The 72089-nt window shown below is 32.9% G+C and overlaps 1 protein-coding gene and 1 long non-coding RNA gene across 10 annotated transcripts; one reads left to right on the top strand and one right to left on the bottom strand.

Annotated features, from left to right (window-relative positions):
- Positions 1-25466: 25466 nt before the first annotated feature.
- On the top strand, positions 25467-29186 carry LOC124942661. Of its 9 annotated transcripts, none has more exons than XR_007099715.1 (8): positions 25467-26389; positions 27249-27342; positions 27463-27801; positions 27921-27984; positions 28505-28578; positions 28714-28783; positions 28861-28931; positions 29003-29186. It is a non-coding gene; the product is annotated as an uncharacterized LOC124942661 (long non-coding RNA). The 9 variants fall into 9 exon arrangements; XR_007099720.1 differs by lacking the exon at positions 27921-27984 and having other exon boundaries at positions 27249-27520; positions 27614-27636; positions 27732-27801; XR_007099717.1 differs by having other exon boundaries at positions 27249-27636; positions 27732-27801.
- Positions 29187-35689: 6503 nt separating this feature from the next.
- LOC124943518 lies at positions 35690-36661 on the bottom strand. Its single transcript, XM_047484016.1, has one exon. It carries the CDS (start codon positions 36659-36661, stop codon positions 35690-35692), a length of 972 nt encoding a protein of 323 aa, XP_047339972.1.
- Positions 36662-72089: the final 35428 nt, after the last annotated feature.

Below are 72089 nucleotides of genomic sequence, written 5' to 3'. Positions count from 1 at the left end.
CTTGTAAATAAAGCTAATTAAATGAACACTAGGAACTAAATAGTCCAGAATGGTAACGGCATCCTCTCCTCATTGTGTGCTCGTCATTGGAGGAATCTCGTCGGAGACGGAGACTTCTCATGAAACGAACACTATTAATCATTCATATACGAAGCAAACCCCCCTCATTGAAAACGATGGAACGAACTCCGGCAGAATATAATCGCAAAAGAATACATCGAATCAAACCGATTGGAGTATGGTTTCAAGCAAATCCTTGTTCGACCAGTAATCGTATGAGACCTTCTAACGGTACTAAAGATATAACTATGCCGGAGATCAACCGGTAGAAGTTGACATATATGAGAATTCGAACAAATCATTTTTCAGCATGCCTGCGTTACATGATGATGATCAGAATAGGGAGATAATCTCTTCATCGTTGCCGTGTACGTGGAGATTGATCCGAAGAACCTCGCCAATCATGCTCAAAAAGAAAGGAGTTCTTCTGTGATCATTCTTACAAAGGAAGGCCTCAGGAACTTGAGGGAAAACTCACCAAGTCTAATAAGAAGAACAAGTGTGATATCTCGCAGGCCCTTAGGAAGATCAAAAAGAGGCATTTAGAGGAGAGTGTCCTTTTGTGAGTTGTTTACCATTTTGTTGACTAAGTAGTGTTTGAGCTTAGTTTTATCCAACAACAATTAGGTGGGCAACAGATGAAATATTTTAAGTGGAGCGTTACTGTAGAGATTTTAAGAATACTGACAATAAGAATTAAGAAGGAGATTTAAAAGCTTTTGAACCCAATAATGTATTTGATTAATTTGTTTCGATTGGCAATATGCAGTATGCTTATTATTGACTTTCACAAAGAAGGGATGCTAATGGTGAAGAAGTTCTAGATGATGTGATTGTTGTAGTTGAATTTGAAGAGAAAGAGATAAGAAAAAATAAGGCAACCTTAATAAAAAAAAAGTATAATAAATAAGGTGGAGATAGAGTCGGAGATGAGTTGTTGAAGAGGATGGGGGAAATTTGATGAAATGGCCCCCATAACAGGGAAAATTCCATAAAAGGCCCGCGCCCGCTAATGTTGGCAAAAAGGGCCCTTTTGTCCTGCGAAATGTCAGAAATACCCCTCCGGCGCCAGATTTTACGCTCATTGACGCGAATTCCTATTCACGCGATTTAGATTAAATCGCGTGATTTCATTCACGCGTTTTAGATGAAACGCGTGAATGGCAATTCGTGTTTTTAAATTTACGTGAATTCCCATCCACGCGTTTCATCTAAAACGCGTTGATGAACTCACGCGATTTTAGATGAAACGCGTGGATGGGAATTCGCGTCTTTTGTCTTATATATAATTTTTAGGCCCTAATTTAAAACAAAACCTCCCTGATTCTCCCTCCCACTCCGACTTCCAAAACCACGTCTTCTCAACTGCCGACTTCCATCAACATCGATCAAGATCATCGTTCCTCAACATCGTTCCTTGTCCAACATCATCGACTTTCCACCGTCTATTCGACATCATCGTCTTTTTCCGCCGTCTCTTCGACATATTCCGGTGAGTTTAGGGCTTTAAGGGTTAGGGTTAGGTTTTAGAAGTGTATTATGACGTTTATATTGATTTATATTGATGTATTTAGGGTTTAGGGTTTGGTTCTGGTTTCGTTTATGTGTGTAAATGCTTTTAGTGTATATGATGAGTATTGTATCAATGTTCTTATTCTGCATGCATTCATTTCACGCTTATTCATTCATTTCTCGTTTAAGAAATGGCATTTCCGTGTTTGTTATGTTCTTGTGAAGAAATGGTATTTTTGTGTTTTCTTTGACTGTGTAGGCTTAGGGTTTAACTTTTGCTGCTTTACTGCTTAATTTTCGTCTGTTCTTATTCTGCTTTACTACTTTACGTTTAATAGAATGCCAATGAGACATGATGAATTGTTGATTTAAGAAATCACACATCATATGCTTAATGTATTTAGAACTGTCCATTACTGCACCTTAATGTATTACTGCACCTTTACTGCACCTTAATGTATTAAGAAATTTGCAAGCATTTCTCAATGGTTAATTCAATTTTCTTATTCTCATCTTGTTCCTTGTTTTGTAGATGGAGTCCACTATAATACCCGAGTTTGCTGGGAGGGTATCTTGGAAAACCAATATGGGAAATATTGCGGCCAAGTTTGCGAAGATGAATCTAACTGAAAAGGGTAGAGGAAACCCAATTCAGATTCTTATTCAAAGGGCACCCGTTACTGCGTTTCTCAGGAACGATTATACACCACATGCTCCTCAGAAAGTCCAGCTCAAATTCTATGGAGATGAAGTTCCTTGTGAATGGAGAAGAGCTGTGCTTCGAGATGAGGGAGTTTGCATTGGTTACAGGTCTCAATTTTGGGAGATTCCCTACGGAGCAAACGATTTTCAATCAGGTTGAAGAGTCTCCAACTTTGGTTCTTAAATATTTTAAACGTATTCCACTCATTAGAATAGCAGACCTTCATTCAAAATTCTTGTCCTGCTCTGATAGGGAAGATGCATGGAAATTGGGGCTGGTATACCTTGTTTCCCATTATCTCTTTGCCCTTGACCCGAAGAGGATAATAAATATGAAACTCTTCAGCATGGTCGATGACATCGACACCTTCCTCAATTTTCCATGGGGAAAGGTGTCCTTTAGAGCAACCATCAAGGGTTTGACCAAAGACCTTGATCGCTACAGGAAGCTATATCTGCAGATGAAGAATGTCGCCTCGGGGAAGAAGAACAAAGACAAAGACAAAGATGTCGATGTTTCTTATACCATATATGGGTTCGCACTAACCTTACAAGTGTGGACTTATGAGGTGATCCAAACGTTTGTCCCCAATCTTGCAATTAAAACGACGCTTCAAACGGAAGAGCCTGTCTACCCAAGGTTAATACAGTACAAATTAAAGAGGAAGAGAACTGCCTCTGATCTTCACACTGCCCTGCAAGGCACGATTGTTAAGAAAATGGAATTGTCTGAAGAAGAGAAGATCTTATATGTTGGGGATGACTTTGAAGATATGGGAGGTAATGTTTATGATGTCCTTTTTGATCTTGACTGCAGAAAGAGGAAATTTGGAGATATTGGCGATGGAGTTCCTCATAAAAAAACTGTCATGAGGAAGAAAAGACAAATTACTCCAGCCAAAGCCAAACCTTCCACGAGAAGAACAACCCGCAACCCTACCCTCAGCACCAGCACCAACAGCTCTTATTCTGTCGAGAGCGCCACGAGTAGAAAAGATGAAGACGAAGACGAAGAATCCTCTCCCCCGACTCCAACAGCAACAACTCCCCAGGATAGATGTAGATTGGATGAACTTTCGAAGGAGCTAAATGAATTCAAAACTGAAATGAGAGATGAAATCATTCTCATCAAAACTAAAATGAGAGATGAAATAATTCTCATCAAAACTGAAATGAGAAATGAAATAATTCTCATTAAACGGATGTTAAACCAACTACAACAAGACTTTTCCACACAAGGGGAGAAAAAGAAGGAGAATGATGAAGAAAAGGACGAGGAAGATTTTGAGGTGAACACTGAGGTATGAGTTTGAATGATGATAAATTTCGTAAATTTGGCATTTCTTGCATTTGGACTAATTAAAGGATTTTTTCTTTTTTGTAGGGAAGGGAGACAATGTTGTGCTGATTTTGGAGAAAGACAATGTTAGGCTTGTGGAGGAGAATGAAGTTGAGGTATGTATTTCTTGCATTTCTTGCATTTGGACTAATTGGTGCATTTCTTACATTTGGACTAATTGAAGGCTTTTCTGTTTTTTGTAGGATGGACAGGAGGAAGACATTGTTGGGCTCTTGGAGAAAAAAATGTTGGGGAGGACAATGAAAATAAAGATCATGATTTGTTGAACGAAAAAAATATTGAGGTATGCATTTCTTGCATTTCTTGCATTTGGTGCAATTCTCGCACTTTGCATATTTCTTGCATTTGGTCTAATTGAAGGCTTTTCTGGTTTTTGTAGGATGGGCCGTTGTTGGAGATGGACAATGTTGGGACTTTGGAGGAAAAGACAGATGAAGATGGTGAATTGAATATCGAGGTATGCATTTCTTGCATTTGGTGCAATTCTCGCACTTTGCATATTTCTTGCATTTGGACTAATTGAAGGCTTTTCTGATTTTTGTAGGACGGGCCGTTGTTGGAGATGGCAATGTTGGGACTTTGGAGGAGAAGACAGTTGAAGATGGTGGGAATATTGAGGAAGCTGTGGAGGAGCAGGTGGAGAAGCAGGTGGAGGAGCAGGTGGAAGATAATGAAGATGAGGTGGAAGAGAAGGTTGAAGAGAAGGTGGAGGAGAAGGTTGAAGAGAAGGAGGAAGAGAAGGTTGAAGAGAAGGTGGAAGAGAAGGTGGAGGATAATGAAGATGAGGTATGTATTTCTTGCATTTGGTGCAACTCTCGCACTTTGCATATTTCTTGCATTTGGACTAATTGAAGGCTTTTCTTGCCTAATTCAATGATTTCTTTGTAGGTGGACGATGATTTCGTTGTGCAGAGGGGTAGGAAGGGGGTGCAGAAGGGTAGGAAGGGGGTGCAGAGGGGTAGGAAGGGGGTGTAGAGGGGTAGTAAGGTGGTGCAGAGGGGTAGGAAGGTGGTGCAGAAGAAGGTGGACGATCATTTCGTTGTGCAGAAGAAGGAAGAGAAGAAGGAGGACAAGCAGATAGATGAGGATGTGGTGGTACTGGAAGATGCATCCCACGTCCTATTTAAGAGAAAGAGGATGGCATCGAAAGCTGTACTTAGTACCTACATCGTCCCTCGTCCAAGAAAGAAGACGATTGTTGTCGATCCTATGTCGACTTGTAATGAGCAACTGAAGAAAGAGTTCAAGAAAGAATTTGTGAAAGGGGCTAAATTTAAAGACATCCAACTCTCTGATGGCACTGGAGACCTTAAGTTCTTCACTACAATTCTGAGGTTAAATAGGTGGCTAACTGATGTGGAGATGAATGCCGCAATTTTTCTGCTAAGAGCAAGAGCATTCGCCTACCCTAAGACGTACCCTGCGGATTTCACCATCTTAGATTGCCAGTTTGGCCCTTTGATTACTTCATACTATGACGATTTTGTTGCTGACTCGGTTGATCCAGAAAAACCAGCTGGCCATTCTTTCGCTGAAATAATTTACCACTACTACTGGGGTAGAGAAGATAAACATATGCCCAGTTGGAGCAGTGTTGATGTTATTTACTTCCCCCTCAACCTCAACAACCTACACTGGGTACTGTGTGTTATTCGATTGCAAGAATGGAGAATTGATGTTTATGATTGCGATCAGACAATTTACAATGACGACGAATTTGGAAAATCCATGAAAGCCATTTGTGAGATGTTGCCGCCCTTCCTTCATAAAGCAATGTCTGAAGTTGAAATGGCCAGGTATCTTAACATGAGAAATGAAACTTTTAGATTTCAGAGAATCCCACACCCTGAAGTACCAAAAGTAGAATGGAGTGGGGACTGTGGCGTTTTTGTATTAATGTATTTAGAGTACCTGACAGCTAAACTTGGTCTAGAAAATTGCATATCAAACAATATGCAATTATATAGAGAAAAGTGGGCAGTCAGGTTGTACCACCAGATTTTAGAGCCATGAAGTTGTAAACACTGAATTATTGTTGTAACATGTGTGAATACTGAATTATTGTTGTAACATGTTTTGTAAATACTGAATTATTGTTGTAAGATGTTGTGTAATACTGAATATTGTTTATCATCATCATCACATACATAATGTTGTAATAGGTATCATAAAAATGTGTAGTAATATGCGTATGCGTGAGTTATGACTCACGCGTATTACAATATGCGTCTTTTATGACTCACGCATATTCTAATATAACTCACGTGTATTGTAATACACGTGAGTCATAACTCACGCGTATTACAATATGACTCACGCATATTGTAATACACGTCAGTTATGACTCACGCGTATTACAATATGACTCATGTATATTGTAATACGCGTGAGTCATAACTGACGTGTATTACAATATGACTCACGTATATTGTAATACACGTGAGTTTAACATTGTGCAATATATATGCGTGAGTCACTGTATGGCCAACCTGGATGTATTATACAATCTGTGTACAAATTTCAAATAAAAAAACATAGACAATATTCAAAATTGAAAACCAACAATCAATCAGTATACAACTTTCAACTTTCAAATAAAAAAACATAGACAATATTCAAAATTGCATAGACAATATTCATGTTTGTGGATGAGACGATGGCGGCTGAGATGATGATCCTCTTGTAGCTCTTGCAGTGGAGGGTGCAGGCATTACTGATTTGCATGTTGCCCTGTTATGACCCTGACCACCACATGAGCTACATCTTCTCGGTACCTTACGAATTTCACCTTGGGATGACCTACGCTTTGTTTGAGGTCGCCCTTTCTTAACCTTAACAGGTGGTTTAAGACACACTCGTTGCTTGATATGTTCTGGAATATCCCAATACTCTTCATGACAAACTGGATATATTGTTTCCGCATAAGCATTGATTCACATTTCACTTGAGTAATACCTGAAAGATAACAATTGAACATGTGAGAAATAAAGTTAGTTAGATAAATTCAATAGAAAATAAAGTAAAGTAAATCCTAAACCTTGAGCAGAACTCATAGGCATCCAATCTATGGGTACGGGAAGCAGCCAGGGCATGAGTGCAAGGAAGACCAGATACATCAAATACCCTACAACTACAACTCATTCCTCTCAAGTCAAATTTATAATCAGATTCACCGTCATGGACATAAAACTCGAATCGGTTAAGTGGATGAACGATATATAATCTGGCCTTCTCAGCTTGATCACGTAAAAACTTTTCATAATAAGAAGATAAACGTTCATTGTGATTGGAATCTTTTTCTCTTCGACTATTAAACCAATCTTGTAATGTGAATCTTAAATAATCAGCTAAGATTGATATGGGATACTTTCTAGCTTCCCTACTTTGACTATTGAAGCTCTCAGCGTAATTGCTTGTCATTTGATTGTATCGTTTACCAGGAAAAAATGCACGACTCCATATCTCAAACCCAATATCTACCAAATACATAGCAATACGAGGGTCCTTAGCATTGATCTTGTCAAAATGCTGATTAAACTTCAAGATTGTGTATGCTTGAGAAGCCAAACCAAACTCGGCGTGGCAGTGATCGGTTTTGAATTTGTCCATAATATTCATCTTGATGTGATATGTGCACGCACCGTGGTCAGCTTCTGGAAAAGCAACACACAAGGCATTGGCGATGCTTGGGTGTCTATCAGATACGAACACGAGATCATCAACCAATCCAATTGCATCTCTAAGTTTTTGCATGAAATAAGTCCAGGAGTTGTTATTCTCCGAATCAACAACGCCGAATGCAACAGGATAGAGTTGTTCATTCGCATCTAATGTTATCGCCACTAATAGCTGACCTCCAACCTTGTGCTTAAGAAAACTGGCATCGACGCACAATACTGGACGACAACAATTTTTGAAACCCCTAATTGAGAAGCCTAAGGACATGAACATATACCTGAAATGACCGTGCTCATCCGTCTGGATGCTTGTTATGGTACCCGGATTGTTCTTCTCCAACATGTACAGGTATGATGGCAATTTACCGTAAGAATCTTCTACAGTTCCTCGCACCGCCATTAGGGCCTTTTCTCTAGACCGCCAAGCCTTATTATAAGACAACTTTATTCCATAAGTAGTCTATATGTCTTCCATTATTTTCTTGGGCATGTGGTCATGGTAATGGTCCATGTACTTGCTCTTCATGCATTCCCCAAACACCCATGCTGGTGCTTGCCTTTGATTTTCTTGCCTCGTCACAATTGAACACGTATGATCTTTTACGAATTTACGAATCTCAAACATTTCCGAGGAATTTACTCTGACAGCACGCAGTCTCCACTTGCAATTATTATCCAAACATTTCACAACCCAAAGTTCTTTTTTTGACTCCACCACTTTGAATTCAAAATGATTAGTCATGGCATATTTATATAACCTTAGCTAAAGTTCTTTTTTATTCTCAAACAAAGAACTGACTTCCAATCCGATTCTGGTACTTACTGCCTCATGTATAGGATTTTCACTACTTGGTATGTTACTAGCAACCCATTCACTGCAGCTTGGTTGAGTACGAACAACAACATTGTTTTGTTGTGTACTAGGAACCCAAGAACCGCTTGGATTTGGATTGGTACTAGGAACCCAATCAGAACTACTAGGTTGGGTAATAGGAACCCAATCATCATCAGCATCATCCCCCACATTCAGACGCAAATGTTCATCTTCAATGTCATTTTCAAAGAAAACCTCACGCTGCATCGGGAAGACGTCGGGGTCATCAATTTCTGGAACCGCTACACTTTCTTGAGTTGGTAGTGACTTCTCTACTAAGGAAACACACAATAGAGTGCGGTTGTGGACTGAAACTGCTTCATGTAAAAAGAACTCCACATCCACATCTTTTTTTATATTAGTTATATAAGAAAATTTGGCAATCATGCCAGGAGCATTATACTTGGCTTGAAGCAATAAATCATATCTAGATTTGTCAACATCGGTATTAGAATAAATTTGATCAACTAATTAGGCATAAGTAGAATTTTGGGGAACAATCATACCGCTATTTGACTTTGCAGAAAAATGAGTAAGATCATCCGTAGTTTTCCACTCTCCATCAAAGTAAAGAAGTACAGGTACTTGAGCTGCAATTGAAAACAGTTCAACAACATCACAAAAATTGAAAAAAGTTCAACAACATTACCATAACCGAGGAGAGTTTGCTCGTAGAGTTTCATGAAATCCAATGCCGCAACTTTTTACCATAAGTTTGCTTCAATGAATCTAATGGGATAAGAGCTCCCTATCTAATAGGTCCATTGAAGGAAACTTGTGGTTAATTCTTGGAACATTGTATCTCCACGAAACATGCCAGTAAACTCTACCTCAAAGCTTAATTCGCGTGAGTGGGAATCAATAAGCGTGAGTGAAATACGCGTGAATCAGCTACACAATGCCAGCAAGCAAACCTTAAACCTTAATACTAGAATAACAACATAGTATTGATTCTCATTCATTCGAATACAACCTAGCAAAACTATAATTTAACTAACCTAGTGTTCATAATCACTAAAAACCATAAAATAAACATACCCATTTTGAGAACGAAGAGTAGTGGGTCAGTTGCTGCTGCTCGTGGTCGAGTTCTTCAGGGGAGGGTCTCATGGTGTCGTCGTAGTCGTCAGCTGCTGCTGCTCGTGGTCGAGTTCTTCAGGGGAGGGTCGAGTCGGAGTGGCGAAAGCGAGAGAAGAGAGAAGGGGAAATTAGTGATTCGTGGAAATTAGGGCACACAAATATTATATACGATGAAAGACGAGAATTGAAATTCACGCGTTTCATCTAAAACGCGTGAATAAACTCACGCATTTTAGATGAAACGCGTGAATGCATTTCATCTAAAATGCGTGAGTTTATTCACGCGTTTTAGATAAAACGCGTGAATGCATTTCATCTAAAATGCGTGAGTTTATTCACGCATTTTAGATGAAACGCGTGAATAACAACATTGTTCCTTGTTGTTTGAGTTATGTTGTAAACAATGAAAGCGAATATGCGTGATTATACACAATACGCGTGAGTTATGTTGGATTGTTCTAAATAAGCATAAGTTATGATATTGTTAACAAAAGTAATAAACCATAAATAGAAGAATATTCTGTAATATAAACCACCATAAATCATAAATATCAAAATTAAGTATTGTTATAAACCATAAATATCATACATAAACCATAAATAGAAGAACAATAAGTCTAAACAACTCCAAATTAAGTAAGCAAATGCTGCAAATCACAAGCAGCAACAGATTGAAGCAACTTTGTATGAGGAACAACATGTTCATCCAATATCCAAGACATAGCAACCGCTGTCTCATAAAGCCAATTGTCGGGAAGAACATCAAAATCCTTTTCAATTGGTCGACACCTGCTGTATATCTCGAAATATACTATTATAGTTTTCGCATCCCTTGGCTCAGCAAATGGATAATCTGGATTATCCGATTCTTTAATACTACCACCTCCAGCAACTATTAACTCAATGAGATCCTGTTTGTAAAGTGTGTTGAAATTCCCTATAAATATAAAAATTTAACCGTCGAACAGTTTCGAACGCTGAAAAACAAACAAAGAAAATAATTTCAGTTATCAAGCAAAATAATAAAAGTACAGATAGGAGGAATAAGACCAAACTCATATTATTCAACAATAGAAGTCTGCCTTTTCTAGGACCACCTTGGGCTCCATGATTATAATGTTTAACCTCATAAGGTTCCTCATCAACACAGTTTTGGGTTTTCAATGATGATTTTATCCCTACACAAAACAATTTTTATATTAATTTAACAGACATATGTATGAAACCAACCGTGTTAACAGAGACTCACAATCAATAGTAAGGACCCATTTCCCGTTCAGAATTGCCTTCAATATTTTTTGAGTTCGGCCGCATGCACCATTGGGATCAGTGTAAGCAATAACATGGGTTACATCTTCTCTCCACTTCGGAGACACCCTTGCACTAAAAGTGCGAGCAAATTCAACTATCAACAACTGTGTAAAACAGTAATATAATGGTTATTACATTCAAAAATAGTTAATATGGACATAGTAGTGAGAATATAACATACATTATTTTCAGGTGATAATTGATTGGGACATAAGGTCATAACAGTGTTTGGTGCCTGCATATTATAAAAAAAAAGGAGTTTTGTTATTAAATACATAAATTTGAACATTTCAATTCAATATAACAACCATTTTATTACATACCATTTTGTTGAACGAACTGTGAAAACCACAACGGCAGCTCCTGATCTAAATACTACAATATCCATCAATATAAACAGCAGAATATACATCAATAGCTAACCATACAATATTCATGTAATTGAAAACAAACAATCAATCAAGATATATAGGAAAACCAACAATCAATCAATATATATAGGAAACTACATAATATACATCAAAACCAAACCTTAAACCCTAAATACAACAATATCCATGAATATAAATGGCAGAATATACATCGAAACCTAACCCTAAACCCAAATACTTCGATATACATAGGAAACAACATAATATACATCAAAACCAAACCTTAAACCCTAAATACACCAATATCCATGAATATAAACGGTATAATATAAATCAAAACCTAACCCTAAACCTAAATACATCAATATATATAGGAAACGACATAAAATACATCAAAACCAAACCATTATAATAACGCTTAATTCGAATTTGTTTGGTTTGTCAGGTCGAGAGTTGTGGTTAATTTAAATATATATATATGTGAGAGTAATGGATATACTTGGGTCAGATCATTAGTTGACCCACCCATAAACTTAAAAAGATTAAAAATAAAATTAAAAATGTTATTGGTATATTTTAACATTCAACATAACAAAACAAGTACAACATTTTAACCAATTAAACTAATAAGATTTGAAATTTTAAAACTAACACCAAATTTAATAAACGTGTAATATTCTTATAAATATAAGTTAAAATATTTAACTAACTAATATATGTATATAATAATAATAATAATGCTTAATTTGAATTTGTTTTGTTTGTCAGGTCGAGAGTTGTAGTTAATTTGAATGTTTAAAAATAAAATTAAAAATGTTATATGTATGTTTCAAACTTGCAATCAAATAAAATAAGTACAATCCTTTAACCAACTAAGCTAATAAAACATTAAATTTTAAATTTAACGTGCTACATTCCTAACAAAATAAGTTCAACTTTTTAACTAACTAATATATATATATATATAATAATAATAATAATACTTAATTTGAATTTTCTTAATTTGTCGGGATGAGAGTTATGGTTAATTTGGATATATATAAGAATATATAGATAATTGGGTCGGATCGTGGGTTAATCCGTTCATAAACTTGAAACGGTTACAAATAAAATTAAAATATTATATGTATGTTTCGAACTTGTAACCTAACAAAATAAGTAAAATCATTTAAACAAGTGTGATTGGGTTGTGATTTTCCGAGAGATAATAGGTCGGTAAAAAATAAGAGTTATTAAAAAATATGAATTAAATATTTTATTGACCAAAGTTTGAGGTCACGAAATTAAGTGTCGATTGAGACTGGTGGTTTATTTTCATAAGGATAAGAGACATATGAAAGTGTGATTGAGATGTGGTTTTCTAAGCGATAAGATGTGGGTAACAAATGATCGTGAGGTCACAAAATTAGAGGCCGATTAAGATTGGTGGGTTGTTTGATAAAAGATAAGAGATGTGTGATACTGCGATTGAGATTGATGGTTGGTTTTTTTAGGAATAACAGACGTATGAAAATGTAACTGAGATTGGTGGTTGGTTTACCGAAAGATTAGAGGTTTGTAAAAATATGATAAAGGGGCATATAAAAAGTATTAGTCGTAAGATATCGACTAATTAATTAATTGCTAATAAATATTAAATACAAAATATATATACATACACAAAATTATAAAATTATTTCAACAATCACAAGTGGTCTAACAATTAAGGTGTTTACATTTAATGTTTAAGATTAGGGTTCTAATCCCAAAAATTATAAATTTAAAAGTGAGTATATATTATAAATATTTGACAGATTGATGTTAAAGAATGAATTCTTAAGTATAATATATGGTTGAACAACTTTTAAACAAGGGGTAAGAGGCATGTGAAAGTGTGAGGTCAGATTTATTGGTTGGATTAACAAATATTTGAAAGTGTGAGGTCGTGAGATGGAGGTCGATTGAGATTTGAAGGATAGTTTTCTGAGGAATAACATGCGTTAAAAATTGTGATTGGTGATTGGTTTACCGATGAATAAGAGGCGTGTTGAAATATGATAAACAAACATATAAAAAGTGTGAGTCATAATATGTCGACTAATTAACTAATCACTAATAAATATTAAATACAAAATACATATACATACACAAAATTATAAAATGATTTTAGCAAACTCAAGTGATTTAACAGTTAAGATTTTCACATTTTATATTTAAAATTAGGGTTCGAATCTCAAAAAGTGCAAATTTTAAAGTGAGTATTGTAAATATTTGAACGATTGATGTTAAATATTACAGATTTTAGTATAATATAAGGTGTCATAACTTTTAAACAAGGAATTATAAGAGACATATGAAAGTGTGCAGTCTAATTTATTGGTTGGTTTAACGAGTATTTGAAATTGTGAAGTCATGAGATGAAGGTTGTTTGGTAGGTGGTTTGTCAGCCGAAAGGATAAAGATATATATATAAAAGTGTGAGTCCCTAAACCCTAAATAATATTTTGTTTATAAGTTTATCCATTTGTAAGGGATTAATGCTAGATCCTTATTATGATTATTAATAATGTTATGGTAATAAACTAAAAAAATTCTAAACTTATTTTGTGAATAAATCTTGTGTTAGGATCGGGGACGCCCTTGGAGGACCGGGGTGTTTCCGGTTTTAGGAAGGGTAACCGCTTACAACACACAACACACTTTGGTGATAGTCCGGTTAGAGACTATAACCGTTCTCAGCACTACACAAATTGTCACAGACTCTTGAATCGGGTTAAAGGGCGGAAATGTCTATTTTAGTCTGAAGCAACGTATGCGACTTAGATGATGTTTAGAAGGAGTCGGTTTTAGAGAAATGAGTGGACCGGTTTATGGAGTACGATTAATTTGGTTTGAGGTTTAGGTTAATTGAGTAAGTGATGAAACGAAAGAAGTGACACGAGAGAAGATTTTTTATGGATGTTCGGAGCAAACCCTCCTACGTCACCCCTTCTTCTCAGGTTATGAGAAGGATCTCCACTAACTTTTAAAGTTACAACAACAACACTGCCGGTCGAGCCCAACTCGCTACTCGCCGGTTACACCAACTCACTCTTGATGTAATACAATAACACAACGCAACAAGATACACAAAGCTTCCGGTTTATGACACACCGGTTTTGGATCGTAAAAGTTTAACTCTCTAAGATTTTTGTAACTTATCGTTTTTCTCAGAAGGATGTGATTCGTATTAAATGAGGACGCTTCATCTTCCTTTTATAGTAGATGAGATCCCAAGGGTCATTTTCTTCTCTCTGTGGGATTGGTTGATCATCATCACGCCGGTGCAGGAAGGTTACTTGCACGTTTCACCTTCCTCAACACTTGGCAAGCATGCAAGGATTCCTCAGGAAAATGTGACGTTGCCGGTTTGCAGATTCGAACACGTGTCAGGCATGCACCTCCGGTTGTCAACAACAGATCAGTAAATCATCATTGCTTTCCTCGCATGCTTCCGATCGGATCTGATCTTCTTTTATTCCTTCGAGACACGTCTATTTCGTCATACTACGTCACTTCTGTAAGTTGAAGTTTCCGGTTTTGCCTCTTACATAATATAGTCCGGCTGGTATGTGAACTTTTGTCTTTGCTGGCCGATCACTTGAGAGAGTAGAAACCGGTTCCTCTGATCTTAGACTTGATCACTTGGAACTGATTTCTTTGAAGTGTTTCAGCAGCCGGTTAATGAGGCTCCAGCCGGTTCATACGATTTGATCTGCACATAATATAGTCCGGCTGGTATGTGAACTTTTGTCTTTGCTGGCCGGTCACTTGAGAGAGTAGAAACCGGTTCCTCTGATCTTTGACTTGATCACTTGGAACTGATTTCTTTGAAGTGTTTCAGCAGCCGGTTTATGAGGCTCCAGCCGGTTCATACGATTTGATCTGCACCTGCACATGAAAGTTAACAATTGATTAGTTTTTCTAGCCGGTTCCAAAAATTAACTTTACTTAATTTTTCTTATCAATTTCTCCCTTTTTGATTATTTAGAATAAATATTCAAAACTTGTAATGTATGGCCGGTTTAAAAATTAACTTTACTTAATTTTTCTTATCAATTTCTCCCTTTTTGATTATTTAGAATACATATTCAAAACTTGTAATGTATGGCCGGTTTGAAAATTAACTTTAGTGATATCTCCCTTTATGAGTATTTTCTATTTTCGTAAAAGAATTTCAAGAACATGTTGTTTTGAGGTTTTTCAAAAGATGTGTAAACACTGATAAATCCAAAGCATAAAGTAACTGAGTTCTGAAACCAAATAACATAAATTGTTCTTAAGAAAAGAAGACTAAGGCTTGGATGGTCCCACCTTTTCAAGTTCTTTTTCCAGTCGCCTTCTTTCTCCTTCTTCCCTTGCCTTCCACTCCCTGTCGCGTCTTTCAGCGTCAATTTGTAATCCGGCCCACACACTTGAGATGCCGGGAGTCCTTTTTCCGAATCCAAAACCGGTACAAACAGGTTTTGGTTGACGAGGCGGTTGAGCAATAGTTGGTCTGGAGCTTGGAGTTGCGATTGACCTTTCAAGTGTCCTCTTCTTGCGCCGGTTGAGTTCTTCGAGGTCCTCTTCTTCTTCTTCATCAAGAGGTTGCACGTTCAGCCCGACCGGTACTATTACTCTTTGGCCACTTTGTTCTGCCCGCTTCAACACTTCTGCAACCGCTTTCCTCTTCCCCTTGTTTCTTGTTTTCATAGTATGTGACGGTTGAGCTGGCATGAGTTCATGGGTAGCTGCCTGTTCTTCCTCGTTGCATTTCTGGGCAAACTCAAGATCTTTCTCCTCAAGTTCCTTCTGCAACCGTTCCCTTTCCCTTTCTTCGTCTTGTAGCCTCTTAGCGGTTTCGGCGTCAGACTCGATTTTCTCTTGAGTTTTGCTTACTTGGAGTTTGGACAACTCCCCAATTTGAAGAGCTATGGCCTGCAGCATATCTACTAGAGGAGCGGTTGCGGTTTGAATGGATTCTACGATCAAGGATTTGACAGAGGTTTGCACAGCCTCATCTATCATGGATTTGATAGATGTTTGAACGGTGTTGGCTATTTCGGTTTAAACAGATCCCTGTATAGTGTTTGACAAATTCGCTTCAGCTATTGCAATCCTCTCATCGGTTGCAGTGTTGTAGTTTCCAAGACACGACTCAAGGGTGTCGATTACCGCCTACTTTATCTGATCAAGTTCCGGAGCCTTAATATTTTGAGGAGGATCTCGTTCCCGGTTTTCCGCTGTCCTGGATGTCTCCCCGGCAGCAAAGAAGGGCTTACTCTGATATAGGTCGGCATTGCTTAGTTGGTGTCGGCATCCGTTTCTCCATTGTGCATCAAGATGGTCAAGACTTTTCAGGAGCTTTTCCCGCACCGGATGAAACCGTTCAGTCATTCTCATTTCAATCGGAGTTAGCGTTGCTCCTTCCACTTCCTTTAATGCATCCTCTACTGCTTGTAATCGAGCGTATTCGCGAATTACCGCGGTTTTGCTGAAGGCGGGTTGGATAAGGTTGGTGTGTGCCAGCTTGATGGCCATTTCTTCTAATTTAATGAGTTTCTCCCAGTGTTTGTTACCGCTCATCCCTGGAATCATATCTGACAGCTTTGTTTCACAACGAAGTTGTACCCATAGGAGGTATGGTGATATCACATCACTGGCACTTCTGTTCATGTCCCTAATGAGCCCCTCGAACATTTCCTCCTCTTGTTCTGCTGAAAGAGTGACCTTGTCCCCGGTTAAGATCTCTAGTTGGGAGCCGGTTTGTAGAGTACCTTTTCCCGTCACCGTCGAATCTTCAACAAGAACCTCTTTTCCTTTGTTAACCTGAACTGACCCTTCAGGTATGAATGTTGAATCGGTTGGCCCATCTTGAGCCGATTGGTTTGTTGTGACATCTGGACTGAATTGTTCCCTGCAGAACCGGATGGTTCCTGTTCTTCAGAGTTACTCTCCTGAGCTGGAGGAGTAATGTTTGCAGTTTTGGCCGTTTCTTCGACCGGATGAATTTCACTTTGATCGGGTATCTCAACCTGTTCAACTGACTTACGACGACTTGACACATCGTCTTCGGTTTCCCTTGCAATATTTTGGACTATGTCCTCAATAGCTTCAGAGGTATTTAAGCCTACGTCGGCTATTACCTCGTCGATCTTTTTGCTCGGGGACTTGGAGTTTTCAGAGTTGATACTTACCTCTACTTCCTCCTTTGATGCTGACTCGGTTTTGTGGCTCCCCGAGGGTTCGGTTTGCCTTGGTGATTGAGAGTCAACAGGAGTGGGATGAACGGTATTGATGGGGATGGGCTGGAAGACGTCTCCGGTTCTCTTCGGTAGATTATCCGAGGAGAGGGTTTTCTCGGAGTCAGCCGGCTTGCTGTAGCTCTTCTTTGCAGAAGACTTCTTCCTCCCCTTCTTTTCTTGTGCGGTTTCGGCTTCAACCGCCTTTCTCTTCGGTTTATCTTGTTTTGAATTTTCTTCAGCCGGAGCAGAAGAACTGGTCCCTTTTGAAGACTTCGTTCTGGAAGACTTCGGCTTGACCGCTTTGTCGGGCTTCTCAATCATCGACTCGGAGTTGAGAATATTGTTAGGTGGGAGCGGTTCACCTTCACCAAGATCTAACATGAGAAACTTGAAAATCTTGACAATCTGCATTGCGAAGGCCTGAACCCGGCCATCCTTCTGAATCACCATTTCACAGAATTCTTCGAAGATGACGGCTCCCCAATCTACCTTGTCACCGCGGACAATGGCCATCATCATTTTGAGCTTAATTTTCGTCAGGTTATCGAAGTTACCTCCTCTTCCCTAAATAGATCGAGCGATGATGTTCAGCAGCCACCTGAACTCCGGTTTCAGCTTGTTCTTCCGGCTTGAGTGAATCACCAGTTCCTGATCTTTAGCCGATATCACCAACCGGACCGCATTGGACTCTGCATCGGTTAGATCGGTTTTGAGATCCAAACCGGTGTTGGGCAGACCGAGGGCTTCAGAAAATAACTCCTCAGTGATCAGAATTTCCTTGCCGTTGACGGTGGCGGAGACCTTCCTCTTTGTTAGCGTCGCCGTCGCCAGAAACTCTATTACCGCCGTCGGAAATACGATGAATGGACCAGATAAGAACTCCTCCAACCTCGAATCTCTTAGAGATTGAAGAACATCCTTGTTTTTATCTCCAGCGTGTTCATCAAAGTCTGCGAAGTCGACCTGCAACATCCATTGGAAGGGTGCTTTGCCTAGAGCCATGGTCGATTTGAGAAGAAAAGATGAAGAACAATGATGATCGGAAGTTTAGAATTCCTTTGAAGATCTGAAAGTTTTAGAGAGAGAAAGCGTTTGTGACGAATGGGCTGATTTGAACTTATATAGAAGGCGGTTCCGAAAGGTTGGAAGACGAACCGTCACTTGATAGTGTTTTGGGCGCCAATTTTCCCTCCAAAAGTTACTGTAGTAACTTTCGGCGGTAAATGCGGAAAACCAATGGGCGGTAAGTTTTTGTGAGGTAAAACCGTGGGCGGTAGATTTTTCAAATTTTTCGTTTTGCTTGAGATTCCGGTTTTTCTTGAAGCGTTGTTAACCGGAAGTTTCGTTTAACATGAAGTTTTATGTTTATTGGACTTTAAAGGCCGGAAAGGAAGATATGGAAAGAAAACCAGAAACTTTAAAATTAGATATTTTTATAAATGAGAGAGAGTTAACATCAGGCGGTTTTGGTCGTACAGCAAAATGACCAAAAACCGGAAAGAAAGACAAATAACTCAGTTTTCCTTAAACCAATCCCCTTCCACCATTCTGTCGAACCACTTGTTCACGGTGTTGTCGGGTGTCCGTTCCTCAATCCTCGATATCCATCTGTCCAGCATGGATATGGTGATGGTGTTGGACGGTCCGACAGGAACACCGGGTTCAAGGTAGCGGCGCTGAGCCATCAGAAATCGAGTGATTTGAGGAGCAAAGCTGGTCCTTCCCCTTGAAGCGGTTATGAGCAGCTTCAGGTTGTTGAAAAGGTAGGTTGCCCAGTTGATTGACGAGTTGCGAATGATGGCTATCATGATGTCGAAAGCCTCCCAGTTGTAGTTCTGGTTTGGCATTCGGCCCATGATAGACCTTTGAACCAAATCGTGCAAGACTTGGTAGTGAGGGGCAAGTCTTTCTTTCTTCCCAAAGGAGATGATTTTCATTAATTCGAGGTACCAAACCGGTAGTACAGCAAAATTACCGGTTTTGGAAAAGAAAAGAAATGAGACAGAAGGAAAGACAGTCTAAACATTAGATGATTCGGCCGCTTGATTCCTTTTTTCCTTAGCTGCTTCCCACCGGTCGACCAGCTCTTGTACTCTCTCTTTAGTGAGCACATGCTTTGGATGGAGGGTTACAAAGGGTCCGGAGTGAATGTCCAGACTGGCACAAAAACCGCTCAGATGTATAATTTTCTTTTCTTTATTATAATATTTACAGTACATTTCATGTAATATTTTTTCGATATACTTAAATGATTTTTATTTTTTAATTTTAATATACATGTAATTTGCAGTAACTTTAATTATCTATTAAATCTGAATATATTACACCCTTTTAAAAATAAAAAATATTTATATTTGTAGCCTAATAGTGACTAAGTGTAGGGATAAGAATAAGTACATGTATATTCGATACATGTGGGTATCTGATGGTTGGGTTCGGGTATTTAAAATTGTGGTCGAACTCTTTTGAAAATAAAAATATTTATATTTGTAGCCTAATACTAACTAAGTGTAGGGATGACAATGAGTACCCGTATATCCGATATTCGTGGGTATCTGATGGTCGGATTCGAGTTCGGTATTTAAAATCTTGGTCGGGGTCGGGAATGAGGAGTGAAAATGAATGCCTGGTTGAGTTCGGAACCGGGAATGAGGAGGGAGTGAAACTTAAACCCGATACCCGAAATATATATATATATATTTATATTTATATATTTGTTAAAGTTTAAAATGACTTTTCAAATATCATTATAAATTTACAATAAATATATTATTTATTTACCCATGTCCAGCTCCACGCCAACATTATATCAACTAAATAATATAAAAAATCGTGAAAAAAATATTACGATAAAAATGTTTATGGACGGGTCAAACTATAATCCGATCCAAGTATCCATTTACTCTCACATATATCAAAATTACCCACAACTCTCAACCCGACAATCCGGAGACTTTAAAAATTAAGCATAATTATATATATATATATATATATATTAGTTAATTACAAAGTTGAACTTATATTGTTAAAATGTCAGGCGTTCATAAAATTTTGTGTTGAATTTAAAATATAAAGTATTATTATTAACCTAGTTGGTTAAAGGGTTGTACCTATTTTTTTAGGTTGCAAGTTTGAATCATACCTATAACATTTTTAATTTTATTTTTAACCATTTTAAGTTTATGGGCGGGTCAACCCACAATTCGAGCCAAGTATCCATTTAGTCTCACATATATATTTCCAAATTAACCACAGCTCTTGACCCGACAATCCGGATATTTTAAAAATTAAGGATCATTATATATATATATATATATATATATATTCTCTTTCCCGTGACTCTTATTCTTTCATATTTTAATAAAAAATTACGTTATCTCTCCTCACTTTTTCACTTCTTATTTTCAAGTTTAACATCCATTATACTTTATTCAACTTCTCTCTAAATTGTGTTAAACTTTTTTTTTTAAATTCTATAATATAAGGATCCAATTAATTAATATTCTAATTTCATTTTGTGATTTTAATATTTAAAAAATAAACATAAATTCATATTTTCTTCGGTAATGGGATACACGTCAGGGATGGGTACACGATGAGTCAGAGATAAGGATATAAATAGAGATATCCGTCGAGTTCAGGATCGAATAATAAAATACAAATCGAGTTCGGGGATTAATACTTCGTCGGATAGTATACTCGTTGTCATCCCTAACTAAGTGTACCGACTATGAATGTATGTCAAAAAGAAATTATGAGTCACAATTATTTTTATATTAAATATATATATTTTTCTTTATAAAAAAAATTATTGGTCACAAATTTTCTTTTTATATTAAATATTTTTTTTTCTTTATAAAAGTTTGAAGCAAATATATTTTTATTTATATCCAAGAATATAATTAGCCTATGTTGGTGGCATCCTCCACTAATAGCAATTTTTTCAAAGATTATAAGTGTTTATTTGATTGAATTTGAAACAGTTTTTTGTAAAAAAAAATATATAACTAGCTTAAGTAATGATATAGTTGTTAGGTTAGATAGAACATCTTAAATTCAATGGAATATTATTATTTTGAAGTTATACTAGATTATTACCTTACTAAAAAAACAAAATTATTATATTATAAGAAATTAAAAAAAAAAACTCAATTTAGACATTTTTATTTTACTTTTGAAAGGCATTTTCAACTTAACGATCTTACTCGTTTGGAATAGGATGATGCGTCATCAATGACTCATGCCAGATCATTTCTTCCGGCTTCTTTTTAAAAAAAATAAGTTTTCTATAGGTAAATTTTATTCTTTAGAAAAAATATAATATATTAGCCTAATAATTTATAATTAATTTTGACATCAAACTAATACCCATTGGACAAATCATTTTAAAGTCATTATTATTATTATTATTATAAAACTATAATAACGTTTAATTCGAATTTGTTTGGTTTGTCATGTCGAGGGTTATGGTTAATTTAAATATATATAGTGAGAGTAATGGATATACTTGGGTTAGATCATTGGTTGATCCACCCATAAACTTAAAAAGATTAAAAATAAAATTAAAAATGTTATATGTATATTTCGAACATCCAACATAACAAAACAAGTACAACATTTTAACCAATTAAACTAATAAGATTTAAAATTTTAAAACTAACACCAAATTTAATAAACGTGTAATATTCTTATAAATATAAGTTAAAATATTTAACTAACTAATATATATAATAATAATAATAATAATAATGCTTAATTTGAATTTATTTTGTTTGTCAGGTCGAGAGTTGTAGTAAATTTGAATATATATGTGAGAGCAAATGGATACCCAACACATAAACTTGAATCGGTTAAAAATAAAATTAAAAATGTTATATGTATGTTTCAAATTTGCAATCAAATAAATAAGTACAATCCTTTAAACAACTAAGCTAATAAAACTTTAAATTTTAAATTCAACGTGCTACATTCCTAACAAAATAAGTTCAACTTTTTAACTAACTAATATATATATATATATATAATAATAATAATAGATAATTTGTGGGGATGAGAGCTATGGTTGATTTGGATATATATGTAAGAATAAATAGATAATTGGGTCGGATCGTTGGTTGATTCGTTCATAAACTTGAGAAGGTTACAAATAAAATTAAAATAATATATGTATGTTTCGAACTTGTAACCTAACAAAATAAGTAAAATCATTTAATTAAGTGTGATTGGGTTGTGATTTTCCGAGAGATAATAGGTCGGTAAAAAATAAGAGTTGTTAAAAAATATGAATCAAATATTTTATTGACCAAAGTTTGAGGTCACGAAATTAAGTGTCGATTGAGACTGGTGGTTTATTTTCATAAGGATAGGAGACATATGAAAGTGTGATTGAGATGTGGTTTTCTAAGTGATAAGATGTGGGTAACAAATGATCGTGAGGTCACAAGATTAGAGGTCGATTAAGATTGGTGGGTTGTTTGATAAAAGATAAGAGATGTGTGATACTGCGATTGAGATTGATAGTTGGTTTTTTGAGGAATAATAGACGTTTGAAAATGTAATTGAGATTGATGGTTGGTTTACCGAAGGATTAGAGGCTTGTAAAAATATGATAAAGGGGCATATAAAAAGTATGAGTCGTAAGATGTCGACTAATTAATTAATTGGTAATAAATATTAAATACAAAATATATATACATTCACAAAATTATAAAATTATTTCAACAATCTCAAGTGGTCTAACAATTAAGGTGTTTACATTTAATGTTTAAGAATAGGGTCTTAATCCCAAAAATTATGAATTTAAAAGTGAGTATATATTATAAATATTTGACAGATTGATGTTAAAGAATGAATTCTTAAGTATAATATATGGTTGAACAACTTTTAAACAAGGGGTAAGAGGCATGTGAAAGTGTGAGATAAAATTTATTGGTTGGATTAACAAATATTTGAAAGTGTGAGGTCGTGAGATGGAGGTCGATTGAGATTTGATGGTTGGTTTTCTGAAGGATAGTTTTCTGAGGAATAACATACGTTAGAAATTGTGATTGGTGATTGGTTTACCGATGAATAAGAGGCGTGTGGAAATATGATAAACAAACATATGAAAAAGTGTGAGTTATAATATGTCGACTAATTAACTAATCACTAATAAATATTAAATACAAAATACATATACATTCACAAAATTATAAAATGATTTTAGCAAACTCAAGTGATTTAACAGTTAAGGTGTTCATATTTTATATTTAAAATTAGGGTTCGAATCTCAAAAACTGTAAATTTTAAAGTGAGTATTGTAAATATTTGAACGATTGATGTTAAAGATTACAATTTTTAGTATAATATAAGGTGTCACAACTTTTAAACAATGGATTATAAGAGACATGAAAGTGTGCAGTATAATTTATTGTTGGTTTAACGAGTATTAGAAATTGTGAAGTCATGAGAGGAAGGTTGTGTGGTTGGTAGTTTGTCAGTCGAGAGGATAAAGATATATATAAAAAAGTGTGAGTCCCTAAACCCTAAATAATATTTTGTTTATAAGTTTATCCATTTGTATGGGATTAATGCTAGATCCTTATTATGATTATTAATAATGTTATCCTAATAAATTAAAAAAATTCTAAACTTATTTTGTGAATAAATCATGTTACCAAAATTAAATACAATACACAATAATAATAATAATTTATATATGGAATTTATATATGGAATATGTAACGGCTACATAATACAATTATTAGTATTTATAAAATGTAGGTAAATAACTAAATGATATAATCTCAATATATTCTTTAAATAAAGAACCATACAACATCCTATCATTTCACTTTGCATTAGTAGGTGCTTGTATCCTTTATCATTTGTAGTAAAAACCTTCAGGTAATCTTCTTCCATGTTCCTCTATACCTCTTGTATGTAATTTTGTGTAGAAAAATAAACAAAAGGTGAAAAAAGAAATTGTAACATAAGGCTATGTTTGGTATATAGGATAGTACCGTAAATATTGTATAATTATATATACATTAAATTAAATTGAGTGTTTGGTTAGATAATTTTTATATCTACGGTAATATTTAAGTACTAGCAATTAGCCCGTGCATTTGCACGAGTAATAATATAAAAATCGTGAAAAAAAATTACGAATAACATTTTTTATTTTATTTTTAACCGTTTTAAGTTTATGGGTGAGTCAACCCACAATCCGACCCAAATATCCATTTACTCAACATCATTATATATTACATTATATATTAGTTAGTTAAAAAGTTGAACTTATATTAATATTAAAACGTCCCGCGTTTATCAAATTTGGTGTTGAATTTAAAATATAAAGTCTTTGTAGCCTAGTTGGTTAAAGAGTTGTACTTGTTTTGTTAGGTTGCAAGTTCGAAACATATCTCTAGCATTTTTAATTTTATTTTTAACCGTTTTAAATTTAAAAACGGGTCAACCCACAATCCGACCCAAGTATCCAAATTAACCACAGCTCTCGACCCGGCAATCCGGACACTTTAAAAATTAAGCATCATTATATATATATAGATTAGTTAGTTAAAAAGTTGAACTTATATTAATATTAAAACGTCCCGCGTTTATCAAATTTGGTGTTGAATTTAAAATATAAAATCTTTGTAGCCTAGTTGGTTAAAGAGTTGTACTTGTTTTGTTAGGTTGCAAGTTCGAAACATATCTCTAGCATTTTTAATTTTATTTTTAACCGTTTTAAATTTAAAAACGGGTCAACCCACAATCCGACCCAAGTATCCAAATTAACCACAGCTCTCGACCCGGCAATCCGGACACTTTAAAAATTAAGCATCATTATATATATATAGATTATTTATACATTAAATAGGTATAAGGTTGTACCTATTCTAACCTGTTACAAAAGTTATATAAGTTTTTATAAAATTTTATTCCTTTTTAACCCTCTCATTTTATAAAATTATAATTTCTTTATTATATTTTAAAATATAATAATAATAAATTATAACTAAATATATATATATATATATATATATATTTAAATAGGTTTAATTTTACAATTTAAATAATAATAATAAATACTTAAATACTTATACACTAATAAAAAATAGTCAATAGCGACGTAATTAACAACAATATATTGTTACCGTCGCTGTTGCTGTTAGCCCATATAAAGAATAAACAATTACCTATTATTAATAACGGCCATCTTATCCCTTTCCATTTTTTTAAATCATTAAAGTTTAAACTTAAATCAAATAAACATAAAATCTTTCTAAAAAACTGTGAGAATTATAGAGAGAGTATTCCAACAGTCCATTGACTAACCATCCTCTCTCTCTCCCAACCTCTTCATCTCCCATTGACGAACCATCCTCTATCTCCCAACCTCTTCATCTCCCATTGACGAACCTGCACAGCGGAGAAGAAAAATGACAAATCTAGGTGAGCGACCTCGTACGGGCATTGATAAAGATCGTCTTATTTACTCCTAATGTTTCACAAAAGGAAGCAGGAATCTATCTAAAAGGTGTTGACAAATTAATGTGCGATTCAAGCTCAATTTGTTCCAAATTCAGATGGAAAGTCAATTTAACTTATTCAGGGATGCCCAATCCCAATGGAAGACGATGTCGGTAATGCTTTGTTTCTTTAATGAGGTTATGTTTGGCTAGGTGTTTCAAGGGAGCAATTGTCTATAAATTTGGACGAGGAGACACATTATATGTATTTTATTTATGTATTTTGTTTGATCTCTTTGGTCATATTCGTTAACTTCTTTTTCTTTGCTTCTAATGTTGATTCCTCACCTCTTCAAGTATTAGTCTACAAGGTGTTCGACAAAATGCTCACAAGAACATCTTCTTTGTCTTCAGCTGGTTATGCTTATATCTATAAGTTTTCTTCTTCATAGTATTACCTCTGTTTTAGTTTTCTATTTGATTTCATATTGACTGGTTCATTTTCTGTTTTGTATGTTCTTTTCCATTTGTGCAGGTTATAAAAGTTTATTTAGATAAATAAATATTCATTTTGTCCTAAGTATTTATCTCATATTACTCTAGGTTTCGTACCTTGAACTCCCTAATTATGTATGAAAATAAGATCTAACATCCATTCATTCACCTATTTTGCTAAAGAAATGCAAACTATGAAGAACCCATATTACTGGAATTCATGCAGGTCCTTGCTATCACCTTATGCAGGTAAATCCACCTTGTCCTAATGAAATCTTACAGACATGTAAAACAATTTTTTTTTCTGTATTAATTTTTATTCTATATCAGTGCACTTCTTTCTCCCTTAACATCGATAATTCAACTTCGGCATTACTCTGAAATTGTACATTATTTCAACTTTCTAATGCTAAAAGAATGAGATTTTACACCATCATTCTCTGTAGAATTCACAAAATAGATATGCAACTCTCATAAATATTATGAACTTATCTTTTATCATTATCCTTTCATGAAAAGCGAACAATGTAATGAACTTATGTATATGAACCATATTTGACAACAAAACAACTTTCCATATACTAACCTCAACCTCTATACTTTATGAGATCCCAAACCTTAGTAGAAGAGAACGAGTTATTTCTATCGAGTACAACATTAAAGAGAGATCTCACATACCATCTTCCATTTCAAATATATGAGATTTTAGCAATAAGATTAGAAGTATTAATAACAATGCTGATTAAATTCAACAAGGAAATAAGCAGGGCTCCTTGGTGCTAGGTATCTAGCCAAAAGTAAATATCAACCCTATAACAAATTTTGTAACTTGGAAGTAGTTTTTAAGAGTGAGAGTGTAGTATAGAGCTTGCGAGTAACCTTTGAATTATTACTGATAGAATTGTACTTAGAGTGCTTCTTAAATGGTGGTTTGGATATTGAATTAACTAGCTCCTGTCATATTATATGTACTAAATCAGGTATTTAAATTTCTCTGTAGGTTTTGGGTTTCCAATATTTATTCACCTTTATGTGGATTCTGTCAATCCTATTATTTTCTATTAGAATGCTTTTGTCTTTTTGATAATCATCTTCTTCTGTTGCTTAGTTGGCAGACTTTGTCAAATATCTTTTGGAAAAAGCTGGTGGAATGATTAATCTGACAGATATATATTGTCTCTTCAATCGAGCATGTGGTACTGGTATGTGCTTTGATGTTTGTCTGAGTAATTTATTCATTATTTTCCTGCATTCAATTTCCATTATTTGTGATCGAAACAATATAAGAAAGTGAATATCAGAATTGGCTCTCTTCTATTCAGAGTTGATCTCACTAGATGACCTACTACAAGCATGTTCAATTTAGGAGAAGTTCGACATGTAAAGATTTATTTACCTTGAAAGCTATCCATGTTCTTGTGAATATCTCTAATAAAATTTAGCCTAGTTCTAACCATGAGTTTCATATTACAGTGTAAAAGTCATAATTACTTCAGGTAAATTCTAGATTTCAATAGTACTTTTATTGTTCCTTAGTCCTTTAAATTCTTAAATTTGATATACATTTTTGTATTTTCTATTTGATTTGTAGTCTTGTTATGCTTCAGAAATTTGATAGTGGTGTCATGGTGATCCAGAATAAGTCCCACAGTGATGAGAAGGTATCATGAATTGTTGTGTTGTATGCAGGACAATAATTCTTTTTAATTTCCTACATATGTTACAGTGATAAAACAGGTTTTATATATTAAGAAAACCTTACTGTGAACATTTTCCATAGGAAGGCATTTAGAAAGAACATACAATGTTTATCACCTGAAGAAAAAACAAGTTTACAAGCGATAGTAAGATTTCTACATTTTCTTGGAAAAGCAGTTTATGTGTATCTATTTACGATCTCTTCAAATATTATATTATTGGCATTTGTTAGCCTCTTTGTACCCTGAGCTTTTGAGAATGCAATTTACAGACTATGATCATCTTTAGAGAGTTGCATATGATTTTGTGTATTTTATCTTTCTAATGCTGAAAGAAAGAGATGTTAAAATAAATTGTTCATCATTTCATTTAGCTTGATGTACATCATCTAATTCGTGGATTCTACCAAAAATCAAAAACTAATCAGCTTGAATCGCACATCAATTTTTTCTGGATTCTACCACGAAGAACTAATTTGTTTTTTCTAGGTATCAAACTATCATTTTTTATGATATATTTAAGTTTGTACACAAGGTATTTGATGAAAACCTTTAGATAATTTTATATCAGGTTCCAAATTTCTTTTCTTTATTGCAATTTATATCAACTCCTTGTTTTTTCTTGAGTATTATTGATATGGGTTTGATTTTTTGTCTTTGTAAACAGGTATTTAAACCAAAACCAACAAATTGTAGGAGTATTCATGACTCATTATAATCTCTTCAAAGGTTAATCAATATGTGAGTAACATTATTTTAATTTCTGATATCTTGTCAAACATACACCTTTATGAGATGTTAATAGAATTATGTAACTTCCTTTGAAAATTTTAGTTGTATATGTTTAGTTAATTTGTTGCATTTATAACTTGACAGAGATCTCCAAAGAACCTGAATGAGTGTCTAATTCTTTCTACTTCCAGTAATTTGACAAATCTTGAAAACGGTAAGGAATTAATTTCATTTGCAAAGAAATTTTTATGATTAAGGTTTTATTAACTTTAAAATAATACCATTTTTCAGGGGAATTTGAATTTCACTCAACCTCGCATATTATTCCAAGTGTTGTAAATCACAATGAATCTGAAAATATTGTGAGTTAATATTATATTCTTTCTGTATTTTATTCAATTGTATTGTTACTTATTTGTTAAATATGTTGTAGGATGTTGAGGAATTGCATAAATTCAACTTCAATAAAGACCTAGAAGAAGATAAGATTTTTTTTTTCAAGAGAATTAAGGTTTAACTAGTTCACTAGTCATATTTTGTATATGTTACAGAAAGAAATGTAATATATAATAATATGAGGATATATTTTTGTATTAAAAATATTTATTTTGAGCTCCTCTGAAATTTTTATTTAGATTATATAAAATAAAATATAAAATTATACAACTAAATTTAACAACCATGATTAAATGATTTAGCCACCCTTTAGCGACGGTAGCTTAGTACTGTAGTCAACACTTTAGTGACGGTATTTATTACCGTGGCCATGCTTTAGCTACGGGACCAACAACGACAGTTGGCGACGGGCCTCTCTACCGTGGCCATTAATTTACAGCGACGGTAAACCGACTTTTAGCGACAGTATTTACTGTCGTTGTTGCAATCTTTTTTACTTACTTATTTTTTATATGATTGTTAAATTTATATATATTTTTTATCTTTGTAAATAAAAATTATATTAAAAAAACATTAAATGAGACAATTTTATATCTAATAAAATATAATAATTATTTTTAAACACTAATAATGTTAAATAAAAAATAATAGTCATATATACAATTAATTTATAAAATAAAATTTTATTACATTATTAAATGATATTTAAAATTAATTGCATATAAAATAATATAAACCGTATTATTTATATTAAAAATGCATTCATATGATAATTATATATTATTTTTGTATTAATTTTAATATAATTAATAATACAAAATACTTATAAAATAAAAAACAATTTATATAAATATAAGGGTAAAATAGTTTTTTAAACTTTGTACTTCTTTCTTATACCATTAACCAAACACAAAATAATAAAACTTATATAAGTTATACATATTTTATACTCTCTCACTAGTATAATAAAGTGCAATTGCGACTGTATTTACTGTTGCTATTGGGTTGATTACTGTCGCTAAAAGTCAATAGCCACAGGAAATGCACCTGTGGCTAAGTGTCGCTATTAATTCTGTAGCTAAAATATGGCTACAGGAATTAGTACCGTGGCTAAAGGATTGGCCACAGGTATAAATTACTGTGGCTAAAAAGTTGCTAAGGGAATAAATTACTGTCGCTAAAAAATGGCTAAGGGCATAAATTACTGTGGCTAAAAGGGTAGAATCATCCATATATATATATATATATATATATTAATACTCTTTTTTAACAAATTTATTATGAACCTGAATAAGAATAAAAAAATTAATACTAAAATATATCATTTATAATATCAAAACAAATAAATATAACATTTTTATCAAATACAAATATTATTTATCAATCTTAAAAATGCATACAAAATATATCAAATATAAATTTGAACTCATAGAACATAAAACTCTCATCCGTTTATCAAAATATCATTTTATTAAAACCATCCAAGTAGTCACTGTCAAAGAAAATAATTCATAATGTAAATTAGTTAATACCCATTTATCAATTTAATGTGCAAATCAAAATGGACCAGCTTTTCATCAATGTCTTTAACTTGAATGAATTATATTTAAGGCTCAATCTAGTTAAGGAAGTCAAGTAATTGATATTCACTGTATATTATTTTATGTCTCTCTAAATGCATGAATGTTGGTGTTGTTCTTGCAAATGATCAACATGTCACAAATAAACAAACAATGAAGGACATGTGCATGTCTCAAGTTCTAATTGAACAATTTGCAAGTTTCTTAAGTACTCTAACTCGTTCATGTGATTGCGACAATAAGATTAAATTGTTTTTTTAATTAAATTGCAACTATAATATTAACCATGAGATACTACTAAAAACTGGAATCTCAACATTAACATGTCATACAACAAGCCATACAACTGAAGACTATCACTATATTAACCTTAAGAGACAAAGATAAAATTTGTCTGAAATCAGTTAAAAAGTTTTGGAAACCAGCTCAAGAAAATGATAGAAATATGAAGTTAGAAACAAATGAATGATACATTACCTTCTACAATAGCTCTTTCCTCTTGATGATGACAGCTGTATCATTTCATTGTCCATAACTATAAGACAATAACACAAATTTGTAAATATGAACCTTCATTATCCAGTTTCTTAATAAACCAGCCACCAATCAATAACTCATTGAATTTCAGAAATCCATGTTTGAAACTTGCAATTACACAAAATAACTAAAATAAAAATGAGAAGTGCCTATAACTAGTAATAAACATGATTTAAAAGTTGTTGGTAGTAAGTTAGATAATTATCTATGGTCTATAAGAGGTAACATCAAACTAGTAGAAGATTGAAAAATGAAATTATCTAGACTTAGAGAAAAAAAACATAAACATTAAATATAAAAAATAAAGCCACAATCGAGTAACTAATAATTCATACCTCAAAATCTTTTAGTTACTTCTTGTCGTTGAACGAGATCCTTCATCAATATAGTTCTCGGTGAACCAACCCCTTTATTATTGACATTAAAATTAGAAAATATGATTACTATTTAATACATTGAGTTATAAAATTAACCTTGACTTCATTTGCACGTTCTTAGAAGATGACGCATTAAACTGCAGATTAACTTGAATGTTGTTGTTCTTTAGCAACTCCTTTATAGTGTTAACTTCAGCTTCCAAGATCTCAACTTTTGATTGCAGCAAATCATTATTAAGATTCATCTGTTTTTTGGTTAGAAGAGGTCCTCTTAGATCTTTCGGCTTTACTCCACCTCCATAACCAAATACATGATTATGCTTTTGAGTTCCAAAACATTTCTCCACAACTTGGAAAGAAGATAGATGAGGTTCTTGATGAGTCACTTCACAAATCTCATCCTAAACCAAGAAGATACAATGTTACTTACGAATTATCTTTAATTTGACATAAATTTTTGAAATCACAGAATTATGCATAAAAAGCTTGCCTAAGATAAAATAAACACTCAATAATTTGGTCTTCTACATGCATTGTGACTAGAAATATTTAAAGCATCATATATAGACTTACATATTTTTTCAATGCGTCAAGATCAACAATATCTTTTCCTTTTTTCCGAGTTTCAAAAAATAATGATCTAATATTAGGTGGATTGCCATCTTTTCCACCCTGTACATAATAATGATATGTATAAGATGAAAATCAATTATAAAGGAAAAAATTGCACTTGTGATCCATCTTACCATTTCATAAGCAATTTGCCTAAAAGGTTTACTTCCTGTACGATGAGGCATCGTTGCATTTGATCTATTTCGCGAGTTGTTTTCACTTGTTTTCTGCATTAAGTTAATAATATTACTTATTAAAATTAAAAAATAACATTAATATTGACATAATACGATTAAATACCTTGAATCTGTCACTCATATATTGATTTGTGATCAACCATTCCCAGTCACTCTTGTCAAAATCTTTAAGAATATTCAGTAAAGCTTTTTGACGCGTAGTGTAGTTTTTCACGTATTTGTTGTATATCTTACCTCTCCAATTCTTCCATAAGGACCGCATATGATCAAGAGTTGATTCACGATATAGTTCAATTTGATCATTATCAAAATTTTCCTACACAAATTTGAACAGTTAGTTAACAAAATAAATATTATGTTATACACAGTTAGAAAACTATTATTATATTAACCGCCTCCCACATGTGGTTTAATGAATTTGTATCAATGTCTTTCCAAGCAATCACTCTAATTTGGCATATATTTCTATCTCGTATGATTAAACCGAGATTTCTAATAAAACTTTTATGATTAGAAGATACTGCACGACCCATAAAAAAAGTAACATGCAACTTTTCTCCAGTCTTCAATTTACCCAGTGAGTTGCATTTATTCTTGCCTCGTAGCCTAGAACTTTTTCCTATGGATGAACTGTCTCCAGTAATCAGATTTGCACAAGTTGGTTGCAATGTAATATCTTCCGTAACCAGATTTGCACAAGTTGGATGCAATGTAATATCAATAGGGTTGCATCTTTGAGTAGAGCTATGTCCATCTGATGTTGAGGTCCTCAAAAGTTTCTCATATCCTCTACCAAGAGAAGTTGGTGCTACAAATAGTTTTCTCTTAACAATTGTCCGGTTAGGAGGGTCCATTATCCAAATTACCTACATTTATATAATCACATTACAAGTTAAAATTATTTATTACTTCAACAAAATAATATAATTAAACAGTTTAAGTACAAATACAATTGAAACATCTACCAAAATTAGAACTGAATGAATAATTTAAAGAGTAATATATAATATTAGTTAAATTAACAATTTCAAAAGTAAATTATAACTTATTTATCTTTAATAAGTCAGAATTTTACGTTGGATTCTGATAAGCTTCGTGAATATCATTAGTATCCATAGAATTTGAATCTCTCACCTTCAACATGTAAGTAAATCGCAGATATATTTTCATCGCAATATGCCAACCTTTGGAAGTATTATCCTTGACATAGAATACTTGTGATGCTTGAGTAGCCAACACAAAAGGCTCTTCAGATTTTAAAAACCTTTGACAGTTCACACTAACAAACCCATATTTATCTATTTTGACTCCTTTTTCTTTAGAATAGACATCAAACCACTTACATTTAAATAACACAATTCGCCTTTGACCAATAAATTGCACTTCAACAATTTGCAATAATTCCCCATAATAATCAATATTTTCTGACCCATAATTTCCAATCACCAAAATACCGTTATTTTGTGATCTTAAACTCTTATCATGGTCTTTGGTGTGGAATTTGAATCCATTTATTTTATAGGAAATAAATGTCTTTGCATATTGAGTAGGTCCGCGAGCTAATGAGAGTTGGTCTTCCATTTTCCTACTTTGATCATAGTTATATAACATATTGACCTAATTAAGGAAATAGGTTAATTTAGTCCTATCATTTATCATATAAAAAAATATGTATATATCAAATATGTTACTTACCCTAGTTTTAAACCACTTAATAAATTCTTTATCCCAATTTTCTTCCATCAAAACCAAAGATCCACAAGCACGAATTTCCAAGAATTCACTACATAGAAAATGTTAAGAATTGTTAATACTAATTATAATACAAATAAAAAACATATATATAAATTTGAATCATACTTGTAATATGGTTGAACTTCTTCACAATTCTTCAAGATGTAAATATGAGTTTGTTCTTGTTCAACTGTATTCAGATTATATGTCACCCCTGTTGATAGTTCTCCAATGGATAAAAATATAGATAATACGTTGTTTATTTCAGCACATCCTCTATCAACTATGTCAAAATATCTTGAGCATAAAGTGATACACTCATTTGCAATATAACCCTCAACAATTGAAGCCTCTGGATGAACTTTGTTTCGAATGTAGGATTTCAATGTACACAATTTTTGTTCTATAGGATACATCCATCGATATTGAACGGGTCCCCCAAGCATTGCTTCTTTTGCTAAATGGATAGGCAAATGAATCATGATGTCAAAAAATGAGGGTGGAAATATCTTCTCCAACTTGCATAGTATGAAAGGAATTTTCTCGTCAAGCTGTTTCAAGTCATCCATCTTTAACGATTTTGAACACAAAGTAGAAAAGAATAATGACAACTCGACTAAAACTTCATATATGGGTTCGGGCAGAAATCCACGTGTGGCAAGAGGTATAAGATACTCTAATAAAATGTGACAATCATGACTCTTTAAACCTGTCATCTTCTTCTCATTGAGATTTATACAATTAGCAATGTTTGATGAAAATACTTCTGGTACTTTCAATTGCTTCATCCACAAACAAAGTTGTCGTTTTCTCTCAGAAGATAATGTATATGGTGCACGAGGAAACTCAATACAATCTACTTTCACAACAGGATGCAATTCATGCCTTATATTCATGGCTTTCAAATCGTAACGTGATTTTTCGTTATCTTTACTTTTTTTCCTTTGATGTCCATAATTGTTCCAACAATACTGTCACATATGTTTTTCTCAATATGCATTACATCCAAGTTATGTCTCAATAAAGATAATTCCCAATAAGGTAGTTCAAAGAATATACTTTTCTTATTCCAATTATCTCCACGTTCTTCATGTGATACATGTGTCTTTATAGAATAGTCCTTACTTAATATTATGCCTTCAAGGTCCTGAACTTGATGTAAGATATCTTTCCCCGACAATGGATTATGTGGCAATCTCATTTCAAATTTACCATCAAAAGAATCCTTATCTGTTCGCCATTTATGACTCATCGGAAGATAACGTCGATGACACATGTAACACTCTTTAAAACCATTAGTCAATCTCATTGACAAAGTATACTTATTACAACAAGGACATGCTAACTTTCCTTTTGTACTCCATCCAGACAAATTTGCATATGCTGGAAAGTCATTAATCGTCCACATTAATGAAGCACGTAATGTAAAATTTTGAGAAGTAGATACATCAAATGTTTCCACTCCAGTATGCCATAACTCTTTCAATTCATCGATCAACGGTTGAAGATAAATATCAATTGCATCTCCGGGACTTTCTGGGCCAGGAATTAACATGGATAATATGAAATTAGACTGATTCATACACATCCATGGTGGTAAATTATAAGGAATAAGAATCACAGGCCATATACTGTATGGTGTTTTTGAATTTGCAAATGGTTGAAATCCATCGTTTGCAAGACCAAGTCATACATTGCGAGACTCTAAGGAGAAATTTGTATATTCTTTGTCAAATGATTTCCACGCCATAGAATCAGCAGGATGCCTCAACACTTCATCGTCAATTCTTGCATCACAATGCCATCTCATATAAGGAGCTGTTTTTGAACACATGAACATCCTTTGCAGCTTTGGACTTAGTGGAAAATAACGCAAGATTTTATTTGGATTTTTTTTCCCATTAGCTTTAATCCTTGCTTCTCTAGTATTTATTTCATCATTCCATCTAGATAGGCCACATACTCTACACGAGTCCAAGTATTTGCTATCTTTACAAAATAACATGCAATCATTTTTACATGTATCAATCTTTTCATAAGAAAGACCGATGTCTCGAATGAACTTTTTAGCTTCATAATATGAATCCGAAAAAGTAGAATTTTCTGGTAATATTTCTTCTTTCAATAATTTTAGCAACATTGTAAAGGATTCATTTGTCCATTGTCCTATATTCTTCAAGTGGAGTAACTTCAGTAATGCTGATGATTTTGACACCCCTGATCCTTGGTACAAATGTTGTCTAGAATCATCAAGTAGCCTATAAAACTTTTTAGCTTCCTCATTTGCTTCCTCAACATGATATGGTGAACTGAGATTTTGTGCATTTGAAGATGATTGACCATATTGAGGATGCAGATCTCTTAAAATATCTTCCATAAAGTCATTATCACCTTCTTCATTCTCTAAAGGCTCACCTTCCCTCTCTCCATCATGATACCAAAGTCTATAATTTTGAAGTATTCCATAAACAATCAAGTGCATCTGAACTAATTCTCTCGACCCAGAATCTACATTAACACATTTAACACATGGGCATCGAATTTCATTTGTAGGACCTAATCTCTCAAAAGCATAGTCCAAAAACTTTTCAACCCCTTTTCCATATTCATTACCAATTCGATCATTGATAAGATCCATCCATTTCTTATCGGGTGCCATTCTTTAAGAAAAACAAATGAGTGAGATTAAAAAAATATATATTTACTCAACTTTTCTAGTATATGAATCAAAGGAGTTGGTAAAAAATCCCTAAACAAATGTATCATTAATTTATTTAAGAGAATATACAACTAGAGAGAATAAACATGTTGGTTAATTTTATTAACAAAAAAAAGAATTTTAAAGACACTTAATTTGAAATTATAAAGTAAAGATTATCAAATACAAAAAAAAACTCTTTATTCAATAATAAGTCATACCATTCCTAATTGACGTGTGAGCTAATCTCTATTAAAAAATAACGAAATGACTAAGTTAATAGCCATTAAAAATAAAGATAAATTAATATATTCAAAAATAAATATAATTTTAATGAGGGAGGACCCTTCAAGATATATTTGTAGAGGATGGAAATGAGATCACAAAACAACATTACATAACAAAATTATTAATTACTAAGTCAAATAAGAGAAATTACACATCAATATTAGTCTATTGCAATTAATTAAATCTCTTAATTCATTATTAATCAAATTAGTCCAGAATTAGGTCTTTTAATTCATTATTAGTCAAATCAGTCTCGAATTATGTAATTGTTTTATCTTGGTTATTTTCAATTATTAATGACAGTCTTAGTTGACATTAATCAAGAATCCTTAGTTAATAATGAATCAAATTTAATGATTATTTAATAAGTCAAGTCACATAAAAAAAATAACTAGCCAATATGTTAAAGAGAAGGAGAAGATGACCAAAAGTTATAGATAATAAGAGTTAAAAAAATACAAACTGGATGTGTGCAGGGTAATATCAATTCCAATGATTCCTTTGAGTAAAATATAATATCAATTAGATTTTGAAACTTGAGAGTTTAGCTCCAACAGTCAATTGCAGCTTGTGGATATGCAAAACAAAAACATTGAGATAAGTTTTTTAGATAACACAACTAATTGTATTAATCACAACTCAACATTAGCTATAATAGAGAAATAAATGAATTTAGTAGGTTTGTTACAAATTAATAACTATTAGTCTAGAATTTCAACAACTAAATTCAATTCATTAGTCTGGATTATATCAATAAATTATATTTCCAATAATAAAATTACAGTATCAAATTTCTATAAATAAATTTAAAATAAGAACTTTAACAATTTAAAATTTTTACTATAAATAAATGATATTTGTATAGGAAGGGTTACTATTAAGTATATATTATTAATTAGTATAATTGAACCTAAATTATAAATAAAAAAAGTTAATGATAACATCAATGGTTTGAATGCAACTGTAAATGTACCAGCGATTAAGAATTCATATCAAAATTATTAACAACTATATATAAAGAATGTAATTACTGTTTTGAAATTAAACACAACAAAAATAACAGAATTACTATCAAATAAAGTTCATTTTTAGTTATTCTAAATTTGGATTTTAAAAGCCTCCAAATTTTAATTTGAAAGATAATACAATAATATACTATGTTAATTAAGAAAATATATCTTTTGTACATAATCATTTTGTCTATCAAAAACAACTTTAAATAAGAAAGTAGAAGCTACAAAGACAACAAATCCTAATCCTAAACCCTCTCTATATTATATTAAAGTTATAATTATTGTGCTAACCATAGGATGATGATAGGTAAATTGAGAATTTAGTCAAGGGTACAACACATACTAGTAAATAGACACCAACTAAATAACATCTTCAAATAAGTATTCAAATTGAACAAACTTTGTTTCTTACAAAGACCCTAATGAAATCAAGTCTACCAGTACTAACAAATAATAACATATAACAATTGTTAAGTGTAATTGAACTAACTAAAGACAAATATGATTGAGTAAAGACTATTTATACCAAAACCCTATATATACCCAGCTTTATACTCTATCAAGTTCAAAATTTATCATCATTGTTAATAAATAAGCCAAGGTTCAATATATAAGAAACAAGCCATAGAAGTACAGGGGTAGGGTTTGATGATAAACAATTTCAGATATTCTTCTTCCTTTCAATTCAATTCATTTCTTCTATCTGAATCTTTCATCTCTCTGTCTTACTCTCTTAGTAATGATAACTAAGAGTGTTTACTGATTTCTACCATTCACAAATGGAACAAGATTAATCAATTTTCTGTAAATCCAAAACTTCAAATCAAACCTGAATTTCCAAACCCATAAAGGCATCCTTAACAGAAGACAATAAATAGTTCGTATTAACATCCAAAAATCGATTAGATAAACCAATTATGTTCCCACGAAAGAAAATAGCATTAAGCAAACACATATGTCGAATAGAGAATCAGAAACAACAAATCAATTTAGTCATTCATAATATCACCCACTTATATTATTAAATTTGGTGAAATCTAAATGACATATCCAAACCTATAATGATCTTTAGCTCATAGTATATATCTTGTATGAACATTCAAAAACAGTTGAAGGAGACAACTAATTGATTTCAGTTTTACAGTTTATTCAATATTCAACTATAAATGAATAGATGTATTTTACTAAACAATAAATCCAAAATATGGTTAGGTTCACCAATTTTAGGGAAATAGGAAAATTTAATTTCCCACGTACTTCTACTTCTGGATATGATAAATAAGAATTTAGCTGTGATTTGTATTAATTATTTAAGTTCTCATTAGTTTAAAATAGTTTTTGAATAAGACAAAGAAGAACACCTTGTGGACATTTTGTCAAACACCTTGTGGACATTTTGTCAAACACCTTGTAGACATTTTGTCAAACACTTTGTGAACATATAATTGAAAAATATGAATAATCAACCATGCCATAGAAGTACAGGGGTAGGGTTTGATGATAAACAATTTCAGATATTCTTCTTCCTTTCCATTCAATTCAATTCAATTCAATCAGAATCTTTCATCTCTTTGTCTTACTCTCTTAATAATGATAACTAAGAGTTTTTACTGATTTCTACCATTCACAAATGGAACAAGATGAATCAATTTTCTGTAAATCCAAAACTCAAATCAAGAAGATAGAAGAATAACAAACCTAATTATCATACCTTCGAAGTGATCTCTTCGTAAGAATGTAGAAGTATTTGCTGAAAAAAACTATTCTAACAGAACAATCTCAACTGAACAGAATGTTGCCAGCTCCGACTGCATCTTCTGACCTTCAAAGTTTAATCAACAAACTGAATGAGAATCAAGAGATCGTACAGGTAAAAATCGATGATCGTTCAACGATAGATAGAGAATCAAGGAGATCGCACTCTTTTTTTTAACGTTTTGAAATTTCTGTCTGTCCTTCCTTCAATAACTCTAGATCGATTTGATAAAGAACAACAACCGATTTGTATCCTCTAAAACGGCTAGATCGATTCGATAAAGAACAACAACTGATTTGTATCTCTAAAACGGCTAGATCGATTCGATTAAGAACAACAACTGATTTGTATCTCTAAAACGTTAGATCGATTTATGAAGAACATCAACTGATTTGTATCCTCTAAAATGGCTGAAGTTTTTATTCTTAAAGAAGATAAATAAATCTGTGAGATTTACACAATGCAAATTTCATCTTATCTTTAATTAAGAATTATTCAAATTAAAATAATAAAAAAAATAATTTCTCACTTCTCTAAAGAATATTTTTCCAATTGATTGAATAATAAATAATTAATTACTCGATGAAGGGATTATCCATTTATGCAATAGGATATTTTAATAAAATTAAAATAAATAAAAATAAAATAAAAGTATTTTGATTAATAAATTTAATAATTGAATAATTATACATAAAATGTGATAGGGATATTTTAATAAAAGTACAAAAAATATAAAATTTGGCCACAGGATATAATAAATGTGGCTATTGATACATGGTTGATGTAACTATTATTATTTGTTTACTAATAGCCACAGTAAAACAATACTGCTGATAAATTTTGTCGCTATTGATTATTTTTTACTAGTGTACCAAACACTAATAACCTATATAATTTATACCTCGTAATACCTTCTTACAATTTATACCTTATACAACTTATACTTATATAACTAATACCTCGTACCAAACGCTACCTAATAGTATTATATGTATTCTCATATGCCATCGTTTACACAATGTTAAAATTTCTAACCATCATTAGTTTGTTACAATTTCTTGGCTAATTGATGCATACATGACTCTCACGAAAAAGTAAAAATATCTTGGCTAATTGATGCATACATGACTCTCACGAAAAAGTAAAAATATAAAAAGCAAGGAGATTACAACCGTGGAGGCTTTAAAACAAGTTCTTGTTGACACAAAAAGCAAGGAGCTTCTCGAAACAAATAAACAAGTCAGAAAAAGAGTTACTCATAATAAGTCTAGTGGAAAAAATATGAAGATTGGAATTGAAACTCCAATTTTATTATATTTACTTGGAGTTTCATAGGAATGAAACTGAGGATTTCAGTTCGCAATACGAAATGATGGAACTTATGCTGCCCAAAGTTCTTGAGTAAGATATTGTTACTAGGTATGAATAAATATTTCATTATTTAATTAGATATGCTCTAATAATAATAAAATTAATTTATTTTCTAAGAAGGAATAAATATAAAGATTGTAAAAAGTTATATATATGAAGAGTCAAGAATTTGTTGAAGTGATTGGTTTAAATATATTATTAAATTATCAATTAAAATATTAAATAATTTAACTTTGAATATTTATTATTTTAGATTATAATTTGATATTTTATTTAAATAATATAGTTTTTTAAGACAGACAATAATATTAAAATAGAAACTTGTCTTTTTCTAATATGGAAAGACAAATTAAGATTTGAAATTTGAAATAATATTATTTATTGAGAATATATTCATTTAATATATATATATATATATATATATATTTACAATAATTATTTTTTAAAAATGAATTAAAATGTGTATAAAGAGTTTGATTCCATAATGTGAAAATTTGTAAGACTTGAAGAAGATTAGAGGAGTGGATTTTGTTAAACAATTATTGAGGAGTCCTAAGGGTTAGTAAGCAAAATTAATTTTAATTTGGTTTAGTTTAGGTGGCTTCTATTTGATAAGTAATTAAGCCAAAGTGTTATATTTTAGATTAAACTAAAATCTCAACACTATATTGAAATTATTACTAGATATAAGTTTGGATTAAACCCTAACTACTAGTAATATATATATATATATATATATATATATATATATATATATATATATATATATATATATATATATATATATATATATATATATATATATATATATATATATATATTGAAAGATAAGGATTCATGAATAGCTTAAACATAGCAATTTTTTGAGATCTCTCTAAATGTGGAACAAACATCATTTTTTTTCTTTCAAATATCAAGTTGATAGCAATCTAGTGGTGAATTTTAAATTTGAAAACAGGAAAAGACAACTTGCAAAACATTAAAACTTCACATCAAATGAGTGATAAACATTATCAAAACAAAACAACAAATTAGATCGTATAAGTTAAAGAATGATGATAAATAATTACCTAAATATGGATGAGAGCATATGAAAGCCTAAAAGAGTTTGGATTCGATTCATACTGTAAACATTTTTGTTGAATTAATCTTACGAAATTGTGATGTTGAGTTAACATCTTTCAAGAAATAAACCATTGTCTGAAAGAAAAAAATAAATAAATTAGAGTTGCGAAATATCAATTTGAAGATAGAATGAAATACCTTTTTGATAACGACGATAATATCCACAATTTGTTTGCGACATCGAGTTGGTATCGAACTAATCAAAATTTAGAGTCAATAGTAGGAAGGTAATTTATTTAATATAATCGATAACATGAAATATAGAATAAGAACTCACAATCGCGGTACAATGGAAGAAATTATCGATAACAAACTTCACACATACACACTCGTCGGTAAATTTGATGATGGAAATTATCCATAACACAATCACCGAAGCCGAAATGAGCACCAAGTACTTCAAGAATGTACGCCCATAAGAAAATATAAAAGGAGTCGTTTATTCATAAGTAGGGTTACGTTAGATTAAATACAATACTAAAATATGGCCTAAACCCGCCCAACAACTATTAGGGTTATGATTATATTATATACAATACTAATATTGGGATTCGAATTATTAGGGTTTCATTTACATGCATGAAATGAAATGAAAAAAGGAATGATTAGACTGAAATGAAATAAAACAAAAAAGGAATGATTAGACTGATTTTCTAATTATATATTGATTTGTATATTTTATGATTTATTTTATATATTATATTACTTATTATTTATTAAATATAGTGTCAATAAATCTTATTTATTTGAATTTTAATATGGATATGGATATTAAGAATGAGTATGATTAATTTGTTATGTTAATATATGAGTCAATTGGTAGTCATATTAATTAAATATAAATTATAATTTGTTAAAATCTTTTTTCTTTAGAGAAAATTAAAAAAATTAAAAAAATTACCAGTTATTATACTGAGAAGTCAAGAGTATAATAGTATTTAATCAATAAAATATTAAACTTTTTACTTATTTAAAAAGTTGAAAACTTTTTTATTTTTGTTAATTTATATACACTAAAATTGTATAACCTTAATTTATAAATTTAAAATAATTAATTTAAAATAAATAAATTCAAAATAATTAAGTTAAGTCCAAAACAAAATAATTAGTTATATAATTATTATGATAATTAATCATAATTAATCATAATTAATTAAAATTAAAGTAAGACTAAAATAAATAAAATTGAGATAAAATTTAAATTCATTTATACCTAAATAATTTAAAAAGGATCAAATAAATTAATTAATAATTTAAATAAATGTTATATCTATTTAAATCATAAATTAATTATTTATAAATTTTCAATATATTAAAAAATAATATTGATAAAACACTTACTAAGTTTTGATTTCGTAATATATGTATAGGAAAAGATGGATTGATAGAAAAAAAACTAGAAAATATAACAACATAAAAGAAAACACTATTATATTTAAATATATATATATATCCTTAGTTTATTGTGATTTTCTGTAATTTAATTTTTTTTAAAAAGATTTGAAATTTTCATCTATTTGTTTCTAAAAATAACTTTTCATTAATAAATAGGAGAGTTAATGTAAAAACTTCTAAACATAGTTATATACCAAATCAACAGAATACAGTTATTAGAAAATTTGTTATTTTTTTCCAATGAAGACAACGTAGTTCAGTTTATCTTAATTTAATTATTTTTAATGACAATAATTTTACTTAACAAAAATGTAAGAAAAAATGATATTTAAGAAATAAACGATGGACTTAAACTTGACGAAAATTATTTAGTTGTCTATTATGTTAACTAGTCCACTCTATATATACCATATTTTTTAAAAATTCATTACCAAATAAAATTCCAAATTATAATATAATATATTTTTGTGTTCTATAATTAAATTAAGTTATTTTCTAATATAAAATAGATAAATGAAATTTTAATATAAAATATAATATTTAAATTTAACTAATTCTAAAATAGTTAAAATTATAAATTTTATGCTAATAAGATAAGTACTTTAAATAACATAAATAGAGGCAATTTAATTTTATATTTTTTTTAGCTCAAAACAAATTTTCTCAAAATGTTGTCGCAATGTTTCTTTATTTTTAATATATAAAATAACTCTTAATCTAAAATGTTTGAAGTGTATACATGGAGGTGTATAATACATTCTTTTCACAATCATTCACCTCATCAGAAAATTTCTCTTTTCTAATTTATTTATCTTAATTATTTTCTCTCTCCTAATATATATATATATTAATTATTTTCTCTCTCCTAATATATATATATATATATATATATTAATTTCTATTTCTTAATTATTGTTTTTCTCCCTAACCAAATTATAACCTCCGAGAATCATGTAACTTAGCACGTGCCGATGGACACGTGGTAATATGGGACCCAGGGTGGTTCAAGGTTGAATTGATTTAACATTAGTTTGCGTATCAGATATCTTTTAAAATAAAAAACTATTTTAATAGTATCTAACAACTTTTTAAAATTCATTATTTAAAAATAATTAATTTTATTCAAATTTTAATAATCTTAAAATTTGTTATAATCAAATGACGATTTGATTTGAAATAATGTTTAAAAATATTAAATATAACTAATTTAAATAAAAGATTATTTATGTAAAGATAGAGTCGCCAATTGATTTTAGGAAAATTAATAAAAAGGTGTACATGTATAAACGTATTTTGCAACAGAATTTCGTTTTTGGTTCGAAATTTGGTGATACTCTTGAAAGGGCTTTCGCACTTCATCTTCCGTACCCGTTCGAAAATGGTCTCTACTTATAAAGTTGGTTTTTGAAAATCGGTTGTATAACGTTTTAGTTTTAACCAATTATTCTTTTATTCCTAGTCATGTTTCTATGTTTTGCGTTATTTAATGTATTGAATAATCAATATTTAAATGCTGGTACATGTTACGAAAGATAACTATGATGAAAATATCTAAAGAATATCAATCATTTTGAAAGACATTAGGGTCTATAAATGGAAAATTTTATGAAATGGCCCCCATAACAGGGGAAATTTCAAAAAAGGCCCGCGCCTACTAATGTTGGCAAAAAGGGCCCTTTTGCCCTGCGAAATGTCAGAACTACCCCTCGGGCGCCAGATTTTACCCTCATTGACGCGAATTGCCATTCACGCGATTTAATCTAAATTGCGTGATTTCATTAACGCGTTTTATATGAAACGTGTGAATGAAAATTCGCATTTTTCAATTAACGAGAATTCCCATCCACGCTTTTCATCTAAATCGCGTTGATCAACTCACGCGGTTTTAGATGAAAAACGTGAATGGTAATTCGCGTCTTTAATCTTATATATAACTTTATGGCCCTAATTTTAAACAAAACCTCCCCGATTCTCCCTCCCACCCCGACTTCCAAAACCACATCTTCTCAACTGCCGACTTTTCATTCCGACTTCCTTTAACATCGATCAAGATCATCATTCCTCAACATCGTTCCTCGTCCAACATCATCGACTTTCCACCATCTCTTCGACATATTCTAGTGAGTTTAGGGCTTAAGAGTTAGGGTTAGGTTTTGATGTGTATTATGCCGTTTATATTGATTGATATTGATGTATTTAGGGTTTAGGGTTTGGTTCTGGTTTCATTTATGTGTGTAAATGCTTTTAGGGTATATGACGAGTATTATATCAGTGTTCTTATTTTGCATGCATGAATTTCACGTTTATTCATTCATTTCTCGTTTAAGAAATGACATTTTCGTGTTTGTTATGTTCTTGTGAAGAAATGGTATTTTTGTGTTTTCTTTGACTGTGTAGGCTTAAGCTTTAACTTTTGCTGCTTTACTGCACCTTAATAGAATGCCAATGAGGCAGGATGAGTTGTTATATTAAGAAATGACACATCATATGCTTAATGTATTTAGAACTGTCAATTACTGCACCTTTATGTATTACTGCACCTTTACTGCACCTTAATGTATTAAGAAATTTGCAATCATTTCTCAATGGTTAATTCGATTTGCTTACTCCCATGTTGTTCCTTGTTTTGTAGATGGAGTCTTCTATAATACCCGAGTTTGCTGGGAGGGTATCTTGGAAAACCAATATGGGAAATATTGCGGCCAAGTTTGCGAAAATGAATCTAACTGAAAGGGTACAGGAAACCCAATCCAGATTCTTATTCAAAGGGCACCCGTTACTGCGGTTCTCAGGAACGATTATACACCACATGCTCCTCAGGAAGTCCAGCTCAAATTCTATGGAGATGAAGTTCCTTGTGAATGGAGAAGAGTTGTTCTTCGGGATGAGGGAGTTTGCATTGGTTACAGGTCTCAATTTTGGGAGATTCCCTGCAGAGGAAACGATTTTCCATCATGTTGAAGAATCTCCAACTTAGAAAACGATTTTCAATCAGGTTGAAGAATCTCCAACTTTGGTTCTTAAATATTTTAAAAGTATTCCACATATTAGAATAGCAGACCTTCATTCAAAATTCATGTCCTGCTCTGATAGGGAAGATGCATGGAAATTGGGGCTGATATACCTTGTTTCCCATTATCTCTTTACCCTTGACCCGAAGAGGATAATAAATATGAAACTCTTCAGCATGGTCGATGACATCGACACCTTCCTCAATTTTCCATGGGGAAAGGTGTCCTTTAGAGCAACCATGAAGGGTTTGACCAAGTACCTCAATCTCTACAGGACGCTATATCTGCAGAAGAAGAATGCCGCCTCGGGGAAGAAGAACAAAGACAAAGACAAAGATGTCGATGTTTCTTATACCGTATATGGGTTCGCACTAGCTTTACAAGTGTGGACCTATGAGGTAATCCAAACGTTTGTCCCCAATCTTGTAGTTAAAAAGACGCTTCAAACGGAAGAGCCTGTCTGCCCAAGGATAATACAGTACAAATCAAAGAGGAAGAGCACCGCCTCTGATCTTCACACTGCCCTACAAGGCAAGATTGTTAAGAAAATGGAATTGTCTAAAGAAGAGAAGATCTTATATACTGGGGATGACTTTGAAGATATGGGAGGTAATGTTTATGATGTAATTTTTAATCTTGACTGCAGAAAGAGGAAATTTGGAGATATTAACGATGGAGTTCCTCATAAAAATTATGTCATAAGGAAGAAAAGAAAAATTACTCCATTCAAAGCCAAACCTTCCACGAGAAGAAGAACCCGCAACCCTACCCTCAGCACCAGCAGCTCTTATTCTGTCGAGAGCGCCACGAGTAGAAAAGACGAAGACGAAAACGAAAAATCCTCTCCCCCGACTCCAACAGAAACAACTCCCCAGAATAGATGTAGATTGGATGAACTTTCGAAGGAGCTAAATGAATTCAAAATTGAAATGAGAACTGAAATAATTCTCATTAAATAGATGTTAAACCAACTACAACAAGAGTTTGGCATATTATCAGCCACACTAAGGGAGGAACAGAGAAGGAGAAGATTTAATGTGGAAGATTTAACAGAGAAAAAGAAGGAGAATGATGAAGAAAAGGACGAGGAAGATTTTGAGGTGAACACTAAGCCTATGTTGAATGATGATTAATTTCTTGCATTTGGCATTTCTTGCATTTGGTGCATTTCTTGCATTTGGTCTAATTAAAGACTTTTGTATTTTTTGTAGGATGGACAGGAAGACAATGTTGTGCGTATTTTGGAGAAAGACAATTTTGGCTTGTGGAGGAGAAGACATATGAGGTATGTATTTCTTGCATTTGGTGCATTTCTCATAGTTTGCCTATTTCTTGCATTTGGTCTAATTAAAGGCTTTTCTGTTTTTTGTAGGATGGACAGGAAGACATTGTTGGGCTCTTGGAGAAAGACAATGTTAAGCTTGTAAAGGAGAATGAAAATGAAGATCATGATTTGTTAAACGAACAAAATATTGAGGTATGCATTTCTTGCATTTCATGCATTTCTTGCATTTCATGCGTTTCTTGCATTTCTTGCATTTCTTGCATTTCTTGCATTTCTTGCATTTGGTCTAATTAAAGGATTTTTTTTGTAGGATGGGCAGGAAGACAATGTTGTGCTGATTTTGGATAAAGACAATGTTGGGCTTGTGGAGGAGAATTAAGATGAGGTATGTATTTCTTGCATTTGGTGCATTTCTTGCATTTGTTGCATTTCTCGCAGTTTGCCTATTTCTTGCATTTGGACTAATTGAAGGCTTTTCTGTTTTTTGTAGGATGGGCCTTTGTTGAAGAAAGACAATGTTGGGCCTGTGGAGGAAAAGATAAATGAAGATGGTGAATTGAATATCGAGATATGCATTTCTTGCATTTGATGCATTTCTCGCAATTTGCCTATTTCTTGCATTTGGACTAATTGAAGGCTTTTATGGTTTTTTTAGGATGGGCCTTTTTTGGAGAAAGAAAATGTTGGGCCTGTGGAGGAGAAGACATATGAAGATGGTGAATTGAATATCGAGGTATGCATTTCTTGCATTTGGTGCATTTCTTGCAGTTTGTCTATTTCTTGCATTTGGACTAATTGAAGGCTTTTTTGTTTTTTTGTAGGATGGGCCTTTGTTGGAGAAAGACAATGTTGGGTCTGAGGAGGAGAAGACATATGAAGATGGTGAATTGAATATCAAGGTATGCATTTCTTGCATTTGGTGCATTTCTCGCAGTTGGACTAATTGAAGGCTTTTCTGTTTTTTGTAGGATGGCATTTATTGGAGAAAGACGATGTTGGGCCTGTGGAGGAGAAGACAGATGAAGATGGTGAATTGAATATCGAGGTATGCATTTCTTGCATTTGGTGCATTTCTCATAGTTTGCTTATTTCATGCATTTGGACTAATTGAAGGCTTTTCTGTTTTTTGTAGGATGGGCCTTTGTTAGAGAAAGACAATGTTGGGCCTGTGGAGGAGAAGACAAATGAAGATGGTGAATTGAATATCAAGGTATGCATTTCTTGCATTTGGTGCATTTCTCGCAGTTTGCCTATTTCTTGCATTTGGACTAATTGAAGGTTTTTCTGTTTTTTGTAAGATGGGCCTTTGTTGGAGAAAGACAATGTTGAGCCTGTGGAGGAGAAGACAGATGAAGATGGTGAATTGAATATCGAGGTATGCATTTCTTGCATTTGGTGCATTTCTCGCAGTTTGCCTATTTCTTGCATTTTGACTAATTGAAGGCTTTTGTGTTTCTTGTAGGATGGGCTTTTGTTGGAGAAAGACCCTAGGAATGTTGAGGAGGCTGATGTGGTTGATGGGAAATCCGATGTTGAGAATGTTGAGGAAGCTATGGAGGAGAAGGTGGAAGAGAAGGTGGAAGAGAAGGTGAAAGATAAAGTGGAGGAGAAGGTTGAAGTGAATGTGGAGGAGAACGTGGAGGACGATGATTTCGTTGTGCAGAGGGGTAGGAAGGGGGTGCATAGGGGTAGTAAGGGGGTGCAGAGGGGTAGGAAGGTGGTGCAGAAGAAGGTGGACGATCATTTCGTTGTGCAGAAGAAGGAAGAGAAGAAGAAGGACAAATAGATATATGAGGATGTGGTGGAACTGGAAGATGCATCCCACATCCAATTTAAGAGAAAGAGGACGACGTCGAAAGCTCTACGTAGTCCCTACAACGTCCCTCGTCCAAGAAAGAAGACGATTATTGTCGATCCTATGTCGAATTGTAATCAAAAACTGAGGACAGAGTTCAGGAAAGAATTTGTGAAAGGGGCTACATTTGAGAACATCGAACTCTCTGATGGGACTAGAGACCTTAAGTTCTTCACTACAATTCTGAGGTTACATAGGTGGCTAACTGATGTGGAGATGAATTCCGCAATTTCTCTACTAAGAGTAAGAGCATTCTTCTACCCTAAGGCGTACCCGACGGATTTCACCATCTTAGATTGCCAGTTTGCTCCTTTGCTTAAATCATTCTATGACGAATTTGTTGCTGACTCGGTTGATCCAGAAAAACCATCTGGCCATATTTTCTCTGAAACCATTTACCACTACTACTGGGGTAGAGAAGATAAACATATGCCTAGTTGGAGCAGTGTTGATGATATTTACTTCCCCCTCAACCTCAACAACCTACACTGGGTACTGTGTGTTATTCGTTTGCAAGAATGGAGAATTCATGTTTATGATTCCGATCAGACAATTTACAATCCCCACGATTTTGGAGAATTCATGATAGCCATTTGTGAGATGTTGCCGCCCTTCCTTCATAAAGCAATGTCTGAAGTTGAAATGGCCAGGTATCCTAACATGAGAACTGAGACTTTTAGATTTCAGAGAATCCCACATCCTGAAGTACCAAAAGCAGAATGGAGTGGGGACTGGGGCGTTTTTGTATTAATGTGTTTAGAGTACCTGACTGCTAAACTTGGTCTAGAAAATTGCATATCAAACAATATGCAAATATATAGAGAAAAGTGGGCAGTCAGGTTGTACCACCAGATTTTAGAGCCATAAAGTTATAAACACTGAATTATTGTTGTAACATGTTGTGTAAATACTGAATTATTGTTGTAGCATGTTGTGTAAATACTGAATTATTATTGTAACATGTTTTGTAATACTGAATTATTGTTGTAACATGTTGTGTATTACTGAATATTGTTTATCATCATCATTATAGCCATGAATGTTGTAATAGGTATCATAAAAATGACTCAATATGACTCATGTGAATTGTAATACCCGTGAGTCATAACTCACGCATATTACAATATGGCTCACGTGAATTGTAATACCCGTAAGTCATAACTCACGCGTATTACAATATGACTCACATGAATTGTAATACCCGTGAGTCATAACTCACGCGTATTACAATATGACTCACGTGAATTGTAATACCCGTGAGTCATAACTCACGCGTATTACAATATGACTCACGTGAATTGTAATACACGTCAGTTATGACTCACGCGTATTACAATATGCGTGAGTTTAGCATTGTGTAATATATATGCGTGAGTTATTGTATGTCATTAGCATGGGCAACCTGGATGTATTATACAATCTGTATACAACTTTCAAATAACAAAACATAGACAATATTCATGTAATTGAAAACCAACAATCTGTATACAACTTTCAAATAAAAAACCAGAGACAATATTCAAGTAATTAAAAACCAACAATCAATGAGTATACAACTTTCAACTGAAAAACCATAGACAATATTCAAGTTTGTGGCTGAGATGATGGCGGCGGAGACGATGATGCTCTTACAGCTCTTGCAATAGAGGGTGCAAGCATTACTGATTTGCATGTTGCCCTGTTATGACCTGACCACCACATGAGCTACATCTTCTCGCACCTTACGAATTTCATCTTGGGATGACCTACGCTTTGTTTGAGGTCTCCCTTTCTTAACCTTAACAGGTGGTTTAAGGCACACTCATTGCTTCATATGTTCAGGAATATCCCAATACTCTTCATGACAAACTGGATATATTGTTTCCGCATATGCATCGATCCACAATTCACTTGAGTAATACCTGAAAGATAACAATTGAACATGTGAGAAATAAAGTTAGTTAGATAGATTCAATAGCAAATAAAATAAAGTAAAGTAAAGTAACCTTGAGCAGAACTCATAGGCATCCAATCTATGGGTACGGGAAGCAGCCAGGGCATGAGTGCAAGGAAGACCAGATACATCAAATACCCTACAACTACAACTCATTCCTTTCAAGTCAACTTTATAATCAGATTCACTGTCATGGACATAAAACTCGAATCGGTTAAGTGGATGAACGTTATATAATCTGGCCTTATCAACTTGATCACGTAAGAACTTTTCATAATAAGAAGATAAACGTTCATAGTGATTGGACGCTTTTTCTCTTCTACTATTAAACCAATCTTGTAATGTGAATCTTAAATAATCAGCTAAGATTGATATGGGATACTTTCTTGCTTCCCTACTTTGACTATTGAAGCTCTCAGCGTAATTGCTTGTCATTTGATTGTATTGTTTACCAGGAAAAAAGACACGACTCCATCTCTCAAACCCAATATCTGCGAAATACATGGCAATACGAGGGTCCTTAGCATTGATCTTGTCAAAATGCTGATTAAACTTCAATATTGTGTATGCTTGAGAAGCCAAACCAAACTCGGCGTGGCAGTGATCGGTTTTGAATTTGGCCATAATATTCATTTTGATGTGATATGTGCACGCACCGTGGTCAGCTTCTAGAAAAAAAGCACACAAGGCATTGGCGATGCTTGGGTGTCTATCGAATACGAACACGAGATCATCAATCAATCCAATTGCATCTCTAAGTTTTTGCATGAAATAAGTCCAGGAGTTGTTATTCTCTGAATCAACAATGCCGAATGCAACATGATAGAGTTGTTCATTCGCATCTAATGCTATCGCCACCAATAGCTGACCTCCAACCTTGTGCTTAAGAAAACTGACATCGACGCACAATACTGGATGACAACAATGTTTGAAACCCCTAATTGAGCAGCCTAAGGACATGAACATATACCTGAAATGACCGTGCTCATCCGTTTGGATGTCTGTTATGGTACCCGGATTGTTCTTCTCCAACATGTACAGGTATGATGGCAATTTACCATAAGATTCTTCTACAGTTCCTCCACCGCCATTAGGGCCTTTTCTCTAGACCGCCAAGCCTTATTATAAGACAAGTTTATTCCATAAGTAGTCTATATGTCTTCCATTATTTTCTTGGGCATGTGGTCATGGTGATGGTCCATGTATTTGCTCTTTATGCATTCCCCAAACACTCATGCTGGTGCTTGCCTTTAATTCTCTTGCCTCGTCACAATTGAACACGTATGATCTTTTACGAATCTCAAACATTTCCGAGGAATTTACTCTGACAGCACGCAGTCTCCACTTGCAATTCTTATCCAAACATTTCACAACCCAAAGTTCTTTTTTTGACTTCACCACTTTGAATTCAAAATGATTAGTTATCACATATTTATATAACCTCAGTTGAAGTTCTTTTTTATTCTCAAACAAAGAACTGACTTCCAATCCGATTCCAGTACTTACTGCCTCATGTATAGGATTTTCACTACTTGGTATGTTACTAGCAACCCATTCACTGCAGCTTGGTTGAGTACGAAAAACAACATTGTTTTGTTGTGTACTAGGAACCCAAGCACTGCTTGGATTTGGATTGGTACTAGGAACCCAATCAGAAATACTAGGTTGGGTAATAGGAACCCAATCATCATCAGCATCTTCCCTCACATTCAGACGCAAATGTTCATCTTCAATGTCATTTTCGAAGAAAACCTCACGCTGCTTCGGGAAGACGTCGGGGTCATCAATTTCTGGAACCGCTACACTTTCTTGAGTTGGTAGTGACTTCTCTACTAAGGATACACACAATGGAGTGCGGTTGTGGACTGAAACTGCTTCATGTAAAAAGAACTCCACATCCACATCTTTTTTATATCAGTTATATAAGAAAATTTGGCAATCATGCCAGGAGCATTATACTTGGCTTGAAGCAATAAATCATATCTAGATTTGTCAACATCGGTAGCAGAATAAATTAGATCAACTAATTGGGCATAAGTAGAATTTTGGGGAACAATCATACCGCTGCTTGACTTTGCAGAAAAATGAGTAAGATCATCCGTAGTTTTCTACTCTCCATCAAAGTAAAAAAGTACAGGTACTTGAGCTGCAATCGAAAACAGTTCAACAACATCACAAGAATTGAAAAAAGTTCAACAACATTACCATAACCGAGGAGAGTTTACTGGTAGAGTTTCAGGAAATCCAATGCAACAACTTTTTTCAAAAGTTTGCTTCAATGAATCTAATGGGATAAAAGCTCCCTATCCAATGGGTCCATTGAAGCAAACTTGTGGTTAATTCTTGGCACATTGTATCTCCACGAAACATACCAGCAAACTCTTCCTCAATAATTAATTCGCGTGAGTGGGAATCAATAAGCGTGAGTGAAATACGCGTGAGTCAGCTACACTATGCCAGCAAACCCTAAACCTTAATACTAGAATAACAACATAGTATTGATTCACATTCATTCGAATACAACCTAGCTAAACTATAATTTCACTAACCTAGTGTTCATAATCACTAAAAACCATAAAATAAACATACCCATTTTGAGAACGAAGAGTAGTGGGTCACGAATTCAAACGAAGAGGTCTCGTGGTGTCGTCGTAGTCGTCAGCTGCTGCTGCTCGTGGTCGAGTTCTTCAGGGGAGTACGGTTTGACGGTCGAGTCGGAGTGGCGAAAGCGAGAGAAGAAAAAAGGGGAAATTAGTGATTCTTGGTTTTCTTATTAATTAGGGACACAAATAATATATACGATGAAAGACGAAAATTACAATTCATGCGATTTCATCTAAAACGCTTCAATAAACTCACGCATTTTAGATGAAATGCGTGAATGTCATTTCACGTTAATTGAAAGACGAGGAATGTCATTCACGCATTTCATCTAAAATGCGTAAGTTTATTAACGCGTTTTAGATGAAACACATGAATAACAACATCGTTCCTTGTTGTTTGAGTTATGTTGTAAACCAAGAAAGGGAATAGCGTGATTATACACAATACGCGTGTGTTGGATTGTTCTTAATAAGCATAAGTTATGATACTACATTCAAGCATTCTACACAATATACGTGAGTTTGTAGTATGGTGTATCATCAAATCGATTAACTCACCTAAATTATAAGAAAGCCAATAATAACTGATAACTAAGGCGTATTGTAATAAATCAACAAACCATATTGTTAACAAAAGTAATAAACCATAAATAGAAGAATATTCAGTAATACATTAATGATGATAAACCACCATAAATAGAAGAACAATAAGTATTGTTAATAAAAGTATAAACAACTCCAAATTAAGTAAGCAAATGCTTCAAATCACAAGCAACAACAGATTGAAGCAACCTTATATGAGGAACAACATGTTCATCCAATATTGATGAAATAGAAGCAACTGTCTCAAAAAGCCAATTGTCGGGAAAAACATCAAAATCATTTTCCATTGGTCGATTCCTGCTGTCTATCTCCAAATATACTATTATAGTTTTTTCATCCCTTGGCTCAGCAAATGGATAATCTGGATTATCCAATTCTTTAATACTACCACCTCCAGAAACTATTAACTCAATGAGATCCTGTTTGTAAAGTGGGAAGAAATTCCCTACAAATATAAAAATGTAACCATCGAACAGTTTCGAAAGCTGAAAAACAAACAAACAAAATAATTTCATTTATCAAGCAAAATAATAAAAGTACAAATAGGAGGAATAAGACCAAACTCACATTATTCAACAACCAAAGTCTGCCATTTCTAGGACCACCTTGGGCTCCATGATTATCATGTTTAACCTCATAATGTTCCTCATAAACACAATTTTGGGTTTTCAATGATGATTTTATCCCTACACAAAACAATTTTTATTTTAATTTAACAGACATATGTATGAAACAAATCGTGTTAACAGAGACTCACAATCAATAGTAAGGACCTATTTCCCTTTCAGAATTGCCTTCAATACTTTTTGAGTTCGGCCGCATGCACCATTAGGATCAATGTAAGCAATAACATGGGTTACATCTTCTCTCCACTTCGAAGACACCCTTGCACCAAAAGTGCGAGCAAATTCAACTATCAACAACTGTGTAAAACAATAATATAATGGTTATTACATTCAAAACTAGATAATATGGACATAGTAGAAAGAATAGAACATACATTATCTTCAGGTGATAATTGATTGGGACATAAGGTCATAACAGTGTTTGTTGCTTGCATATTATAAAAAAAGGAGTTTTGTTATTAAATACATAAATATGAACATTTCAATTCAATATAACAACCATTTTATTGAACGAACTAGGGTTTAAGGTTTGTGGTTTCCTAACTAGGATTTTATTGTACGCACCATTTTGTTGAACGAACTGAGAAACCCGATTGTGGTGGCAGTCGTGGCAGCTCCTGATCTAAATACTACAATATCCATCAATATAAACAACAGAATATACATCAAAAGCTAACCATACTACAATATCCATGAATATAAACGCAAAATATACATCGAAACCTAACCACTAAATCTAAATACATCAATATATATGAAACGGCATAATATACATCAAAACCAAACCTTAAACTCTAAATACACTAATATCCATTAATATAAATGGCAGAATATACATCGAAACCTAACCCTAAACCTAAATACATCAATATATATTGGAAACGGCATAATATACATCAAAACCAAACCTTAAACTCTAAATACACCAATATCCATGAATATAAATGGCAGAATATACATCAAAACCTAACCCTAAACCTAAATACATCAATATATATAGGAAACAGCATAATATACATCAAAACCAAACACTAAACCTAAATACATCCATATCCATGAATATAAACGGTATAATATACACCGAAACCTAAACCTAAACCTTAAGCCCTAAACTGACCTGATGATATTGAAGAACGATGATGTTGGAGGGATCCCGATGATGTTCGAGGAATCCCGATGATGTTGAGGAAGGATGATGTTGATCGATATTGAAGGAAGTCGGAATGGAAAGTCGGTAGTCGGGGTGGGAGGGTGAATCAATCGGGGAGGTTTTGTTTTAAAATTAGGGCAAGAAAGTTATATATAAGACTAAAGACGCGAATTATCATTCACGTGATTTAATTTAATTCGCGTGAGTTGATCAACGCGATTTAAATGAAAAGCGTGGATGGGAATTCTCGTTAATTGAAAAACGCGAATTGCCATTCACGCGTTTCATATAAAACGCGTAAATAAAATCACGCGATTTAGATTAAATCGCGTGAATGGAAATTCGCGTCAATGAGCGTAAAATTTGGCGCGCGAGGGGTATTTCTGACATTTCGCAGGGAAAAAGGACCCTTTTTGCCAACATTAGCAGGCGCGGGCCTTTTCTGGAATTTCCCCTATTATGGGGGCCATTTCATCAAATTTCCCCTATAAATAAACACCAAATGAGCCATTGTTGAAATATTTTTGTGGAAATATCGCAAAAATATTTAAAATGCATTTTCTAATTTTTGGATTTTTAGAAAATTATTTGAAGTCCCAAAATTACAAAAATAATTTTGTATTTTGAAAAGTGTAACCAAACAGGCCTTAGGACCAAAATCCTAAAGCTTGGGTTTGATTTTATCGGTTGGGGTCCGGAGACCCTCGCTCTGAGCTCGAGATCACTCAGTTTATGTACCAGAGTCTCTCGGTCGAGGTGCTAAGGACTCTCTGTCCTTAGCTGATCTTATTGATCTAGGTGTAAAAACCCATCATATCTAGATTAGCTTGGGGGCTAGGTTTCTCGGTCGAGATGTATAAACATCTCGGTTTGGGGCTAGCTCTTGTCTAAGTTCGTTGGTCTTTAGTGTCGAGAGTCTCGAGAGTCTCGGTCCCGGGTCTAAGATTCTTGGTCCCATTTTTGGACCTCTCGGTCCTAGGTTAGAATTTTATTTGTCTTAGCCGAAAATCCTCGATTGGATTCCTCATTCCTAGATAAAGAACATCGGTCCTAGGTCTCGGTCATAACATAAGAATATAGATCCTAGGTCTTAGTCATGGCTTATTTTTATTGGTCCTTGGTCTCGATCCGAATCGAGAATCCTCGGTCAAATCTCTCGGTCCTAGGCTCACAGGCCTCGGTCCTCTAGAACATAAGGATTTGATTTTTTAAATTAAATTTTTTAGCTCTGATTCTTTGATCTAAGAGCTTGGGTAGCTTCACAAAGCTCACAGAAACATGTTGATCATCATCTCAAGGTATAGATCGACCTAAATGATGATCAATTTGTTCGAAACAGTTTATGATAAAAAATTGGGTTTTTGATTTTAAAGTTTTTTGAAGAGTAAAGATCTATCCAATAGCTTCCTTATACTATATACTTGATTGGTACCAAAATAAGAACACTAGCGATTCGTTTTGACCAATTCTTTAATCAAAATTTTCATTTTAGTTTGAAAAAATTGATTTTGATACAAAATTATCGAGATGGAGAAAAATTGATTCAAATAGTTTCCCAAAATCATTGCAATCATGTTAGGAAGCTTTCTTGGCTTTAATTAGATCGAATTAACCTACAAATAAAAAACCCGTTTTATTTTATTTTTGAAATTAAAATTTGGGTTTTTGTTGTTTAGATCGATTGATTGGTTCTATTCTATCCAGATAGTTTATAAATCATCTAGAGATCAATTTTCAACCATAAAATACCATAAACAGTAAACATACAAGTTTATACAAATTTGAAATATAAAAATTTTAAATTCAAACTGTAAATATGAATTAGAGGTTGATTTGAAACTTACCAAGTATTGAAGAACAATCCTTGATCATTATGGTAGCTTTCTAGATGCACTGAGCCGAGCTTGAAGACCATAAACAAAAAATTCGAAGCTTTGAAGCTTTAATTGCATATTTTTATTCTTTTTATTTGAGGCTTCTCTATTGATAGGTTGAATTTAGAATGACTCCAGGGGAGGTATTTATATTATCTCAAGGTCGATTGAAGCTTCTAATGGCTTGAATCAGTCAAAAGCCATTAATCGCTTTTGATTGTTCTTGGCTGGTAGTCACCAAAATAGGGTGATTCATCCCTACTTTGTAGGGGAGAATGATCACCAACGTAAAGTGATCATTCTAGATTTTGAATTAGTCAAAACCATCAACCAATGACTGTGTTCCAAAAATCCAAAATTATCACAATTGTTTCATCCTTATCTTTGCGGCGTCGTGATTAAAAAGAAGACCAGATCTGGAAACAACGTCGTTTCGTGCCTATTCTGGTGTTTTGTCTACGTTCTGTCCAGCTCTGTTAGTATTTGGGCATTTTTGGATAACGAGATTGACGTACCATTAGTTGATTAGATTCCCCCCGGTGCGAGCTTTCTTCCGCTATAGCGGGCTACACATAGTGCTCTAGCGCGTTAAATTGGATTCGAGCGTCCATCCGTTGGACGCGGTTTCTACTACACCTAATTCATCTATTTTTGGCTACACCTGATTACATATTTTTTTTTATTAAAACCCTAAGAGTATATTTGAAATTGATTTTTCTTTCACTATTTTGATCTTTTCAAATACACAAAATATTGAAATAAATATGCCAAATATTTTACCTATTAATTTTTTTTGTTGTATATTTTTAGGATTTAAATAAATAATTCTCTTTAGATGAAATGGATACAACAATTCATCAAAATTATTTATTTTTGTCCTTTATTTTTTCTAAAATAAATTTTGAGATATTATGTGTACAATATTTATCCCAAATAATTTTATTTTTTATTTTGGCCTTAATCCTTAATTAATTTGATTGATTAGCATAATGATTAATCATAATTAATTATTTTAAATAGATTTTTGGTCATGGGGTTAATTATTTTGAACTTATTTATTTGAAAATAATTCAAAATAATTATTTTAATATTATAATTGGAGTGTAGATTTTTAGTGTTTATAGATTGCCCCTCTTGAATCGAGTTTCAATACAACAAACTAGTTTTTGAAAATACTAATTCGTGTTTGACATCTAACACTAAGTTATCTTTTCCAATTTATAGTGGGGGAGTTAGGATTGATGAAACCTGTAGCGTGTTGCGGTTGGAGTGACTTCCTGCTGTTGTATTTTGCTTTTTTTGAGGTACTCCTTGACCTTGTTTTAGGGAAATCCTTTCCTTGTTGTCTTATCCTAATAAGGATGATTCTTTTGAAACCTAATTTTATAGAACTTGACAAAGTATATGTCAAATCCATGGGACAAGTGTAATTATAGGTATTGAAACATCAATTCCTATTTGTAATGAATATCAACAAATGATTCATGTTTTAGTCATATATAAATGACTAAAGAGTTAACTCTATGTGACATGTTGGGAACATAAAAGTTTTAGTAATGTTTCATGTGGATTACTAGAGAGTAACTTCTTAGACGTGATCATACACATATGATCCTAGTATCATCAATGTTTATCACGGAAGTTAACAAACATTCCGTAAAGATCACTCACAGGTGATGTTGAAAATGATCATGTATAAATGATCGGAGTGCTATCAACAAATAGGCTTTAGTGTCGGTACTGCTATATAACATAATTGGGGTACCTATCGTGAGATAGTATTTTGAACGGAACTCAAAAAGAACAATATAAGAGAACAATAACTTCATTGGGCACCTATCGTGAGATAGGATTTCGAACATAACTTTATGAGATTACTTATTCGAAGACAGAATTTGAACATGATTCTATAAATATAAGAGTTGTGTTTGTCGATAAACAAGGCTTAAATATCTATCAAGTGATAGAGTTTTGAATTTCTATTCGAATGATAGAGTTTTTGTCAGAGTACCTATTAAGAAATAGGGTTTTCTTGAGTGTGCAATCAGGAGATGGGTATTTGGTTACCTATCGAGTGATAGGGCTTTGTTCGAGGACCTATCAAGTGATGGAGTTTGGGGTTTAGACAAGATCATGTACACACGATTGATGTTCTTGTTGACAAACTAGACTTGATTACTTATAAAGAGAGATGGATTTTTGAGATACTTATTTAAACGACAGGGTTTGTTTACGTATCAAGTGATAGGGTTTGATCAGGATTATATATAAATGATCGATGTACTTATTAATAAACAAGTCTTAATTCTTTTGGTGACTTGGGGAGATGTACCTATTAAAAAGTAGGATTTTAACCGGATGCCTATCAAGATATAGATTTTGCTTAAGTACCTATGCGAGTGATAGTATTTTGTATGAGGACTTAGTGATAGGGTTGGAATTACCTGTTTGGATGACTAGGTTTTGGTGATCTCTTGGCTTGTCTATAGACAAGGCTTAAAGGATATATCAATACCTATCAAGCAAAAGAGTTTACTGGCGGAATCATATATAAACGATGTCTTGACCTATTGATAAATAGTATTTCTAACGAAATCATATACAAATGATGTCTCAACCTATTGACAAATAGAGTTTATTGACGGAATCGTGTACAAACAATTTCTCGCACCTATTAACATATAGGGTTTCTAACGAAATCGTGTACGAATGATTTTTTGCACCTATCAACATATAAGGTTTACTAGACGGAATCGTGTAAGAACGATTTCTCGCATCTATCAACTGATAAAGTTTCTAACAGAATTGTGTACGAAAATTTATCACACCTATCAACAGATAGTGTTTCTAACGGAATCGTGTACAAACGATTTCTCGCACCTATTGACATATATAGTTTTTGATGGGATCATATACAAATGATGTATTGACCTATCGATAGATAGGGTTTACAAACAGAATTATATACAAATGATGTCTCAACCTATTAACATATAGAATTTATCGACAAAATTGTGCACGAACGATTTCTTATACCACTCAACAAATAGGGTTTAACTAGATCATGTACGTATGATCTCAGGTCCTTATCGATAAACAAGATTGTTAATGGATCATCTTACAAATGATCTCTATGCTTGTTAACAAACAGGGCTTCTTGACGGAAATGTGTACAAACGATTTATCGTACTTATCAAATGATATAATTTAGATACCTAACTATAACTAGGGATTTTAGCGGAATCGTATAAAAACGATTTATCGCACCTATCAACATATATGATTTTGGATACCTAATTACAATCAGGGTTTGAATATGATTGTGTACATATAATATAATATACCTATGACAGACAGGGTTTAGATACCTAACTAGAATTAGGGATTTTAGAAGAATCTTATAAAAATGATCTATCACACCTATTAACATATATGATTTTGGATACCTGATTACAATCAGGGTTTATATGAGATTGTGTGCGAATAATCTAACGTTCCCATCAATAGATAAGGTTTGAGAGACTCGATTTGCTTATTTTTCTTTTACAGTATCGGTCGCGGCTTGATGCCTTTTAAGGGAATATTTCAACATAATACTTATCTCCCTTTAATTTCAAAATATCCTTTGCAGCTATTTCAAATCTACCAATCAACGATTTGTAGCTTTATTCATGTATAAATGACTCATATTTTTGGATAAAGAAACATTTTTTTGTTTCTCTATTCCTATCCTAGTTCCTATCCTTGTTTATCTCTTTTGTTTCGAGATTGAAATGAACCTTGATCATTTGAAATGAATCATAAAAGGTATATCACCTTTAAAGACGCATAGGTTGTATCCTATTTAAAGCCTTTATGTGTATAGGGTATATCACCCTCTTCTTGCTTGTAAAGAAGTACTCTACCAGCATCGATACTTCTTCACTTATGTGCAAAGATTGTTAATGTGGAATGAAAACTTGTTACAAACCGATTGATGTAGCGAGAGGAAAAACTAGAATGCACGGGATCAACCCCACCCTTTCGCGATGATTCGTTTGATAGGACGTAGGCATTGTGGAGGTGCGGGAAAATTCCCAATTGAGTAGATATTCCTAGTTTATGATGACAATTTTACCCGCTCCATTATCAGGTAATGAAACTCTATTATTATTCCCTATAGAACAAAAAACCTGGTTACTATCACAAAGTCGGTTATTAGTCGTGCCTTGACAACCAAAATACCTCGTCACTATAACCCTTACGCAACTACTATATATTTATTATGTGTATGAATATATAGTCTAAGTTAGCATTCAAAACATGTTCATATTTTTCAAAACAGACGCATGTTTATAAATGTTTTGAATTTCCAATCACAGACGATGTCCATGCTAACTAATGCCGCTCAGGTTCCCTAGATTGATAACTTTCACGCAAAAGAGTGGAACTATCGATCTTATGACCTCATTCTTATCATGAGATTAATAAATTTAAAAGTAAACTCCACATTCATGATGAAAATGCAACGAAGGTGGAATCTTGTGAAACGAGCTTATTTCCTCGGAGAAAGGTCTATATGCCCAACCATAGAGGAATTCTAAGCTATTCTTATGACAGACATAAAGAATGTTCTACATTTGAGGCCATTTGTGGAATAAATATCCCTAGGAAAGCTCTTACAAGAGGAATACAGATACTCCAAAGTCACATCCGATACCATCCTCACAAGGATGTACATCAATTTCTAAACTTTGACTAAGATGGAAATAAGGAATGGAAAAATCCCTTTGACTCTAGGATTATTCATGATAACGATGACGATCATACTAGATCAATTATTCCTAACACATGTAAATGGTAAACAATCCCAAAGAATCATTGAGGCAGCATACCAAATGTGAAGGGGAAACAAAGACCCCTCGGGTGTTATTCTAGCAGAAACTCTAATGAGTCTGAAAAACTCATGCATATCTTCCACCATGAGCAAGAACATTCAAAAGGGATATGTTATATATTTCGATGAAGTGAATCTTTAGATCTTAAACAAGACTTATGATTGATTTTACAAGAATCAGTGCTTGCTTAAGAGATTCGGTTTTGGCAGCCTATGGCAATTAGGAATAAAAAGAGGTGACCTTTTTGCAAGTGCACAAGGGTGTGTATTTTTAGGGAACTCATGGGAGAGACCCTAAAGGCCCAATGCCCATTTAACACCCTTACAAGTTGGAAAAAGATTTCTATTTAAACATGTACAAATGTTTAAAAATGGAGCAATCTTCACTTGACATGTCACTAAATTTCAAGTGTTATTCAATGGAATTTAAGATCTAATTAAAAAATGATGTAATACTTGGTCATTTTATTTTTTTAATTCAAAAATGACCAATTCTTCAAGTTCCCTCTTTAATCCATGCACAGTTGCATCTTTCTCTTTCCCTTTTGATTTTCCTCCCCAACGGTTCTCTTCTATTTGCCTACAAAAAATTTATTAAAAATTAAATGATAAAAGGGAAAACAAAATGATTAAACTAAAAAAACAAATGATTATTCGTTTTTAAAAGGAAATAATCATATTTAATCATAATAAAAAATACAAAATAACAAATAACAAATTTAATTAAACTAATTTAACCTAAGCTAATTAAATAAAAACGAATAACTAAACTAATTATTTAAAACAACTAATCTAATTATTGAAAACAAAAAACAAAAATATACCTAACAATTTTTTTCTTTTAAAAAACTTTATAAAAACGTTAATATATATTTTATAATTTTTTATTTTATAAATACCCAAGGTAATTAATTAAATCAAACCTTGAATATTCTAAGTGTAATAACTTTCCTAAGTGTTATAACTTAGACAAATTACTACCTTAACTTTTTAAAATTAAAAATCAAGTTTTCTTAAAAATTCAATTATTTCAAAAATAGTTGTTTATAAACTACAAAAATTAAGGGGTGAAAAATGTGTGTCAACAATAAGATCGATATTTTTATTTATTTACGTGAAAGTTATCGATTCAGGGAACCAACACAACATCCATCAGCATGGACATCGTTTTTTATTGTGAATTCAAAAAATTTACAAATATATACATAATACATATATGGTAGTCATATAAGTGTTGTAGTGACGAGGTCTTTTGGTTGTCAAGGCTAAAATGGGTAAGAGAGTCTCATTCACCGATAGTGGAAGGGGTAAACCCCTCCATAAACTAGGGAATATCAACTCAATTGAGAATTTAGCCCAACCTCCACAATGTTTGCGTTCCCATTAGACAACTCATCACCAAAGGGTGGGTCGATCCCGGTTACCTAGTTTTTTCTCTCGTAACATCACTTGGTTTGTAACAAGTTGTCATTCCACATTGACAATCTTGACACGTAAGTGTAGAAGTACCGATCTTGGACGAGTACTTCTTTACAAGAAGAGGGTAATGTATCTTTCACACATAAAGGATAAAGACATTAAATAAGGTAAAACATATGTGTCTTTTAAGGTGTTGTACCTTGTTAGACAAACTTGTTAACTGTGAAAATGTGATACAAACATTTAAAAAAAATTCTAGTTTATGTTTTCTAAGTTAAACATTATAAAATCTCCAGCAGAGTCGCTGGAAAATTTGTAACCCCCAGGAATTCCCTTCGTAGCTTAATACAAGTTTGAAGGATACGTGGTAATACAAGGGGGACTCAGGGAGGCTCGGGGTTCGGTGATTTAAACATTGGTTTGCATGCCAAACATCTTTTTAAAATCAAATATTATTTTTAAAAATATTTTTATAGCGCCCAGCTGCTTTTAAAATTAATAATGTAAAAACAATTAATTTTATTAAAATTTTAATAAATTGGAGATTTGTTACAATTAATTGACGATTTGATTAGAAGTCCAGTTTCAATTAATTAAACATAATTAATTTGAGAATGATTGTTTATTTGAATAATAGTCGTGAATTGATTATAGAAAATATAAATAAAAAGGTGTACGTGTACAAACGTATTTGGCACTAGAGTTTTGTTTTTGGTTCAAAGTTTGGTGATACTCGAGAAAGGGCTTTCGCGCTTCATTCTCCGTACCCGTCCAAAAATGGTCTCTAGTTATAAAATTTACTTTTGAAAATCAGTTGTATAACGTTTGAGTGTTAACCAATTATTCTTCCAGACCTAGTTATGCTTTTAGGTTTTGCGTTATTAAAAATATTGAAACATCAATATTTAAATGATGATACTTGTTGCAGATGATAACTATGGTAGAAATACCTACAAAATATTAGGCATTTTAAAGGCATTAGGGTTTAGAATTAAATACCAAACAAGTTGTTGAAATATTTTGTGGAAATATCCCAAAAATATTTAAAATGTATTTTTTAATATTTCAGGATTTTTTGAAAATGATTTGGAATTCCAAAATTGCAAAAATAATTTTGAATTTTTAAAAGTTGAACCAAACAGACCTTAAGATCGGAGTCATAAGGTTTAGGTCCAATTTTATTGGTCGGGGTGAGGAGACCCTCAACCTAGGCTCAAGAGCTCTCAGTCTGAGTACTAAAGTCTCTTCATCAAGATGCTAAGGAAGCTTGTTCCTTAACTGATCTTACCAGTTCAAGGTGTAAAAAACTATGGGTCTTGGACTAGAATGGGCCTAGGTTTCTTAGTCCTGGACCTGGGAGCTCTCGGTCCCAAGTAAGACCTCTCGGTCTTAGATTCAAATTTCAATGGTCCTAGGTCGAACCTCTCAGTCCTATGTGAGAATCCTAGGTCGGATTCATCATTCCTAGCTTAAGAACATCGTTCATATGTCTTGGTCCTATCTTAAGAACCTCGGTCCTTGGTCTCAGTACTAAGTCGATTTTCTTTGTCCTTGGTCTCGGTCCTAGACTCACATGCCTCGTTCCTCAAGAACACCCGAATTCATTTTTTAAAATTAGTTTTATTAGCTCTGATTCTTTGATTCAAGAGCTTGGGTAGCTTCATAAAGCTCCCAAAAATATGTTGATCATCATCTCAAGGTATGAGAATGATTTCATTATCTATAATAAAGAATATTTCCCACTAAAAGTTGATGATTAATTTGTTCAAAACAGTTTTTGATCAAAAATCGAGTTTTTTTTAATTTTAATGATTTTTTGAAGTGAAACGAGCAATCCAATAACTTCCTTACAACACATATATTTGGTTGATACAAAAACAAGAACACTGGTCATTTGTTTTGACCAATTCAAGAAATCAAAATTTTTATTTTATTTTGAAATTTTTGATTTTGATCAAACATGTTCGGGATTGATCAAACATGATCCAAATGGATGTCCAACAACATTACAGTCATGTTGGAAAACTTTCTAGGCTATGATTCGATCGAATTAACACAAGAACAGTAAACCCGTTTTTTTAATTCAAATTTGTGTTTTTGTTTGTTAAATTGATTAATCAATTCTATCATATGATCAATATTCAATCATAAAATCACATAAACAATAAGCATACTAACTTCTGCAATTTGAAATATAAAAATTTTAAATTCAAACTATGAATATGAATTTGATGATGATTGAAATGTTACCAAGGATTGGAGAACACTCATTGATCTTTGTGGAAGCCTTTTGGATGCACAGATCCAAGCTTGAGATCCTTAAACAAAAAATTCTAATAATCTGAAACTTAGAAGCTTGAATTGCGGATTTTGATTAATCTTATGTGTTGGTAGGTTGACTTCAAAATGATCTTAAGGGAGATATTTATACTGTCCCCTAGTCGGTTGAAGCTACTTGTGGATTGAATTAGTCAAAACCCATTAATGAATTTTGACTATTCTTGGCAACGTTTGTAGGGAGAATGGTTGGTGATTATTCTGGTTTTTAAATAAGTCTAAACCATCAACCAATGACTGAGTTCAAAAAAACGAAATCAATAATGTTCTTCATCCTTATCTTCACAGTGTCGCGATGAATAAGAAGAAGACCAGAGCCAAAAATGACGTCGTTTCGTGCCTATTTTGGCGTTCATGTTGCATTCCATCCAACGCCATTGTCGTTTTGACGTTTTCGACTAACGGGGTTGACATCCCGTTAGTTGATTAGGTTCTCATCAGTGTGTGCTTTCTTCTACTACAAAGGCTACACAAAGTAGTCTAGCGTGTTTGATTGGGTTTGAGTGTCCATCCGATGGACGCGGTTCCTACTACACCGAATTCGTCTGTTTTCGACTACACCCGATTACCCATTTATTTTTATTTTAAAATCTTAAGGGTTTTTTGGAAATTTATTTTTCTTTCATCCTTTTGGATTTAATTTTAATCATTTTAAATACACAAAATATTTAAATAAATATGGTAAATAAGTTACCAATTTATTATAATTGTTTTTTGTATATTTTTAGAATTTAAATAAATAATTCTCTTTAGATGAAATGGCTACAACAATTCAATAAAATTATTTAGTTTTGTCCTTTAATTTTTCTAAAATTATTTGAAACATTATGTGTAAAAACTATATCCCAAATAATTTTATTTATTTATTTTGGTCTTAACACTTAATTAATTTGATTATTTAATTTTAATTAATTTTTTAAATAGGTTTTTGGCCAAAGAGTTAATTATTTTAATCTTATTTATTTAAAAATTATTCAAAATAATTATTTTAATATTAAAATTCGAGTGTAGATATTTAGTATTTACAAAGCGTCCTTCTTGAATCGAGTGTGAATACAACAAACTGGTTTTTTGAAAAAGTTGATTCGAGTTTGACATCTAACACTAAGTTATTTTGTCCAAATTAAAATGAGGGAGTTTAGGAAAGATAAAACTTGTAGCGTGTTGCAGTTGGAGTGACCTGTCGAAGCTGTATGTAGTAATTGTCGAGGTAGTTCCAAGCATTGCTTTAGGGAAATCCTCTCCTTGGTGTCTTTTCTTGATAAGGATGTTTCTTATGTAACCTATTTTTATAGCACTTGACAAAGTATCAGTAAAATCTATGGGGTAAGGGTAATTATAGGTATTGAAATATCAATTCTTATCCGGCATAAACATCAATAGATGATTCATGCTTTAGACATATATAAATGACTAAAGAGTTAACGTTATGGGACATGCAAGGAACATGAATGTTTTTGTAACATTTCATGTGGGTTACTAATAAGTAACTTCTTAGAGGTAATCATAAACATATGATTAGGTATCGTCAATGTTTATCACGGAAGTCAGCAATATTTCCGTGAAGGTCCCTCATAGGTAAGGTTGACAATGATCATGTATAAATGATCGGGTTTCTATCAACAAATAGGCTTTAGTATTATGACTTCAGAATAGAATATCATTGGGGTACCTATCATGATATATGATTTTGAACGGAACTAGTAACAAAACAGTATCAAAGAACAATAACATTATTGGGGTAACTATTGTGAGATAGGATTTCGAACATCACTTTGTGAGATTACCTATTCGAAGATAGGATTTGAAGATGATTATATACAAATAATCATTGTTCTTATTGACAAACAAGACTTAATTACGAGATAGGGTTTGGAATACCTATTTAGACGATAAAGTTTGAGTACATATCAAGAGATAAAGTTTTCTTGAGTGTGCAATTAGGAGATGAGATTTGGTTACCTATCGACTGATAAGTCTTTGTTCGAGGAACTATCAAGTGATAGGGTTTGGGGTTTAGACAAGATCATGTACAAATGATCAATGTTCCTCTTAACAAACAAGGCTTTATGTTTACATGGAGAGATAGAAGTTTGAGATACCTCTTTGAATGACCAGGTTTGATTACGTATCGACTGATAGAGTTTGATTGGGATCATGTACGAATGATCGTCGTGCTTGTTGACAAATAAGACTTAATGATTTGTGACTTGGGAGATGTACCTATTAAAAATAGGATTTTAACTGGATACCTATCAAGAGATAGGGTTTTCTTGAGTACATATGCGAGTGATAGTGTTTAGAATACATATTGAGCAATAGGGTTTTGTTTGAGGACCTATTGAGGGATAGGGTCTGGATTACCTCTTTGATGACAAGGCTTGATTACCTATCGAGCGATATAGTTTTGTATGAGGACCTATCGAGGGATAGGGTTTGAATTTATTGTTTGGATGACAAGGCTTGATTACCCATTGAATGACAGGGTTTTCATCAGGATCATATACAAATGATCTATGGGCTTGTCGATAGACAAGGCTTTGGGAACTTATTAAAAGATAGATTTTGGTTTGGCAATGCTTTGATTGTATTAATGTTGTGAGAGGGGATATTTATCAAGTGATAGGGTTTTAGCGGAATCATATATAAATTATGTCTCAACCTATCGATAGACAAAGTTTATAGGATGGAATTATGTACGAACGATTTCTCGTACCTACTAAGAAATAGTGTTTATTGGTGGAATCATGTACAAACGATTTCTCATACCTATCAACATATATGACTTTTTTTGACGGAATTGTGTACGAAAGATTTCTCGTACCTATCGAAAGATAGGGTTTATTGACAGAATTGTGTACGAATGATTTTTTGTGCGTATCGACATATAGGGTTTCTAACAGAATCATATACAAATGATGTCTTGACCTATTGATAAATATGGTTTATTGACCGAATCGTTTACAAATGATTTCTCGTACTTATCAACTAATTGAGTTTCTAATGGAATCATGTACAATGATATCTCAACATATTGATAAATAGGGTTTATCGACGGAATCGTGTATAAAAGATTTCTTGTACCTATCGACATATAGGGTATCTGTCGGAATCATATACAAATGATGTTTTGACCTATTGATAATTAGGGTTTATCAATAGAATCGTGTACAAACAATTTCTCGTACATATTGACAAATAGGGTTTCTAACATAATCATATACAAATGATGTCTCGACCTATTGATATATATTGTTTATCGATGAAATCGTGTAAGAAAGATTTATCGTACCTATCGACATATAGGGTTTTTATGAAATCATATACTAATGATATCTTGACCTATTTATAAATAAGGTTTATCTATGAAATCGTGTACAAACGATTTCTCGTACCTATGGACAAATAGAGTTTCTAACAGAATCATATACAAAAGATGTCTCGACCTATTAATAAATAAGGTTTATCAACGAAATTATGTACAAACGATTTCTCGTGCCTATCGATAGATAGGGTTTCTAACGAAATTATATACAAATGATGTCTCGAACTATTGATAAATAGGGTGTATCAACAGAATTGTGTACGAATGATTTTCTTGTACGTATCGACATATAAAGTTTCTAACAGTATCACATATAAATAATGGATCGACCTATTAATAAATAGGGTTTACATACTTAACTACAATTAGAGTTTTTTTAGTGGAATCGTATAAAAATAATTTATCGCACCTAACAACATATAAAGTTTTGTAGGACCTAACTAAAATTAGGGTTTAAATGAGATTGTGTACGAACAATCTCACGAACCTATAAACAGATAGGGTTTGTGATACTTAACTACAATTAGAGTTTAACGGGATTGTGTACGAACAATCTCATGTACCTATCAATATAGAAGGATTGGGATACCTAACTACTAATAGGGTTTTTTAGTCGAATTGTATAAAAAGATTTATCGCATCTATCAACAAATAGGGTTTTCGAGGACCTAACTATAATTTGGGATGGGATTGTGTACGAACAATCTCACATACCTATTAGTTGATAGGGTTTGGAATACCGAACTACAATTAGGGTTTAACAGGATTGTGTATGAACAATCTCACGTACATATCAACATATATGGTTTGTGAGACTCGATTTTGCTTATTTTACTTTTGCAGTATCGGTCATGGCTCGATGTATTTTAAGGGAATATTTCAACAGAATCATTGTTTCCATTTATTTTTCAAGTGTCATTCACAACTATTTGAAATCTCCTGTCGACGATTTCTAACTTTATTCATGGACAAATACTCATGTTTTGGAAGAAGAAACATTTTTTGTTTCCCTAGTTCATATCCTTGTTTATCTATTTTGTTTCAAGATTGGAATGAACCTTGATCCTTTCGAATGAATCTTGACTTTTTCGGATTCAAAGCGTATTCGTGAATAGATTTAGAACATTTTTTCTATTCTTTATGATGATTTTCCTTTCATCAAGGAATAAGATTTTTTTCCCCCAATTTTCAAGATATCGGCTATAATTTGGATCTTATGTACAAAAAACTATCAATGATTATAACCCTCGAGGAAGGCGGTCACCATCACATTTCTTGAAAGTTCTACTCATTGCAAAAACATTTCGAAGAGGCTTTCAACTTTCTACTCTAGGTTTCATATGTCGTTTTATATTTTCTTGCTAGCTCATGTATTTGGTAGAATCGGTACATCCATACATTTTCTATATCAATCAAGATTCAGATCTTAGGTAGGCCACGAATGGTGATTTCAATTCCTGAACCACCATAGCCTTTTTTATATTCCAGGGGTGTATCTGGTAGAATCGATACATTCTACTCTTACCGTAACAATCAAAACTAGA

Source organism: Impatiens glandulifera, chromosome 6 (assembly GCF_907164915.1).
Source record: "Impatiens glandulifera chromosome 6, dImpGla2.1, whole genome shotgun sequence".
Lineage (NCBI taxonomy): Eukaryota > Viridiplantae > Streptophyta > Magnoliopsida > Ericales > Balsaminaceae > Impatiens > Impatiens glandulifera.
This window is presented reverse-complemented; position numbering and strand designations above follow the sequence as displayed.

Excerpts from the sequence above, each read along its gene's own strand:
- LOC124943518 (XM_047484016.1), bottom strand. The coding sequence starts at position 36,661 with ATGGCACCCGATAAGAAATGGATGGATCTTATCAATGATCGAATTGGT.